Below are 72,089 nucleotides of genomic sequence, written 5' to 3'. Positions count from 1 at the left end.
GTGATTTGATGTAAAGATTATTAAGCTTGATGTCTAAATACCTATGTTGTAGTTGGTTCTCATATTTGCTGCTTTTATAGTCATGGACAAATTACTTAACTTCTTTGAGTCACAGTTTCCTCATAAGAAAGCAAATTTCATATTACACAGGGTTGTTTTGAGGGAAGTATTTTGTCACTTGTACAGTACAATATGAATATCCGTTAACAACAATGATAATAACTACCACTGTACTTTCTGATTCTGGGAAGATAATGATCATGATTATGAAGAATTATGATGACATAGACATGGTCCTACCTTACACTGTAAGATGAGCTTGTCGACTAGGTCTTTCAGTTTGATTAATTCTGATTTTAGGGAATTAATTGAATCTTGAGGTACAACACTTATAGATTAGTCTGCTCCCAACAGAAACTTGGTCCAGAAGGTTATGGTCTGTTAAAGCAAGCTCACTCTGTCCTAGATTGGCAAGTGTTTATGTATTGGGGACTTGGTAAATTGGCCAACACAAAAATGTGCAACCCTCAATTTCTAAACTCTGCTTTCCATACAACTTGACAAGATTTTTTGTTATGAGCCCAAAATGTATTTTCAGCTGTTACAGACAGCTCTTAAACATTTGCAGCTCAATGTAGTTGAATATTCACACTGTGTTTTAATTAGGCTAATGTGTGCTTGCTCCAATGTATAATAAAAGACATAATCCATAATTATAACCCCTTTGCACTGCTTCCTGTCAGAGGGATTGGTAAAAAACATTCTTGTTCTATCATTCAATTTGTTAATGGGATTATGATGAGCAAAAAAGGCCTGATCACCACGGCCAAGCAGGCATGCCTCAGCAAGGTGAAAGGATTAATACTATAGGTCACCAGTAATTTGGGGATGTCAATTGCAGGGCTGGTCTTCGTGTTTCTGAGAAACCAGAGAAACTGAAAAATGTTTGCTCCTCAGAGGTGAGCTGTCACTCATCCTTAATAAGTATGGAGGGGCACAGTCTCCTCATAGAGCGCTACCTGAATCCATGTATAATGCATGTTAAAGAGTGTCAGAGTATTCTACTGGAAAGGAAGACAGTAGATAGTAATCATTTTTTATTTGTATTGCATCCTTATTAGAAGCTCAAAGTACTTAATATATTATTTTATGGACCCTTATATGAACTCTTAGCACATGCTACCTTGTATTGTTATTTATTTTTTAATATGTAGGGGTTATCATCACAACAGCTAATAAATACCTTGCAGATAGAAACCACTTAAGATCTTCAGCAAGTCATATGACCCTCCAATTTCTTTATCTAAGAATTGGCATTTATTTCAATTTGATTCTATAAAGATATTTATAAAGTGACTATTATTTTCAGGGCCTTTAATGCACAGTTGCTAATGCCATCTCTTTCTAGAAACTATTTTGTAAAAAGGTGTATATACTTTCCCTTGCTCTCTGTGTACAGAGCATGTATGGAATGTTCAGGAGGTCTAGTACCTCTGGAAAATGAGAGCTTGTGGAGCCTTTTTCAGGGCTGTTCATCTACCTTAGGTATCTACCTGGCACTCAGTTTTCACTTGCATCTCCAAGAAGCAGTAGCATGTGCAGCAGCCACACTCTGGTAAATCATGTCAGAAGATGGGCTAAATCATAGGTTGAAGGTAACCTACAGGTCTCAGACCTGTTGGTGAGTTAGAGGGGTGTTTTCCCCAAACATGTAAAGACTTACCCTGGAGGAATGTGCCAATGAGAACAATTTTTTCCAATGGCCATGAAAGCAGCTGAAACAGGCACTGTGGAGTGCTTGGAGCTTGGTCAGACATTGAAGATGCCAAGGTCATCCACTGCATCCTGAACCATTGCTAGTCATCTTGACTTTTGTCTTCCTACTGTTTTTCAATGACTCAGGAAGAGAGAGCAAGGCTGATGATTTTTTATACCTATGCCTCACTTAAATCCAATTCATGCACGAGTCAAGACATCACACATGATGCCATTGGTCCCCTTTGAAAAAGGACAAACAACAAGAACATACTTTATCTTTCCTCTCTGTGTACATATAGAATGGAAACTCCTTGAGGGACTTCCTCGTCTTGGTCTCTCCAGTACCTTTGAAAGTGCTTAAAGAGATATTAAAACCTGGAGGTTACAAAATTTTGAGGGCATTGAGGGATTGATTTTCAACATATCTGACCACAGGTGAAGGGAAAAATCTACCTTATTATTACCAAAAATTAAAAGGTTGCTCAGAGAACATTAGTAACTACTGTCCTACATGCTTACTTTCCTATAAATACAAATCTTTATGAAAACAGTGATAACTAGCATTTTTATAGCACTTTAAGTTTTACTAAAGACTTTACATATATTAATTATTTCATTTCATCCTCACTACAACCCTGAGAGGGAGGTGCTATTATCCCCACTTTACAAGTGAAAAAACTGAAGCCAAGAGAGGTTAAGTCACTTGCCCAGGGTCACATAGCATTGAAGCATCTGAGGCAGGATATGAACTCTGGTCTTCTTCCAAGTCCAGTGCTCTCTCCACTGTTTCTAGCTGCCTCAAGTACAATAATCTGCAAATTCTCACTTATTTACTACTCCATGGAAGGTTAAGGAAAAATTTAAATCCACAAAGTCCTTGTTACCCAGTTTAATGATCTGAGCTAAAAAAGCAGTGAAAATATTGTGTGTACTTGTAAATTTCAGTGCTGTTCAAAAGAAAGAGAAAATACCTGGACATGATTTGAATGGACCTTTACATCTATATGCACCTTTAATAAGACTATTAGAATAGGCTGGCATGTTTTGGAAAATGATATTGCACAATATCAGGCAGCTAGGTGGGGACAGCTAGGTGGCACAATGGATAGACCCATATACTCATGTACATATGCTCATCTTCCTGAATTCAAATGTTACCTCAGACACTTACTAGCTGTGTGACCCTGGGCAAATCATTTAACTCTGTTTGCTTCAGTTTCCTCACCTGTTAAATGAGCTAAGTGGAGAAGGAAATGGCAAACCACTCCAGTATCTTTGCTAAGAAAACTTTAAATGGGGTAGTGAAGAGTTCGATGTGACTGAACAACAAATAGCAACAACATTCTATATCATGCCATACTTTTACCTATCACACAATTGGCTGAATAGTATAGTGGATATAAATTCCCATTGTATTTATTTTTTGTAAACTATAAAATAACTTAGTTTGATTCAATATACCAAAACACTATCTTGAAGGGCATCCTATAACAATATTTCTCCCATGTGTATATAAAAATTATATTTTTATTTAAAATATAAAAACAGAGATACTCTTGTTCAATAACTCTCTCACCATTAATAGCCAATGGCATAATCCAGGGTTGTCTAATCTTGGTTTTTATTGAAACAATAGACAATATATTTTGATTCGCCATTTTAGTGAGAGCTCTGCTGTAGCTCGGCTTCCTTTAGTAAAGCATTTATGTAAATTTCTATGCTTGTAGGCAGGCCTCATAAATTACACTGTAGGCTGCATTCGGGGCCCATGGGCTACATTTTAGACAGCCCTGGGCCATAATCAATGAACTGTGTTCTTGTCAAAGTATTTGTTACTGTCAAGGAGATCATTCAAGTTGAAGAATAGGTCAAGGGGACACTCTTTAAGGATAGTGAAGTCCTACAGATGTTCATTTTTGCAGACAATATGATGTATATCACACCCCGGAATATTGTACAGCTACAGAAATGAGATACTAAATGACTCTAAAGAATTTGGGCTAAGCATCTATATATCCAAATGAATGTATTTGAATGCATATAAAAGCACATCCAATAATGTCTGTCTGCCTGTCTGTACATATGTGTGTGTGTGTGTGTGTTTATGTATGTATAAAATCTTTTGGATAGATTTGGCAAATAGACAGTAAGTTGGGCCCAGGTCTGAAGAGGAAGAGGAAAGCAGGTTTGATTTCTTTGGGGATTTACAACATTCTTTTAATTACCCTAAACTTTTCCACAAAATAAGGCCATGTCTTTATTAGCAACATTCTTCATGTCATAGCAAGTCATAGAGCACTCTAGTCTTTGAAGAACTGAAATTTATTATCACCCGAGGAGAGACATACACTGAGGTTGCATATGTTGCAACATATTAAAACAAGAGATTTTGATGTGGGACCTATATTATCATCATATGCAAAAAAAGTGGATGGTCTGGGTGTATTTGAAAGCAAGTGGAAATCAATGTACAGCTCACGTGCTATAATTGTGTCTTGAGGACACCAGGGGAAATTAAGGAAGGCCTCCAGCATGTTGGGTGGATCTCATGTGCTGGCAAGAATTACACAGGATAGGCAGACATGAATGGGCAGTAGCTGACATAATGAAGGGATAATCCATTGGCACAAGGAAGGCATAACCCATATTGCTAATGTCATAGTTCCATTTGAGGATCCCCATTGCCTTGTATACAGCTGGGCTTAATGTTTATGGAATTATTGAAGGCACTATATAGATTCTAATGATGAAAAACAAAACAAAATAATAATTAGCTGGTGCCAAGGAGTTTACAAAAATAAAAGGAAGAAAAGGCTAATACATAAATAACTATAATACAAATGCATTGAATAGGCCCAAACAGAGAAATATATGAAATTCTAGAAGAGAAAACTCTTAGATTTGAGGGGGGACTGAGGAAATCACTTTGAAAACTTCAAAGCTTATGCAAATGTAAATGTACATGATTATTTCCTACTATCATACTACCCTGATATCTCATTATGCAAGGGACAAAATACAGGATTATTGAAGTTTATATTAGAGGAGTATCAGTTCTGGCAGAGCCTTGAAAGTTTGAAAAGATTTTGGGACATGAAACTGGAACAGAGTGTATTTTTGAGATTCTAGAACCAGACTAATTAGGTTTAGAAAGTCTCATTACTGGTAAGGATAGTCATCAGATAATGCTGGATTTTGTTTGTTTTTGTTTCACTCTCCTCTACCTCCACCCCCAGCAATTTAGTAACATCATGAAGGCATAAAAGGCATTGAGAGGCAGTAGTCTGGAGGGGTGGAAGTAGAAAACATACTAGTGAAATCTCAGAAACTTGAAGTCATATTGTAATCAATATGAATGTCATCATCATTACCTCTGCTATTGTGAAGCTAAAATGCGGCACTGTAATGTATGCAAACAAGATGTTTGTAAACACCTCACTCTGTGCAAAGAAAAAAGTGCAATATTTACAAATAATGTAAAGGCAGGCCATTGTAGTTGTATTCTTTGTTTAGTATAAACACTATGCATATAGTGGATATTAAATAAACTTTTTTTGTGGAGCTGGTGAGACAGTGTCATACAATGGAAAATATATTGACTCCATGTAATGGTAATGTAAATTTGAAGATCTTCTCATCCATTAATAGGCCAATGTGACCTGCTTACATCACAGGAAGCCTAGGTCACATGTGGTGGTAGGTGCTTGCTGAAAAATTGGAACAGGAAAGGGTGGAGTGGGAAGGAAGTTGGTCAGAGCCACGAGAGCAGTTAGAGCTGAGGGATAGAGAGGAGTCTGCTGTGAGTGTTGTTTGTGGGAAGGCCCTGGGGAGGGGACAGGGCAGGGGGTGAAGAAGGCTATGGAATGGAGCTGTTGTCTGTAATGATAATGTGTTTTAACTTCTTTTTTGCTATGATAGATTCGGTTTACTGGTGTTGGGATTTGGCTTTATGGTCTTTGAATAAATGTTTTGCTTCTGTCTTCTATATGGAGAATCTCTTATATTTTGTGATTCAGAACCATGCCAGCATACTCATAACAATAGCAACCGTTGGGCATATTTCCTTGGCTATACACTCCAGAGCAAAGATACTAAGTTCAAATGCTGCCAGTGAAGATTACTGCCATGAGCCTCATTTTACTTATCTGAAAAAGGAAGAGGTTGAACTTGACTGCTGCTGAGGTCCCTCCTAACTCTAGGTCCATGATTCTATGAAAATAGTTAACATTACCAAAGCATACATGTATAAATCATGACTTTTCTATTCAATGCAGTAGCTTCCTAGGTAGTTTTTTTTTTGCTGAACAATGTATTTTAATATATAAAAATGTAAATAGGATAGAGTAGAAGGGAAGCCAAACATTTCTAAATGTATTCTTTACATTCTGTCACCTGCCTTACTGAGATAGAAATATCTATAAAGATATGCTCTATTTAGCAAACTTATTTATCAATGGATGGAGTAACAATCTAAGAAAATTATGGACTAGAACTAGATGGAAGTGGGAGGGAGCAGTAGTATTTAAAGAAACAGAACAAAAAAAACTATAGAATTGGGGATGTTGTTGAAACATATACCTAGTATTCACCTTCTCGAAGGGCAAATATTGTTTCAAATCCTGAGTCATCCCATATGCTAATCTCTTCTACATACTTAAGAAAGGTCCTTTTCTTACTAGTCATCCTGCCAGAAAGAAAGAAAAGATTTGAAGATAAAAGCTTTTGTTCAGTGACTGTAAAGGAAGAAATCTGGTTTTGTGAAAAGGAATATAGATCACATAAGTTGTGGGCCTTTTCATTTTTACTTTTTTTTTAACATGAGTGGTAAATTATTTCTGTTTTCAGTAAATAAAATATTGGAAAATAATCCATTATTCAAAACTAAAAGAATAATCATTTAACTATCATCTTGTCAACATCTGTATGTTCAAATAAACCAAACAGGTTATATTTTATTGATTCAGACATTTTGTAACTAATAGTAATTCTTTTTATTAATGCTATTCTTCAGTTGTCTCTGAAGTATCATGGTTTAGAGTAAAATAAGCACTTTTTTGGAATTAATTTTGTCAATACTGTCTGTTGTCTTTATTATACAATATAAGAACAATTAAACCATTTTTAAAAGAAAGCAACTTTGAAGATTACAATTTTAAGTTATTGCTTTTTCTTTAAAGAAAAAAAAGAGACCTAATAAGGAAATAAATTTTATTACGTTTGTTATTGATGCTATAAAATTCGATTTTAATGGCCAGGAAATGCAATGTAATTGATCATATGTTGGAAATGCATTAATTTGAGTTACTGTATTTTTCATATGTAATTTGAAATTATATAAAGACATAAAAATGTCTTATTGTGTGGTATAAATCTATGGATTGCTATTGCATTACATTAAATTAAAAACATGTCCACAAGAGATTTTCCTACATTTTCTCCATGAATATCTGAAACCATTTACTGGAGGACACTGCCATTAATGGCACTGACCATGGTCTATTATCTGGGGTCATTTTCTCCCAATTCCCTGTTTGTGAGTTTCTGGATTGCTGCTTTTGACCTATTGTTTCTTCAAGCAGCTATGGGACTAAAAAAATGTCATCCATAAAAATGACCATTTAGTAGTAAAAAATAAAGGACTTTACTGAGGACAGAATAATCAAACAAGAGACAGCAGTTTAACAGCCCTTTTTAAAGGATACTTTGTTTTCAGGGAGGAGATGCTGCCTCCCAGATCTATCTACATCACCCAGAATGACAGGAAACAGAAACAAAGGCCTTTCTTGCCAGGAGTGTTCCTAGTCTTATGGACCTGGAAAGACTAGGGGGGGTAGTGGTAGGGGTAAAGGGGCAAGAGAGCCTTTACTCAGCAGGTTTGGAAGCAAAAAAAAAATGAGATCTCTTTCCAAAATAATAGTCTCCTCTTATTTTATTTATAATAAAATCAATCCACCTCATAACGAATACCCTGATTCCTAGATGGTGACCATATTATCCAGAATAATTGCAGGTGTGTGATTGTGTGCACACGCAAGCCTATAGCCTAAGGTCTCTGTACTGTTCAAAGCTTAAATCATTTAATTAGCTGCTAATCCATTCTGTAGCATAATTTCAGCAAGCATGTTTAAGCTGATATTGCCCAGATCTATTTTGCTCACCTCAGCTGTCCAAGTCATGATTATTTTGGTAACTTACATCCTGTCTCTGGCTATCTACAACTTTCTGGGAGTTAAATTTCTATGCGAGTAGACTTTCTTTGGCTTCCTACTCCTAACTGAATAATGCTTCCTATTTTATAGTCCCCTTTTCATGTGATGATGCGGTCTCCTAGTAAAGTTCATAACCTTGGAGGTCATCTTTCATCCTGAACACCCTTTGATTATAAATTTACATCACACAAATCTCCTTCTATCATCTCCAGAACATAGCAAGGCTGTGACCAAAGCTGTCTCAGAAAGATGCCAATTCAATAATTCATACCGTTATTATATCTCGGCTGGTCGCAGTAATTCATCCTAGTTGTTACAGTAGTAACTCTCTCGGCCCTGTAGTTTAGCAGTCCTGAAACCATCTCCCATCTATTGCCTGTTCATTGCCTCAAATGTAGCTGATCTATGTGTCTAATGGAGCTGAATTATGCATAGAAGTTTCTTCATCCCATTAATTATTTATATAATGTTTAACACCTCAGCACCTAAAATTCTTCTGCAAGGAAGGAACAGAGCAAATGGTTGAATTGAAGAAGGGATAAGATCATGGGGGGTTCTATGGGGGAGGTCCTGATGCGTCACTGCCTCTAAAGGGGCTCCTTGAGTGAGGACTGAACCTTGGTATTCATTCTCAGTCAAATGATTCATTCAGAAAGTAAGGCAGCACTCATGAACTCGAGAGAAGATGAGGGGGATAGAGGGACATGAATGGACTGAGAAAGTAAAGGAGAGAAAAGAAGATGAGAAAGACTTTGCTTGATTGACACAGTAGTACTTAAGAATGCCCTTCAAGGTAAGGAGACAGGAAGTGATAGGAAGAAGGTAACTTGGTTATGAAGGAGAGTTTGTTTTTATTATTTTATTTAAATTTTAGGTAGGTGGGAGGCAAGGGAGGGTGAAGACAGGCTGGCTATAGATAAATTTCAACTGAGTCACTTGTGTTTCTATGTTACAATTATTAAAAGGCAGTGATATTGTAGCTGCATAAGTAAATGTTTCACCCAGTTCCACTCATGAGCCCACCTTTCTTTCCAGTGCTTTTTAAACTGTGGGTCAAGAACGCATATGGGGTTGTGCAAATTTGGCAGCAGTAAAGGTTTTATGAATGTGCCATGACCAAAATTTAATTAAAAATCAAATGTGTAATGAATTTGAGGTGTTTCTGGCAGAGCTCACCTATGTTGCAATGGCAACTTCCCTGCAACCTTGGTTCTGAACACAAAGCATGTGTACTTTGCACTGTGCATGCTCTCAGCCCACATAGTGCCAGCCAACTCTGCTGAAACACAAAAAGGGGTCCCTAGTAGAAAAAAACCCTGCTTTATACTATGCCAGTCGTTTTTTTTTCCTAATTAAATAAAATGAGGGAAGAAAAAAAAGAAGATGCAATGGTAGAAAAACATTCCAAGAACAATATGTACAATGCCTGGCATTCAGTAGGTGCTTAATAAATAAATGCTTATTAAACTGAATTCAACCAAAATCCTGTATTTAGGCCTCAATTTACAAAGGACTGTCTTTATTGGATTTGTATCCCCTTGTATCACTACCCTTATAGTTTTCTTAATTCATTCATTCAACATGTTTGTTAAGTGCCTACCAAATATACAGCCATAAATGCTCAGTGGTAAGGAAAGGGCAGAGTTAGTATATTATTGTCTCTTTCTTCCAGGAATTTACAATCTACTGGGTGCACACAGTCAATTAGTCATTCTCAAGAAAAACTACAACGGGGAGGTATGTAACATAACAGGTTACACCAGTGTTACACCAAAAAGCTTCAGGAGTTCAGAGAAGAGAGTGAATATTTCCAGTTAGGTGAACAAGCAGTGAAGGCATTTATTCTCGGCCTTGAATGATGAATAGGATATTAGTAAGGAGAGATGGATGAAAAGATGTTCAACGTGAAGGAATACCATGAACAAAAGTGCAAAAAAAAGAAGAAAGAAAAAGAAAGGTCAAAGTGCAGTTAGAAATGATGTGTTCTACTAGTAAGGTCCATAACCTTGGAGGTCATCTTTCATCCTGAATATCTGATCTCAACCTGTTTCTAAATTCACATCACAAGAATCTCCTTCTATCTTCTTCAGAATCTTCAGAATAGAAAGCAGTGACCAAAACAGTCTTGGGAAAATACCAGTTTAGTAACACATGTAGTTATTATATCTCATCTGGTTGTAGTTTGACTGGAGCTATAGCCAGTAGCCAATCAGGTAACAGATAAAGGCCAGAGGAAGAGGAGGCATTTGGGTCAGTTTTTGTACGTCTATATTACCAACTTTCCCTGTTTGGTGATTGTGATCAGCACATCTTTATCACCACCCATTCATTCTGGTTCTACTTTGTTCTCGTGCTCAAAAATTGTTCCAGGAAAGGCACCAAAAAGGACAATGACCCTCAGTAAGTTTTGATGGTCAATGAGCCCAAGCCTCTAAATTAACACCTAGACTCTTAAACTGAAGGAACTTAGGATTGGGAAGACTGAGCCATTTTTAGTATTATCCCACCCACAAAGAAATCTGGGGAAGAATCTGTCATCAATCATACTGCCTTGGTAAGCACTGCTGAGGAAAGCTCAGTTAGCCAGGAACTTCATTTAAAAAATACAGCCCGTAACCTTTGGTAAGTGAAATCTTCGTTGCTGCTGCGAGATCCTTCCATCGAATGCCCATTATCCTAGCTCTTGGTTCTCATAGTTTGTAGTTAGCTGCTTCATCACATTGCAGTTTATACTACTTAAGCAGGCCATGATGATATATTACAGTCAGCTAAAGTGTAGAACATTCTCAGATTTATTTTGACACCTAAAGCAACTTTTCATTAGGCTGGTAACAAGCCATATAGATGCCATAGTCCTCGCAAAAGCATCATTAGGATGTCGGAAAAGTGCTGACATAAATGTGGACATTCTCAAGAAGATGTTTAAGAAACAGATCAGGGAAGGAACTCTTCATTTTCTCAGCTCTCAGCAGGCGGTTGGAATGGGGAGGGGTAAAGGGGAAGGATAGATATGCAGATGACAAAGCAATGCTTCCCATTTTTCTAAAGAAAGGAAGGAAGAGAGAGAGAGAGAGAGAGAGAGAGAGAGAGAGAGAGAGAAGCCTTTCCTAGTAGGCATGTCTCAGGGTTCCTCCCTCCCTCCCCTGCCTGGCTTTTTATGAAATTATAGAGTGCTCCGGTGACTTGTTTGAGCAGCACTGAAAGCTACCAACAGCTGCTTTGCTGGTCTTGGAATAGAGCAAACATTTCATGGGGACACATAAAAACCCTGAGATGAGATAGGCTGAGGTGATCGTAGAAATGTATTATTAAGTAATGAAACATAGAAACACAAACAAAGCCATGCAATTTGTTATAAATCTATATGTAAATTTATTTCCCTGACTAGGTGACAAGACAGGGGGAAACCTATCATGTGGACTCCTCTGCTACCACCAGCAGTTATTTCTTCTAATGGAATTCTCTACCTATCATTGCATCCTTATTTTCAACCAAATTTCTGCTCATTTGCATAGGAGACAGGCCACCAGGAAAAAAGTTGCAATTCTATGATAAAAACAAAACAAAGCAAACAAAAGTAAATGAGTTATTTAGAATGCAACTGGATCTTCTGCTGATTGTGGAGAGAAAACATTTAGGGCTACAGACTCTAAGAAATAACCTAAAAGAGACACTATCCACCAGCACACATGAAACAGTGAAAAGAACAGACTTAGGAGTCAGAGGACCAAAGTCCCATATCTGCTTCCATTAATTATTCCTGCGTGACTTTGGGGAAGTAATATAGTCTTTCTGGGCTTCATTTTCCTTATTGGTTAAACAAAGGGATTGAAGACTAAGGTGCCCTCCAGTTCGAAATCTATGTTCCTTATATCCAACATCGTATTTGTGTAAATTTGTATGAGTTATATTTGCTTGCACATATCTCACATACACATATATTCATATTAGACATAAAGACTCATGAAAACTGATTTTTCCCCCTCTTCCTCCATACACCTCAAGAGCATTATTTCTCATGCATCATTCCTCCCACTTGGTACCACACTCCTTGCCCTACCCCAACCCAATTGGTCTATATCCCTTATTTCTTTCAAAACCTGGATCCCTATAGCACTTCCTCCTGAAAGCCTTTCAGTATTTATTCCTGTTTCTACTTGCTCTTCCACTCAGTGGTCCCACAGAGAAGTCAATATGTACTTGTGTTTTTTGTTGGTATTCACTATCTCTCCCCACTCCACTCTAACCCTAGGTAATGGTTCTGCCATTTTGTTAAGTAGGTGGTACTACATTACATTACATTACATCTCTCAATCTTACTATCATACTAGGTATTCCTAGTTCAATAGCAAAATTGCTCAATGCAGATTACTGCTGGTCAGCTTAGCCACTTATATTTCCCATGTTAGACGCAGAGAGCAGACTGATCATATTGGCAACATTGTAGCTGAGTTCAACATATGGAACAAATTTCATTGGACATATATTTGTTGAAATAAATTGAATCAAATAGACATATCATCATCACTGTCTCTGTGTTTCTTATAAACATACCCAGAGCTTGTTCATTCTTACAAAGTTTTGATTTAAGCCTACCATTCCTTTAATCTAGTGTCCTAAATCTCTTAGCCCTTTCATACCTAGCCAGAATTCCAAGGGAAAAAATAAATATTGTATATTCTCTTTGCCACCATCTTCTTACCTCTGATATCTTTCCTAATTACTAACAATCTGTTTTTCAGCCTCATAACTGAACTGAAATTATTTTCTCCAAAGTTACCAATGATCATGCAATTGGTTTGATGTCCCTTTCTCAGACATTATTTTTGAGTTTTTTGACAGCCCCCTCGTCCTAGACATATTCTTTTCCCTGTATTTTTATAACAGTGCTCACTTCTTGTTTTCTTCTTACATATATGGCTGCCCCTGTGTCCTTTTTAAGGACCTTATCTTTATCCTACTCCCAATGTATGGGTATATGTCAGGATTCCCCCTCCTTTTTCTACATACATTCACTCTTGATTTTATTGATCTAATCAATCTCTATGGGTTAAATGGTCACTTCCATTCAAATGGCTCCCAGATTATCTGTCTGTCTGTCTGTCTATTCATCCATCCAGACCCAGTGTCTGTTCTAAACTCTAATTGCATATTTAATTGCCTATTGGCCATCCCTAACTTGATAGACATCTCAAATTGAACATGTTAAGTACAAAATGCTTTATCTTTCTATTCCCCCTAAAGCTTCCCCTCTTTCTACTTCTGGGCCAGGATGCAAAACCAAGTGTTCTTATTCTGAAATCACTGTTCTTTCCAGCAAACTCTATTTTAATCTCCTAAGAGAGGTAAGACCATCAACCAGAAGGATATTTTCATTTGACTTAGTGATCAGTGAAAATTACCTCTGGGCCTATCCACCTACAACGCATCTGGATAAATCACTTGGATTGACAGTGAACATGTTACAGAGGAAAGAAAGCTGGGATTTGGAGTCAGAAAATTCTGGGTTCAAATTGTGATTCTTGATCTCGGCCAAGGCACTTAATCTATTTAATTCAGCTTCTTAATCTATAAAATGTCCAACAATCTTGTTGGACAAGGTGACCTTTGAATTCCTTTACAAATCTAACTTTATGATCCAACGAATTCAACTCCATTTCTGATGTCACATAAACTGATGACTCCTCCTGAAAAAGGATGAGAAAATATAACTGATTTATGTGATGAATCTGAATAGACAACAACTCTATATTCTTCAACACTATAAACTATACCTTTCCTTGAAATAAGAAATTGCCCAGATCATTTTGTTGAATACAACAATACACTGGATCCAGTGGATAGTTGGAATATTCTGGATATAACCTTTCTGCCCAGGAGAATTTTTCAAGAAAATTCTTCCATGGTTGATACTAGTCATTTGTTCTATTACCAAATGGGGGAAACAATTGAATAGATGGCAGAAGGAATGTTAGATGGTTCAGCCAAAATATTTGGGATTTTATCTTCAGTTTTGGCTGGATTTGATTTCATTTTATGTTTTTTCAATCATCTTCCCTATGAAGGATGAACATGAAGGATTATCAGTGTTCTAATGCTTTTTAGATGCCTACTTAGCAAGTGAATATCCCTTTAGAGAGAATCTGCAGAAGGAATGAAGATTTTTTTCTTGCCAAACTACATAATTCCAGAAGGCTGAGGATGCAAAGCCCTGATAGTAGGTAACATGAGAGTGTCTACTGATGAAATTAGTACCTGTACCTTCCAAAGGAGACAAATTGTACTCTAAAATGGATCTCCCATGAAAGCATCTGAGACTGGGACCATCCTTTTCCATTATATAAAAGCAGTGTCTTTTCAGAAAGGAAGGAAAGTAACATCTTCTGCAGACTTAGGGAATTGCTCAAAAGGAATCTCCTGAGAGAAGAAAAAATAAAAGAAACTTATCACGTCACATTCAGGAGTTTTAAATAACCTTGGAAGTTGAACTGTGACAAATATAGATGTTCTCCATTTTCATAACAAGAAGGTGAGGCACAAAGAGGTTGTGACATACTTAATGTACATGATAAGTACATACTGGAGCCAAGCAGATAGCCTTCCATAAATCAACATATTCTTCAGAAATAACTAAGTAACCTGTACAGGTTCAGCAAGTGAAGAATGGGGTCCCACATTCCGAGGATGTACAAGATGTAGTGTTGTGGACTGGGCTTCTTGTGCATAAATTACTCCCAGGAAACCAATCCCATGGAATAATTTATGAATAAAAAGAGCCATAGCAAGGAGCCATTAATATCCTAAAGTCATTTTCATAGGATGCAGTTCTAAACTACAATTGTGGTTTTTAAATCTTCTTGAAGCACTTCTAGGAAAGATGGTATACCTGGAAAATGCCCTGGAAGGTTGTGCTTCCCAAGGATACTGAAAACTCCAAATTCATTTCTTATATAGCTTCATGTCATTTCTTCTTATAGAATGTATGCTTCTATTATGAAAGAATGTGATGGAAAGATAAAATATATCAACAAAATATATATTTTTAGGAATGTAAGATCCTTGGGGAACATATAACATGATTTTGGCTTTTTGTTCTCACAGTTTCCAGCAAATAGTAGATGCTTAATAAATGCTTATTGATTAATAGATTTGTTCATTGGAACCATTCATCCTAAGAGGAACGGACTATTAAAGTCATAGCATCTATACACATGGCCATCAGATGAAATAGGTTATAGAATCCTAGAATCAGAAATATATTGATTTGTAGAATCTTAGCAATGCAAGGAACTTTCAGATCTTCTAGATCAGGGGTGGGGAACCTGCAGCCAGGAGACCACATGTGAGTTTTGGACTGAGTCCAAGTTTTATAGAACAAATGCCTTAATTAAGGGGATTTATTCTGTGAAGTTTGCATTATGTCAAAGGGGCTGCACATGGAGATCTAGAGGGCTATATAAGGCCCTGAGGTCACAGGTTCCCCACCCCTGTTCTAGATCAACCCCCATATAAAGCAAGAATCTTTATTATGTGACACATGGCCATCAAGATTCTACTGCTATAGTTCAAGTGATGAGAAGTTCAATACCTCAGAAGACAGCTCTAATAGTTGGAAGTTCTTCATATATCTCAGATTTGGAGCTGAAAAGGACCTTGGAAAATATCTGGTCTAACCCCTCCACTTTATAGAAGATGAAACTGAAGCATGTGGCCAAATAAATTCCACTGGGATTAAACCCAGTTCCTCTGACTAAAATTTCACTACACTTTCCATAATACTACCTTGCCAAGTTACATTGAATGCAAATGTCTGTATATACAGGGTGTTCCTAAAGTCTGGACACATAGACAAAAATTCATATTTTCAAGAAATGAAATGAATGAAATTTTAAACAACTATTTATTTGATTGGAATATGAGCAAATAATGTTTTCAATATGATTTCCAACATTTGTCATGCAAATGTTGATGCACTTTGCAAGATTGACATGAACTCAATGCAGTAACTCCACATTGCCGTCAGTTTTAGCACATGCACTCTTTATGCATTCAGTCAAATGTGTTGCATCTGTGGTTTCCATTGAGTACCCCTTGTCCTTTAGCATACCGCAGAAAAAGAAGTCGCTGAACAACACAGAGTCTTCAATGAAACGGTTAATGTGACATGAATGAGATTTCCTATGTGTCCAGACATATGTATATGTGTATACATATATATTTATATACATACACACATATAATTTAAATAGATATACACACATATACATACATACATGTATCTATTTATCCAAATTTGTGCAAGATGTGCAAATTTAGAGAATCCACCCCGAATGTTCACATAGTCTATTTGTGCCCCACCTGTGATAGAACATTCCGAGTTCCTGTTGATCTGATCTGCCATAGTCAGACACACTGTAACTTGACTCTAGCATAGTGATGTAATTTTGGTCCTCTTCTAGAATAAAGGACAACAACCAAACAACCTATATATCTATATCTATACCTACCTTTATCTATATCTATATCTAATCCATATCTATATCTATATAGTAGCTTCTGTTTACTAATCCTCTGCTCAATTCAGCTATTCGGATTAATTTGCATATTTCTTGCAAATGATATCCCTTCAAACATTTCATAACAGCTGCAAGGACATTAGGTGTCTTCATTTTTCTAGGTGGCACAACTCAGGTTGGTCCAATTGTTCTTCATAAAAGCAATGTCCTCAAGTCACAGATTCCCTATCAAGTTGCTATATGCTTTTGTTAGTTGATTGGAATGTTGGCCTTGAACAGCTTTTTATAATGGTATTATTGGGATGAATTCATTGTGGCAACCAGGATTAGTAATCCAATAAAGTATTTGTTTGGCATTTATTGTATGTAAGGCATTGTTATAAATATTGGGGGTACACAGATCAAAAACAAAACTTGTCAAAAGAGTAAGAGGGTTCTTTTCTAGTCAGGTAGAAATAGTTGAAAGGAAATGGGTAACTGGGAATCAATACAACTTTCTCTATTTTTCATGAAGGGCTCCAAGCAAGAAAGCTTGGGTTATATCACAGATGTACAAGTCAGGATCTTGCCATCAAAGAATATTCAGTTTATTTGGGGAAAAAGTGATAGAATACATAAAGGAGAACCATTATGCATTAAATGGGGCAAATAATTAAATGCAAAAGGAATTCAGAGGAAGATGAGCTCAAGGTAGGCTTGAGCATTTCAGGAAGGATTCATGTAGGAATCATACTTTATTTGTTCCTTGAAGGATGAGTGGGAGCTAGAGAAGAGGAGCAAGGGTATTCTGGAAGTAATGGTGAATATCAAGAAAAAAGAGTCAGATTTATTATAGTATACATTGGTCAGGGAGGTAGTGTAAGGAAACTAGACTGGAACAAAGGGTTCATGTTGGAAAGTAGTGGAAAATAACTTTTTGTGTGTCAATTATTAAATTCCCCAAGCTTATAGAATGTTAAAACTGGATGGAATCTTAGAGGTCTAGTTCAAACCTTCCCCAATCTCCTGCTTTACAAATGAGGCAAGAGGCCTAGAAAGGTTCGATGATTTGTGCAAACACGTACAACTATTTGGTGGCAAAGACCTGACCAGAATACAATTCTCAGACACCCATTCTAGGACTCTTTCTTCTACACTATACAGAAATACAGGCTGATGGATTTGGACTTGATGTACTAGATAATAGGAAAAAATCATGGTTTCTTGAACAAAGGAATGAAGTGGAACCATGCAAAGTATTTCCACTTCATTTTGATGATTTATGCCAATTTGTAAAGAATTTTGCATTATGAAGTTTCACCTTACATTCAGAAAATTGATATAAATGAAAAAAGCATGGGACAGTTATTTTGAAATGATTGTGGGAAGATAGGCACACTAATGCATCATTGGTAGAACTATGAATTCAACTAACCATCATGGAAAGTAGGGCAAAATTACACTAAAATTGACTCAAAAGTCCATTACCTCAAATCTAGCAATCCCAGTGCTAGGGCTAAAAATCCAACGAGGTCAGTGATGAAATAAACAGTTAAGTAGAGAGAGAGAGGGAGACAGAGAGAGAGAGAGAGAGAGAGAGAGAGAAAGAGAGAGAAGAGAGAATGCTCCACATACATAAAAATATTTACATTAGCACTTTTTGTAATAGTAAATAGCAAAGAAGAAAGTATAAGTCTATGTCTATTGACTGAGAATCAACCAAACAAGTTGTGGCACATGAATTTCATGGAATATTATCGACCTTTAAGAAACAAGGATTATGTTGGATATAGAGAATTATAGGAAAATCACTGTGGACTGACCCAAAATCAAGTAAAAAGAACCAGCAACATAATATATATCCTTTAGAATCACTAAAATAATGAATGTGGAAAGATGAACACTAATAAAATAACTGAAACTGATATTATAAAATTATGGTAACCAACTGGCCTCAAAGAAGAGATGCAAGAGAGCACCTCCCTCTTCCTTTTGTGGGAGAAAGAGTCTCTTGAGTGTGGAATACTGCCTATGTTGTCATACTTATATGAGGTATTGTTTTATATTGCCAATTTTTTTTTACTCTTTTTTTTTTTTAAAAAGCAATGGCTCTCCGGAATTGACAGAGGGAATAGATTTACTAGGAAATGCAGAATTTCTTGCAGCAATATATTTGTACATATATGCATGTATCTATATTTATGTGCATGTATCCAAAAGAAAAGAATATCAATACTCTTAATTTGCTTCTATGAGTATATGGGGTAGATAACAAGGAAAAAAACAGAAAAGAAAATGTCTCTGTTTCTTTATTATAAAATGAGGTGGAACTGGGTTCTCTCTAAGCTTTCCTCTAAAGCTCTAACCTTAAATTTTAATAGCTGAATTTTTTTAAGCTTATACATCTTCCTTCCTTCCATCTTTCCTCCCCTCCTTCCTTCCTTCTTTCATTCCTTTTCTTCCCTCTTTCCTTCCTTCCTTCTTTTCTTCCTTGTTTTTTGTTTAACTATGTTATAGCATGTGATATTAAGCCAGTCAATAGGAGTTAGTAGTGTCCCTTTTGCTACCATGTCTTGTCTGTGGTATTCACAGTTTTCTTTTCATTCTCCTTTCAGCTGTGGCATAATCCAATAAGTCCACCTCTAAGCACTGGAGCATCATTTTATATCTGCCTTGCTTTTGCAGGTCATTCTTTTGGCTCACAAGGTAAGATGCTTGTTTCTAGTCACCTTTTAGGTGTCCTGACATCAGCCTCCACGCTTCTCTTTTCCAACCAAATCTTGTATCCTGAGGCAGCTGACATGGCAACAGGCAACTCAGATGCATACTTGGTTGTTAGAGACAGAGCAAAAGAGAATTCATAATTCTACATTGTATTACTCCCTCTCCTTTCTTTGCTTTTTCCTCTTAAATTGTGATTTTGGTCTTTTTCATTACCCTGGGTTCTCAAGTCTCTGAAGCTTTTATTCTTAGGTTCAAAATAGAAGCCTAACTCCTTCCCACCCTCCCCCATTGGCTGCTGAGGTTATAAAACTGAATTGACGTCCAAGAGAATGTGCACATTTGGTCGCACATACAGAGTAATTCTCTCAGACATTTTCAAAAGGAAAGTACTTAAAATGTACTATTTAAAAAACATCCTTTACCTCCTTTCTGTCTTTTCAATTTCCTTACTATTTTTTTAAAGCACTTAAAAGCTTCTCACTGTCTTCTCTTAGATGATCTAGAGAAATACAAGCATATAAATGTGAAATGTGCTCTTTGAGTTTCTGCTATTCTAAGAAATTAACTATGTTTAATATGTGGTTGGAATAAGAGCCTTCTTTCCAACTCATCTCTCCTTCCTTACCTAATCCATCTACATAACCTGATTGATTTTTACCTAAAAGCATGTACTCTCCTCCTGCTTTCTTGTTTCTGGATCTCAGGTCCATGTGCCCCAAAGAAAACATCCTCTATTATTATAATTGGCCTGATTCTCTCATTTGCCTGGGAGATTGTCAGTAGGTGTAAGGCCTATGCTTCCTTGCTTAGCAATGTTCTGTGTCAGCCTTAGGCAAGTTACTTAGCCTGAGCATGAGCTCCCTAATGTAGCAGCATGATATAGTGGATAAAGTGCTGCCCTTAGCATTGGGAAGACCCGGATTCAACACCAGCCTTTTGTATTTACTAGCTCTCTGACCATGGGCAAGTTGTTTTATCAGTGAACTTTAATTTCTTCATCTGTAAAATAAGCATAATCTTGCGAGGAGTATTTCCCTTCCATGATTATTATAAGGCTCAGATGATATGATGTATGTGCAATACTTTGCAAATGTTAAAAGTACTGTATAAATCTCAATTATTCTTATATGCCAAATGGGGTTAATCATCATGTCCTACCCACCTTAGAGGTTTATTATGAAGATTGACTGAGATAATGTGTGTGGAAGAGATTTAAAATGAATAAACCTACACAAATATAAAGTATTATCATAATCATCACTGCTATCATTATTACCATTTATAGAAGAGGGTTATTTGGACTTAATATTCCTAAACCTCTAAAGAGTGGCATTGGGATGCCTCAGATGAGTCTCTGGGAAATCTGTTGCCTTGGAGGCAGTGGATGAAGGGCATTGGTAGTTTCTCAGGCATATGCCGAGCCTTGCTAACTTCTGCATGTGATACATTTCATCACAGACAAAGCTTAACTTTGCTTTCAGAACTAAAAGTTGTCGTTTAATCATTCCAATCGTGTCTGACTCTTTATGACTCCATTTGGTGTATTCTTGGCAAAGACAATGGAGTGCTTTGCCATTTTCTTCTCCAGCTCACTTTACAGACGAGGAAACTGAGGCAAACAGGGTTAAGTGACTTGCCCAGGGTCACATAACAAGTAAGGGTCTGAAGCCAGATTTGAACTCAGGAAGATGAGTCTTCTTGACTTCAGGGACAGTGCTCTATTCACTATGCAACCTAGCTGCCCCAGAACTAAAAATGCAGAAGGTAAAAAAAAATGGGGACACTTCACATGTCTAGCCTAGACTTGTGTTTGGGTAGCATTGAAGTTAGGCTGAATCACACTAAACTGTTGGTGCTACTGAACTGATATGGGTCCCCAGAAGTGACTCTATCATTGATTCAACCTTCCATATTTCTAATCTTGGTATTATATTTGACTCTTCCCTCTCCCTCGTCTTTCGTATCTAACCAATTAGCAAGTCCCATTTAAAAGCTACTTCCTGGGCAGCTAGGTGGCACAGTGAATAGAGAACCAGCCCTGGAGTCAGGAGGGCCTGAGTTCAAATGTGACCTCAGACACTTGACAGTTAATAGCTGTGTGACCTTAGGCAAGCCATTTAACACCAATTCCCTTGCCTCACCCCCTCAAAAAAAAAAAAGAAAAAAGAAAGCTACTTCCAAGATCACAAGAAAAAAATAACCCCAAAAAACCCCAAACCAAAACTACCCTCCCCCATGCTCACCCCCAGGCTCACCCCTTTCCTGAAATTGTTTTGTAATTGCTTATTTAGGTACATGATGTAACTTCTATAGTAGAATATAAATTTCTTGGGGACAAGATTATTTTTATCTTTTTCTTTCATCAGCATGTAAAACAGTGTCTTTGCACATAGTAGGTGCTTAATACAAACTTAATGAATTGAACCCTTTTTTCTTCTTTGTATCCTAAGTTCATAGAATGGTGCCTCACATACACTAGGTGATCACTTTTAAAAAAATGGATTGATTTGAACAATTTTCACATTAGCTTTCTTCTGTATTGTCACTATCATCAATGGGGCTCAAATCCTTAATAAAACTTATCTGGACCATTGAAGCAACCTCTAAACTCTCCCATACATCTTTCATCCTGTGACTGGTCAGATTAATCTTTATTCATATATCTGGTCATTTTTGTACTCAGACTAAATATTTTCATTGGTTCTCTATTGTCAAATGAATAATGACCAATCTCCTTTGCATTCAAATTCCAGGGTATCCTTCCTGCTTTATCTCATACAACTCTTCTTTGTGTAGTGGAAAAGAGCTCTCTTCATAGGAATATAGTTTCTGATTCCTTATTTTATGCAAGAAATTGTAGAATTTTTTGTTAGTTTCCCCCCCTCCCAAAAACCATGGACATTTTATTGTTTTGTCCTTCTGAGCTTCTTCAGGATTGTTTTTCTCAGTGTACTACCCAATTTGGATTACTTGCTGCCCATATGCACACCTTGTCTGTCCGTGTTTTTACACATACTATTTTTTTATGCCTGGATTATGCTTTTTCATCCTCTACCTTTACTGAATTCCTATCTATTTCTTTAAGCCCTATTAATTTGTTACTTCGTTTATCAAACCCTTTCCTGATCTCTCCATCATCAGTAGGATTTTTCCTATTAGATCTCACAGAACTCCCTAAAGTATGTATCTTATATTATTTTATGCTATAGTTCTTTAAGTGCCATATATTCCAATAACCTGTAAACTTCCTGAAGGAAGGGACTATGTATTAGCTAAATTTTTTATCTCCTTGGTGCCTAATTCATTCTTCTGCACACAATAATAGCATAATAAATGCTTGCTGAATTGAACTGAATTTATTCTTCATTGGCCTATGAAGAAATATGCCAAGCTCTAATGAAGAATGCTGATGAATTTTCTACCTATCTTTTGTTCACATTTCTCAGTATTACTCCTGTATACCTAGTCATAATCTTGCACTGCCCTCAGCTATATTTAACTAGCCTAAGTACCTGCTTCTCTGGCCAATACTCCATCTCAGCCCACTTTTTCTTAATGTTCATTCTTTATAGCTGCTCACTCAACCTAGTACAGCCCCAGGCCCATAGGAAAAAAAAATCCCTACCAATCCAAAAATGCATCCCTAGGTTAATCCTCAGTGATATGAAGAACGCTTGGGGAAGTTTAATGGCTCAGGGAGAAGCAAAATGAGTTGGTTTGTCATATGTCAATCATGAGTTACCTTCTTTTACTATGCTCTCATCTTCTATGGTTAGCAGCTCTTTTATTTTGATTGTTCTGGTTTAAGTAGCATCTGTCCTCTTAATTCCCCTTTGTCCTTATGTGTATCTCTCCTCCTAAGAGATACAGAATAAAAAAGACAATTCCTGGGTTCCAGACACTCACCTACAAAATAGGCTTTGGTCCGAGTACCAGGAGTGAATGATGTGGTCATGGGACCTGAGCCCCTAAAAGGAAAAGACCATGTCTTTGAAAGCAACCCAGTCCCTTAATTTTCCCATACATTTCAGTAGCCCACATCACTGGTGCCTCCTCTCAAGCATCTGGCCCACCCCAGTCCACCTCTATTACCTAATTACCTTAATTGACACTCCTTAATCCAGACCCTTTCTCTGTTACCTCTGGACAACTCCAGGCTATTCACCATTTCTTAAATCCATCCAAATTTTCTCACAGTCTTTTTCTGTATAAAAGTACCAATCTTACCCCATTAGATTGTGCAGATTCTTAGAATCTCACCTGCCCACCCTGTATTATAATAAAAGTTCACTGATCAGAATGACAGAAGGCTTGAGTGGTTGAATTCTTTTGAGGCAGACCTTCCTTGTACACTTGCATTTCAAGGTTCCTAGCACCCCTAGACTGCATCATGATGACCTATCAGTAGTATCAAATATAGCTGAAAGGAGCTTTAGAGGCCATTAAATCCAATTCTCTCATGTTAAATATAAGATAAGGCTTAGAGGCACCTTTCTGAGATGTAGAGAGGTGAAGTAATTTGCTCTGTGTTCACACAGCTAGTTAGTTAATGATTTAGGCAAGATTTGAGTTTAGGTGTTCTTTATTCCAGATCCAGTGTCCTAAACACTATGTCATACTGCCTAGAGAGATAGTTGACTTTCCTTTCCTTTACTCTCATGCAAATTCCTGATGAATATGACAGAGGGAAAATAGCTGTTCATTGTACAACTGGCATTTAATAGTCAAATATTGCATTGAAAGCTGGAGGTCAACTAAGGTAGCTAGGTGACTCAGTGGATAGAGTGCTGTGTGTGAAGTCAGGAAGATTCATCTTCCTGAGTTGAAATCTGGCCTCAGACACTACCTATCTGTGTGACCTTGGGCAAGTCATTTAGTCCTATTTGCTTCAGTTTCCTCATCTATAAAATTAGCTGGAGAAGGAAATGGCAAACCACTCATATTTTTGCCAAGAAAAATCCTCATAGGGCCATGAAGTGTCAGATAAGGCTGAAATGACTGCATAACAACAGTCCTTTCCCCCATTAAAAGAAAATAATCAGGAGTTTAACCTGAACCTTAAATCATATCCTCTAAACTAATACTATGTAAAGGAGCAAATAGATATAATTCTAACCCTGTACACCCTCTCTCAAAGGAGAAAAGAGGGTCAGCCTTTGGCCTCAACTTCCCACTTCTCCTCCTGGCAAGAATTAGAGTCTCCCTTGGAGAAGAGTTGGGGGAGGACACATTAGCAATGAATCTACTGCAGCCTCCTAGTAAACCACATCACAATCAGTCACTTATTGTGAGCCACATTGAGATTAGCCTTACTACATGTGGGATCTCTCTTCATAGGAATATAATTTCTCTTCTATTATTTGTTTGACAAGAAATTGTGGATTTTTGTTAGTTTTTTCTAAAAGCACAAACACTTTTTTTGTTTTGTCCTTCTGAGCTTCTTCAGCATTTTTCTTTTCCTCAAGAGCAGCCCATTTTTTCCGAATGACTACTTTGAGTACACATTTTTAAGCTAAATCTCCTCAGACTTTTGTTGAATGGCCACTAAAAGTTCCAACCTCCAAATCTATAAGACCCATTGTTTTAGGTTTCTTTATAGTTTTGCTGTCCTGGAATGAGTGTAAATAGGAATTGTTATCTACAAACACCCTGCTTTAGAGTTTGGATGCTAACAATTTTTTTTTTGTGAGAAACTTCGAGGATTTTTTTCTGTGTGTGTGTGTGTGTGTGTGTGTGTGTGTGTGTGTGTGTGTGTGTTTGATAATAAATTTTGAGACCAATTTTGGTCTCGTTTATTACCTTTTTCTTTGATTTGGATGTGAGTCGTATCTGGCAATCAGCATGAGGTTGTTCAAAGTTCTTTGACTTAGAAAGAATTCCAAGTTTTTATTTGTTTTGTTTTGTTTTGTTTTCTCCCTTCAACAACCTGAAGTAGGAATGGCATTCCATCTTCTCTCTTGAACCTCCAACACAAAAGTGCCTGGAATGACTGAATGAAGAGTCTAGGGAGGCTGAATATTCCTTCTTTTCCCTTTCACCAATTCTCTTCCACCCTTCATGCTAGGTCAGGTATTGCTCTCCACCACTGAGGAGATAGTACCATACCAATGGGCTTTGAGTTACATCTGTTTTCTTGAACCAGTCCCTAACTCTTTGTTACTGATTATATCCATTCTAAGCACATCCTCAGGTGACTTATTCTGGTTTCAGGGCCATAAGTGAAGTTTAAGTCTTGACTTGAGGAAATGGTGTATCTTCATGTGTGTGAGGAATGACCTGCCTTTTCAAAAGAAAAAGTAATTGGCTTGAGGGACACATACTGTTTCCATCTGACTGGTTCTTATATATGTCAAAAGAAGAGAAATCATATTTAGTTCCTAATTTTGAATTGAAAAGTCTTCCTATCACTGGGAAGGCCCTCAACTGGGAACCAAAGACTAGTCCTATTAGAAAGACCAAAATGAGACCTTAGTTGTATGGGTCTTGTTTGGAGACTTTTCAGGGGAGCAGTAGTGAGAGGAGCTCAAGCTGAGGAAGCATGGAAGTTGTGGGAATTTTCGTTCCTGCTCTGTTATTTTGTCTCCAAGTTCTAGTACACATAAGGAGTTTATGAAGATTGGTTTAAAATTTAGATTTCAGTCTGAAGAAGCATCTCTGAAGCCATGCTCTCGTATATGACCCATGGTACTTAGAGTCCTTCATTCTTCACTTAAAAAGGATGAGACTATTCAAAAGGTTCCTTCTCTCTCTCTCTCTCTCTCTCTCTCTCTCTCTCTCTCTCTCTCTCAAGCCCACTCTTCTATTCTGCATTAATTCACAATATCTTCACACATTCTCTCTTCCTTCCTATATCAGAGGAAGATCTATTTGTGATAAATCAAAAGTTCGAGAGACATGATTGTTGGATAATTAATCATTTTATTAATTATGGCTAGTGGTCAATTAACAAAAAGATGGTCAGGGCCTTCTCTAGTAAAACAAAGACCCCTCATGGAAGCTTCTTGATGGTTATTTATTCTTGGAAGATTGGGTGTTCCTGACAGGAAGCAATCAACTTTGAATGGTTAATAATTAATGAGAGAATGAACATTATAGTGACAGGTAAGCTAATCCTAATGAGGGGTTGGGTATATGATTCTGATCATCCCTCACGGACAAAAAGAAACTCAACCCTCAGACAATCTATACAAAAGGATCTATCCTCCATATAGGCAGTGAACAATTGGTTGCTTAAGAATTCCGCCTAGACTAGATTCTCCTTGTAAGATCTTCTAGTTGGGTGGAGTCCTACTTGAAAAGCATGTAACCTGAGGATTTGGGCAATCTCATCTATCAGCAACGTCCTTCAGATGATGGCTACCTACAAAGGGCTGATTTCTGAATGAGGAAATAGAAAAGGGAAAGTCTTAATCTCAACTAATAATTGGTTACTAATATAAGAGAGAAATAATCATCTCTTAATACGAAGCTAAGACTACAACTTTACCTGTTTCCTTGAGCTCATCCACTTCAATCTCCTTCTGAACCTTGTTTCATCGCTCACCCCCTCTCTCACATATATCTTTAATCTCCTCTTCCTCCTCCTTCTCTGTCTTTGTTTGCACTTACTTATTTCCTATCCACCTATAAAATCATATTAATAATGATAATAATAATCACTCTCATTTATATGTCATTTTAAGGTTTGTAATTCATTCTACAAATATTATCACGTGTTATTCTCACAACAACCCTAAGAGGTATGTGCTATTATTATTCTTATTTTAAAGATGAGGGAGCGAAGGCAAATAGGCCCAGGGTCACACAGCTAGGAAATACACGAGACCAGATTTGAATTCAGGTCTTTCTGACTCCAGGTCCTTAATGCCTAGATGCTGAAAGCTTTTAAAAACTTCCACTTGACTCTGACTCCTTTACTCCATCCTTCTACTGCTCCATCTCTCTCCTTTTCAGTACCAAATCTGTGGAAAATGTTTACACCCACTGTCTCCACTGACTCACTGTGTTGGTCATTGTCTGGGACAAGCCACTATGGTTGTGTGCACCAAGCAAAAAAGGAAATGTAATAAATTAGCTAGCAGAACTTCCATCTGATTGGTTCTTGCTCATGTTGAAAGGAGGGAAGTTGTCATTGTTCCCTTGAAATCAATCCATCCCTTGTAATAGAATTTCTGTCTTCAAGGTACTACTGAAACTGCCCTACCAAAAGTAAAAATGACCTCTTAATCACCAATTCCAAAGCCCCCCCCACCTTTTTAAATCTATCCTCTTTGACATCTTTGCAGCATTTGATACTCTTTCCTCTTGCATATTCTTTCCTGCTTTATCTTCCAGAACACTATACTCCCCTGATTTTATTCCTGTCTTTCCAATTCTTTTTTCTGTCTCCTCCACTTATTCATCTTCTTTTCCATAGTTTAAGATAATTATTCCTCAAGAGATTCTCCTTGACCATATTTTAGTTGGCTATACTCTCAACCTACATAATTTCATCCACTTTCATAATTTCATGATTTGAAAGAAGAATGGTGGTGAAATAGAAAGAGTACTCGTTCTGAAGTCAGAGGATTTGGATTCAACCTCTTCTGGTTCTTATTAACTGATTGAACTTGGGAAATTCACTTAAAATTCATGGAGTTTAGAGTCTTCAGCTTTCAATTGAGGGCATTGAATTAGTTGGTTTGAGGGGGTGGTTCTTTCTCTCCCTAAGTCTTTTATTTATGATCTTATGACTACTGCTATCACCTTTATACAGTTGTATCCTTATTCTAGATCCCTTACCTTTTGCCTAAGATCTAAAACTACATTTCAAACAACCAACAAGAAGATTATTCCATTATACTCTACTGGTGTTTAAAACTCCATAAGTCCACAAGTAATCTACTTATTCTTCCTCTAAAAACTACTTTTTTCTGATTTCACTGAATCTGTCACCATTCAACAAGTATTCTAAGTATAAAACTCTGGTGTTATATTTGGTTGAGTCTTCCTTCACTCTAGTCATGTAGTTCTAGCTATTAAATTCTAGTGATTTTCATATATACCCTTTGCTGATAATTCGCACTCCAACCACCCTAGCATCTGCCTGCATTTCTCCTCAGGTGGATAATAGCAACAGCCTCCTACCTCTACTCTCTCCCCACTCAATTCTAATTTTACATGCTATATTACATATTTTCCTTATGCACTGATATGGTCATGCTAATATTCCCCTCAAAATACCTCTTAGGCCTTCTATTGCCTACTGAGTATTGTGGGGTTTTGTTTGTTTGTTTTCAAGATTAGGTCTCTACCTTGCCTGGGCTGAAAGTGTAGCATGGGCACGATGTTACTACTGATTGACAATATGTTGGAAGTTTTGACTCATTCTTTTTCTGATCTGTGTTGATTCACCCTTCCTTGGTCAATCTGGTGTCCCTCTACTGCTAAGGGCTTACAACATTGGTACCATACTTAGTGCTGACATCCAATCTGCCCAATCTCCATTCCACCTGGTGAGTTCTTTGATTCTTTAAAGTTCAATTTAAATGCTGTTAACTCCAATAAGTCTAATGCATCCAAGTATGTAATGAACTCCCTCAATCAAAACTAACACACACTTTACTTGTGTCTTTTATATGCATTTACTGTGTAGTATTTTGTAATATAGCTACTTATGCAAATACCTGATATTTCTACTAAAATACAAGCTCCATGAAAGGAGGGATCATGTCTTATTTAAATTTTGTATATGTCCACCCCCAACACCTAGCAGAGTTCTGTAGAAACATCAACCACTTAATTGTTGATTGTTCATCTTTAAATCTTACTAAGTTGGAAAGGCTTCAGATACAGACCATGCTACAGATTGTGTGTCTACCACATGAAGACAAGCCGCGCTAAGTTCCAAGAGGCTCAGATTGTTGGCCATTAAATGATGTTTTGACCACTGCAAGACACAAAACAATTCATCAGAGAAACACATGAAGCATTGAATGTAAAGCAGCTCATAAAACTGCCTAATAAAGAGAAAGAGGGAGAATTAATCTGACTTTGTGTAGGGAGCACTTACATAATTGAAAAAATTGAGATACAATATAGTCCCTGAATTGTCAGGTTCTTCCGTCATGTGGCTTGAATGCTGCCTTCCCTAAGCTTACAAGAAGATAGTGTATATCAATGTGTTAATTATTCAGTCAGGATTGTTTAGTTAACTTCATGTAATATCTGAATTGCTCACCAGGTGGCAGTCTCCTGGTGCCGTCAATCTAGGCCTTAATCTACTGTTATTCTCTGGTCTTGGGGCAAGGACTATTTCCAGAGTCATCATTGATCATAAGAAAGTGCTCAGCCCATACATAACTAGATTGCTCCGTATCTCCATCACTCAATTCCAAACCCAAGATGTGGCTACAGTAGCAGTCCTGAAGTAGTTTTGATTAACTCTCTACTTGCTAAGTCAGGGGTGAGAAACCTGTAACCCTCTAGGTCCTCAGGTGTAGTCTTTTGACTGAGTCCAAATTTTACAGAGCAAATCCTTTTATTAAGGGCATTTGTACTGTGAAGTTTGGATTCAGTCAAAGGGTTGCACTTGAGGACGTAGAGGGCCACATGTGGCTTTGAGGCAGCAGGTTCCGCACACCTGGGCTAGGTCCCAACTGAAGATAGAGGATGAAATGGAATGTTGTTACAATATTAAAATACAATAACTTCTGTCTATGGTGTCCCTCACCCTAGGCATTATTTTATTCTCACAGACTGCTTTTGATTCATGCATTGATTCATATGCCTAACTATACTGTGGTCATAAATAATAATAATAAATATTAATATATAATACAATATTATATATAATATAATAAATATAACATAATATAATATATAAATAAATAATAAATCAGAAATAAATGCAAAACAAATATATAATCTCACTTCATCGAATTTCTCCTCCCTTCTCATATTTATCAATCCATGAACACTGATGTCATCAAGGCAAAGAATGGGAAGAAATACTATATTTGCTCTGTCTCAGATTAAAGAAAAATGAGGAGGAGTTTATCACTAACTTCAAATCTCCCCAGCTACAGGAATTCTAGCAACTACATGCTTCATTGATTCTAAGTGAAGTTACCTACTTGGAAAAAACTTCTGATCTTAACTCAAAAGCATTTCTGAGGTACACTGCCTACTTTCCAATTGTGCCACTTATATAGTACTGTATGATGGTTTCTGTAGACACTAGTCATGGTGACCACATCTTTCCATGTAGTTTTGTTCACCTTGGATGGTCCTGTCTCCCTCTTTCTCCAGAAGTCTTAAAGGAAAGGCCTATGGAAGAAAGGTGACTCAAAGCATGGATAGAATCATCCTGTAAAATGACTTCTGTCTTCATTGAAAATGAGACACGTCAGATAAGAAGAGCAGCATATTTTCCCCCCAAAGCATTATCATCAGATTATGCTGATCTGTCTGTTTGTCTGAATTTCTGCCTGTGTTTCTATATGAATTATTTCTTCAGGTACAGAAGAAAACAACTCAACCAGATCAAAAGAAAAAGCAGAAGCAGAAGGCTACAAGTTATTGAAATAACCTTAAATATAATAAAATTATATGAAAACAATATTAACAAAAGGAAAGTCAACATAACTAAAATGATCCAAGCCCAAAGCTCACTTCCTGTCGGCACTATTTAGTAAAGATATTTCTTTTAAAAGAAAAGAATTCTTACATCCTTAGGGTCATTATAGTAGGCTTAATAGATGAATTTTATGTTTTTGTAGATATTTCATGAAAATATCTGCATATATCGATATAGATTACATATACTGTATTTCCCCACTCACAAGACACACCTTAATTTTGGGGTCTGAAATTTGAAAAAATTGTATTGCATAAAGTTATTGAACTCAAATTTTATTCATCTGCTCATAGCTTTCAGGCATCTTTTGGCCAAGTCAGGTGCATGAACACACGCTTAATCCATTCTGTTTCATGAACCTGAAGCACCAATTGTGTCCTCCTTTGAAATCAGTAACTTCTTTTTCATCAGCAATTCTTCTTGCCTCATGCTGAACCATCTTTGTGGACACAGGAATTCCAATTGCCCTTTGTTCTTCAATCCACATCTTCAATTCCCTCTCTAAATCATGCCACTTTGCTGACTTGCCTCTCATGGCCTTCTTCTGCCATGGCATTTTCAGTAGTGTTTCTTCTTCCCATAGCCAGTCTCAGATTGTTTTCTCAGTTGGAGGAAGACCAAACTTACATTCAGCAGCATGATTTCCATTCACTTTTGCAAACTGGATCACTTTTAACTTGAATTCAGCACTGTATGAAAATCTTTTCTGAGCCATTTCTGGGCAGAACATGGCAAAATGTAACTTAATATAGTGGTAAGAAATGTGAAACTGAGCACAAAGACAACAAGCAAGGAAAAGCAGGAAATGCAAGTAAAAAAATCTACAAGGAGTATAAAAACAAGCTCGAAAAAGCAGGAAATGAAAGTTAAAAAATCTACAACCACTGTATAAGACACACCCAGGTTTTAGACCCCAAATTTTCCAAAAAAGGGTGCATCTTATACATGGGGAAGTATGGTACATATGTATACACATATACATATATATGCCTATTTCACATCATTATATTTATTTGTTTATTTACTTCTGAGAATAAGATATATACAACCATTGAAAGCCTCCTTCCTAAACATATGAGAACAGGTTAATGAGGCTTATTTTTCCCAAACAATATTCCACAGCTGACCAAATCCACACAATTGACTAAAAGTTCTAGAAAGTGCGTATACCCCTGTGATTATTGTTTGATTATTTTAAGAAAAGCTTTTTATTTTGTAAAGTAAAATGCTACTTTCAAACCCTCTTACAGCAATGTGTCTCCAATGCATATTTCAAAATCATATAAAATTTCTTGAGAGAAATAATAACTGAAATAGCTTAGCTCAATGACTCTCTGATTATTAATATAAAGTAAAGCATAAATCAGGGAGACATATGCTCACCCAAGGCACTTGCCATTATCACAGAGAAAATCCATCCAGGAGTCCATATGGAAGAGAGATTCTTTATATATGGTGAGGTTCTCCAGATGCTCCTGTTCATAGATGATATTGTGGTGATTTTACCAAGCTCTGAAGAGCTTCCTAAATTAGATCCACAATCATGCAGAAGAATTTTACATACACACACACATACACATACATACACCGAAAGACAGATATTAGACATGTCTGGGACCCTCATAAAATAATACTAATAGGGTCAGACCCATCTTGAATAGAGTACATAACCTTTAGTGAATGGAATTGGCTACATTAATTGAATGACTGAGTCCTTTTTTTTGTGCTTAGAACTAGTTCTTGACTCTCATCTGGATAACTGAAAGTATTGGTGATTGAATTCTGGATAATGTATTTATCATGATACCTTCACTGGTAGTCTGTGACATGTTAAATTTCTGTTACATTTCTGCAACAGCTGAAGTAGTACTGGACTTGGATCGCAATCCTAGCTTTGATACTGGTTGTGTAACTTTGGATAATCTATTTTACCTTTTTTAAGCCTCCTTTTCTCTGCATAGTTAAAATGGAGATACAGTACTTTCACTCTCTACCTTACACAGTTGTTGTGAAGAATGAGATTTGTAAAAGCTTAATGCACTCTATAAATATGAATTATTATTGTTATAGTTATTCTATTAATTCTTAGCTATATTCAACTGACACCCCTCTCCCCCACAAAATATAATAAAATTAAACACCTTCCAAAAAAACCCAAGCAAATTCTTTCATTTTTCTTTGCTTCCCCTTTGGGTATTAAAAGCTGAAAATTATATCTTTTCTACCAATATTGTAATTTCATGTTTTGTTAGGAATTTTCATACTATATTGACCAAAGAGATCAATAGACTATCTCAGCACATTACACTGGGCTCTTATTTACAGTTGCCATTGATGCAATAAGAATTAAATGGCAGTACTTCATCAAGCCACCTGCACCCATGTTTCACTTAGTTACAGTGTCATTTCCTATGTTTTCAGGTCAATTCCAGGGTATTAGAGTAGGGGAAAGTCAGATGAACAGAAATATGGAAAAACTCACAATAAAACACCTCCCTATCAAAACACAGTTGCTTCTTCCTTTAATGGTTAATAGATCATTCTTACAGCCTTAGTTTCACTGCAACTTTCATTCTCACTATCTTGGGTTACCCCTCTATGTGCAGTACAGCATCTCTTGCCAATAGAAGGCTTGAGCATGCTGAGCTTAAGCCTCAGTGCTTGCCCCTGGAGCTCAGCTAGCCCTGCCTTGCTCAGCTCCCTTTGGCTAATCTCTGATTAGCTTAAGGTATCAAGCATTTGGATTTTTAATTGTAGCCTCAGTTCTTGGTGAGAACTTTTTGAGCTTTTGTAGTCTTACTTTGGGATCCCCCAGAAACCAACCTCTTATCTTTGCCCCTAATTTAAATATATTAATGTCGTAGTCAGATTGTTTATCCAATTTCATATTTTCCATATATTTCCAATAGTCTTCTTATTAGCTTGGAATGGGGGATGAATAACATTTAGTGTTCTTGATCAGAGGCAGAAAGGTTATTGGGGTGTTCCATGAGGAGACAATTAGGCTCTCTTTTCCATTTTACAGCATGCCATCGGTGATGGATTTACAATTCAAGATAACAATATAATGGTTCTTCCAAATAACAGCCCTGTACATCTTTGGGGACATCTAGCATGTTTCCCTTGAATCTTTTCTTCTCCAGGCTAAGTATCTGCATTTCACACTGATCTTCTTATGGCATAGATTTAAGCAATCTCACCACAACACTTGCCCTCTTCTACACATATTCCAATTTCAGAAAATCCTTCCTAAAATTTGGGGTCCCAAAATTTGCCTCTTGGAACCCCTTGTTTCCTTCAAGACTCAGATTAAGGATCTGTTTTCTATGTGTTTATACATGTGCTTATTTATTTACAATTATGTCTCCTCTATTAGAAGAATCAACAAGCAATTTCATTTGAGCTGCTAAGAATGTCTCCCATATTTTGAACTTAAGATACTGATTTTTTTAACCCAAATCTATGAATTTACATTGATGAGATTTCTCCCTATTGGATTCTGTCCAAGTGACTAACCTTACGTAAACTAGGAAAACAAAGAGTATGTTCACTTTGAAAGCTCTCTCTCAACTAAAACTGAAAATACATTCCCTTGACCACTGTCACCTTCCCTACATACTCTGGAACTTATACCTTCTCTTCAAGGTGAATTCTTTCTCTTCTAGGCTCAGGGCAGATCTTTTAGGCTAATAAAAGTTAAGCTTGAATTGCTTGTGTTGTAGAAAAAAGTGGAGGACCTCATAGGTTGGGCATCAGAGAGAAAGTGAAGCTGCTGCTCTAGAGATAATTGCTTGTCTGACCTCTTCAGAGAAGAGCTGAAGGGAAAGTTCACTTTCTTTCCACATTTCATGCAGAAAGGAAGCACTATGGTGAATAATGCATCTTTTACAGACAAGTGATCTGATCTTGTCCATAAATATGATATCACTGTTCATTTTCATTTGGAAAATCTCTCCCACCCCCTACCTTTAAAAAAAATAGGTCCAATACTGGAGAAGCCAATAAAAAGAACTAATTAATGCCAATGTACAAAGGATCTGGTAATTTTTAAAATATTGTTTTCCTGTTGATTATAGTATTAGTAGAATATTTTCTATTTCTTCCCAAGAATTCAGATATCCTTTCTGGGATCAGGAGAGAAATTGTTTTTTTGGATGCATCATGGTCTTGAGACCTCTTTTCCTCTCCCTTCAGAAGTCATTCCTCATGGACTTTTGCAAAACTGTGAGATTTGTCTTGAACAGTTGCTCTCCTGAGCCCTAACTTTCTTGTTCCTTAGCGTGCCTTCTACTGAGCCATGTGCTTCCTCCCCCTTCCCTCCAGAACTCAGTGTCTTCATGTTCCACTCTTGGACAATGAAACCTCTCCTAGAAAAAAAGATCTGAAATTCATTGTCATTAAAGAATAAATTACTGGGTGAGTGTTCCTAGTGAGCATTGCACCCGCTCTCTCACAAAGAGTGTAATAAATGCCTAAAAAAAAAGAATAAATTACTGATGTAAAAATAGTATTATTACTTCTGGAAGGATTTTAATTTCAATAGGAATCAAAGCCAAAGAAGTGAAGATTAGATTTTTTTAAAGTCATAATCAGCAAGTATGTAGGGGTTTTTAATCCTATTTTAATTGGGGAGGGGCTCTTTACCTACTCTACATATCAAATCATATAAAGGACTACTTACAAAAGATAACTTTAATATAGTTTCCAGGCAGAGCCCTACAATTTTCCATACTTTCTCAGCCTTTTCAGGGTAGATCTGCAACCTTATCTTGACCACATGATCACTCATTACTCCCAAGGGAGGCTGCTATGCATTGATTACTTATACTACCTTTGATTAGAGCCAAAGTGGCATTCCTCTTATCATCAATAATATGTCTTGGAGAATTACAGTGGAAAATGTAATAGCACAAAACTATTTTTCATTGTATTTTTGGCTCTCAGAGTCAGAAGACCTGGGTTTAAATACTACACCCAATATCGTCTATCTATAATGCATATATCATGTATATCTATATACATCTATCTGTCTATTTATCTATCTGTATGTATCTGTATATTGTATATATATATATATATATATATATATATATATATATATAGTATGTATGTATGTATATATATTTGCATGTTGTTTCCTCAACTAGAATGTGAGTTCTTTGAGGCAAGGCACTATATTTTTCCATCTTATTTGTATGCTCATTTCTTAGCACAGTGTCTGGCACATGGTAATTCCTTAAAAAATATTTGTCACCTGACTAAGTATATATCCATGTGCTTTTGTTTTGCCTGTTTGATGTACTGCATAATGAAAAAGTTCAATTCTATAATTTTCCTGAGTATTAATTATCTAGAAATTCATCAATCCAGGTATTTGCTTTAATGTGAGCCATGACCCCAAATAAAGCAGGTCTTCCTGACTTTAGGCCAAGGGCTCTAGGCAGTGTGCTACCAACTGCCTCAGTATTTAAGTTTTGCTGCCATTTTTAATGATGATGATAAAATTAATAATACTTATAATAGCATATATAGTACTTTAATATTAGCCAAACATTTTATACATAGTATCTCTTTTTTTCACATTTTACGCATGTTATCTCCTCTTAGAGCAGGCATTGATTGATGCATTGGCAAATATCCAGTGGAGGACCACCACGATGTTCAGGACCTTGAGATCAAAGCTCAATCAGGATATTTTGTAAGGACTGGGGATGTTTATAATGGAAAAGGGATTATATTTGGTACATAGTTCCACTACTTAGCACAGTGCCTGGCAAATAGTAGATGTTAAATAAATGCTTGTTGATTTGTTCAATTGACGTAATTCCTTCAAGTATTGATAAGATTGACAGATGGAAGAGAAAATATCTAGCCATACTTCCCTGTCATTCTCCTTTATGAGCTTCACTTTTTGAACTGAAGGGTAACTTTATATTTATCTCTATTGAATTTCATCTTATTTGATTCAGTACAATGTTCTAGACTCTTCATTTGCTCCCATTCTCCCATATAATCTTTCATTAATAACAGACAGTGGCTTACTGTCTGTTCACATTTGCTGATTCTTTTAATATCCTGGAAAATATTTCTTCTTGGTCTGGTGACATGAACTTATCAAGGATGTCTAGATGTCCTCCGATAATTCCTGTCCTTTTGGTTTTCAATTTCCCTATGACCCATTTTGGTTTTGTCCTTTCAAGCCCAAGGATCACTTTCCTTTGCAGAGGAAGGAGAAACAAAACCAACATTAAGTAGTTCTGCCTCCAATTCAGAATCAGCTCTCATTACCTTATTACCTTATCATTATCCTTATGGCTAGCAATCAAATCTTTTTTTTATACTTTTCAATACAGCAAAACAAAACAAAAAAGCAAGCTAACTAACTACACAAAATCTCTCTGTTCTTGGTTTCCTCTCCAGATTCAGTGACTTCTAAACATCAGGACTCCTGTCACATGAAACATGAATGTGTCATACTTTCACATGTCTATTTTATCAAAAAGCTCTTGTATCTTTTGTAAGCATCTTTTAAAAACTTTAAGTTGATTAATAAATCTCCTCTTTGTCTCTCCTCCATAGTGAATTTGAAGATTGTGTGGTCAATTCCCCACAAAGTTTCCATCATTCCATATCAGTAGAGACTTTGTTTCGTTTGTTGAAAATCAAGTCAAGGAGAAAAAATCATAAAGATAAGTCAAAAAATTATTAGCTGTGCTGCATTTGGCTGAGAGTCACCTCTATCCACACAATTCATATCTTCACCCAATCCCTTCATACACAAACATACTAAAATAAAAACAAAAAATAACCACGACCACCACCACAATAACCTCACTACTTTATTATGTGTCTATGCTAGATTTGTGATTTGTTTTCCAAACTCCTCAATTATTCTTTCTTTTTGTCCAGGAAGGTGCTCTGTAGTTTAGTCCAGTTATGATAAGAGGTTTTTTGTTTTGTTTCGTGTGTATACATGTGTATTTTCTTTTTTACTCCAATTATCTTCACTCAAATATTCCACACTTTGCTTCCTTGCTCTTACTCACAGATTTTTCTTATGGAAGTATAGCTTTTCTGAATATACACTGCTATTCTCCCACTTTCTGCCTATGAACACTGCTATTTTTGAATGAAATATATGTTCAGTGCCTTATTTCACTCAGGGGCATCATCTTTACCCATTCTTTCCCCCTTCCTCCACCACTCCCATCTCAGTTGCAACTACAAGGTCAGATTTACCTGCTTGCATTTGGATTTCTAGCTTTACTTTCTTGTTACCTATAATTTGTGCATTTACTGTAGACATCAAAGTCCATGGGTTCGATTTCTGGTTCCTTTTTCTTGTGCTTTGTATCCTTTGTATTTCTCCACATCTCAACCACTATTGTTACTGTTCTCCTATGTTGTTGCTTCTCTCTATATTATGTAACTCAGCATGTGTGTGTGTGTGTGTGTGTGTGTGTGTGTGTGTGTGTGTGTGTGTCCTTGCCTACTTGCATATTCTTGTAGGGATATATCTGTAGCTGCTTGTAAGTTTCTGTGTATAACTCTTCCCTTCCTAGTTGAAGGAGAAATTCTCTCTGCTCTCATTCTATATGCCATTTCCAATGTTTGGGATAGGAATTGAATTACAAGGCCTTTCACTAAATACCTTAATAAAAATAATACTTAGAATCACTCACATTTATATGGTGCTTTACAGTTAAAAAGTGTTTTCCCCTCAACAGCCTTATGAGGTGTATAGCCCATATATTAATAGCTTCATTTACAAAATGGAGAGCCTGAATCTCAGAGAGATGTCTGAGGTCACAGAATGGACAAGTGGCACAAGGAGAGGCTTCTTGAACCTAGGCCTCCTGGTGTATGTTCAGTGTTCCCCATCCCACTGTGCCCCCCTCCCCAGTCCCCAACCCTCAACTGACTCCTCTCCCTCTTGGAATAGCAGAGCTGGGTTGAATAGGAAACTTCTCTTGATGTGGCTTATGGAGTCCACATTGACTTTCTCTCCCCACCCCCTCCTGCCATACCCCCTCGCCCCAGGAAGACTAACAAGACGGACATGAAGCAAAGAAAACTGGAGTGCCACAGGCAAGCAAGCCCTATCTTCTTGTATAACTGACCTTCCCCTTTCAGATAAAACATCCAGACAATTATTCTCCTAAATTTAAATTTTAAAAATGGCACAGGGCCCTTGCAAGCACTTCACAGCGCTGCTCTCCCAAAGGAACCCCACGGAATTTGATTGGCTTTTTTTCTTTCATGTTGCCTGCCCCATGCCAGTCCTTACACTCCATCTTTCCATTGTCCCTACACCCCACCCTTGCTACATCTCTCAGGGCTTTTTGGAGCTGCAGCTGGCTTTCCATTGTATGTGTAAAGCCCTCTGCAAACTGTAAAGCACTATATAAATATTGGCTATTTTTTAAATAGATCAGCAATGGTTTCTCAATTTAGATCAACTGTGTTTCTCCTTGTGTCCCAATTCAGAATGGTTACAAATATGCCTAATTTTTAGGAGGGGGTGGAATTCCAAATAAAACATCTACATTATTCTGATCTCTAATCCATGGCAGCTTTTTTTCTTTTTCCTTTTTTCCCCTCTGTTTATATGTCTGACTTTGAAGATCTATAGTTCTTTTCAACATTCAAGGTCTTTGGGCCCTTTACCTGTTCACAGGGCTATGCCATTGGAATTAATCCTAATCATCAAAGCTTGCTGTTTCCCAGTGACAGTAGTCATTGTCTTGCTAGCTTTGTTAAAAGGCTTATTGCCCAAACTGCCTTTTTGGCTTTCAGAGGCCTTCTCTCACTATGACCAAAGGAGACTTTGAAAATTTGCCCCATCTTCAGTGCTGATCTTCATTTCCCTGAAATAGCCAGCAAGTTGTTTCCTTTTTAATGACCCAGAGTAAGAGGGGCAGCTTTTTCTCTGTGATGACACAGAATAAGGAATTAAAAGTGCAACCAGAAAAGCAAAAGTGGAAAAAAGATAAGATGTTCATCAGGAAGACCTTTCTGATTCCATCGTTTGCAACTTTCAACCTGGAAGGAGTCCTAACATCAGCCCTTTGTAGTTGAACCTTATTAGCAATATTCTATAGCTGAGGCTCTTAACTTAGGGTCCATAGACTATCAAGGGGTCAGTGAGTATATTTCATAGGGTTCATGAAGTTGGATGGAAAAATATGTATCTTTATTTTTCACTAATCTTTGGTTTTCTTTGATTCCTATGCATTTTATACATTTAAAAACATTACTCAGAAAAGGAACCCATTGGCCTCTCCAGACTGCCAAATAGGTCTATGGCACAAAAAAAGGAAAAAAAAAGAAAAGATTAAGAACTCATGCCCTGTAGGATTTTCCACAATTGTTGTTGAAGGGAACAGTCATCATGAAGAAGTCCCCCTTTCTCACTATTACTAACGAGCTACCACCAATGTGCAAGGAAGCCCAAGACTGGTGGTGCTCAGAGCACTGGTTCTATTTCCAGACCACTCTTCCCCCCACCATCATTTCAGGAGGTAATCCCTTTATAGTTACAACCTGGAAAATGCTTCTTCAAGAACAGCTACTGACTCAGAAACTTCCCACCAAATACTTGCCATTATCAAATGTTTCGACATCAGAAAATTATATATTTCTTATTAGATAAAATAATGTTAAAGAAGAGATATTACTATTTGCTTTATCACTACATCCTAAAGATTGAATCTTTCCAACTCCTTCGGAGCTTTCCTTTTGATTTGCAGCTGAAACATTATGCTTTTTCTCCCCATTCAAATACGAGCTTTTTGAGAGCAGGGATTGTTGTACTTTTCTATTTGTATCCCCAAATATTAGTGCAGTGCTTTGTGCATAGTAAGCACTTCATAAAAACCTTTACTTAATTAGTATAAATTCTCAAATACAGGGAAATTTTGGAGGCATTTTACTTCAACCAGAGATTTTTGAAGCTTTGTGTGTGAAAAAAAATAGGAGTTTGATATCTTGGTTTGTATCCTACTTCCCACACTTACTAGTTACAAACCTCTCTGAGCCTCATTCAACTCATTTGTAAAATGGGGACATATAACTTTGAGATATTGAACATTATATTATCTGCAAATGTGAAAATAAGTACTGCCAAAAGGGCAGTGGAAAATAGCATAGTGTATGTGAGAAAATGGTTCTACTTTATAAACATGCAGGAAAAGGTAGAATATAAAGTGTGATCAAACAAATATACAATTAAAAAAGAAGATGAACTGGTCATATGGTAAGAGTGAATGATAATCGTTGGCTAATTCATGTACTCTATTGATACTCTTGTGATGTCAAAAGATAGTGAGGAAGGTCTCCAGTTTTTTGGGTGGAACCCAGAGTTATGGTATAACATGTATGAGTCACACTTATTGGTAAGTCGTGGATGGATTGTGATCTTTGTATTGAGTGAGACTTAGACTACTTTGTCTTACAGAGGTGCTTTGAAGAAAGTGTTTTGTCAACCTTAAATGGTTCTAGAAATGAGTTGTTGTCATCATTCTTCAAGACTCAGCTCAAATCTCACCACCTGACATTTTCCCTGATCTCTCTAAGTCTATAATTAGTTCTCCTCTTCTGGAATATGATGTTACTTGGTAAGTTTGCCATTCATTTCGTACAACATATTTTCTTATCTTGTACTTGCTTATGTACTTGCTCGTGAGTCTTAGATCTATTAGACATTCACTGAAAGCAGAAATCATGAGTTGACTTCTTCACAACTTTTATACCATCTAGCACAGTGAATTGCCTGTGTAGGTTGTCAATAACTACTGTGGAATGAATAGCATGTGCTGCTCATGTTTTCCCCTGAAGTTTACCTTCATTCTTTCCTTTTTGCCCTGGGCAGAGTACAAGCCATGCACGGGATATGTATAGAGAGAAGGGAGAAGGTATGGGAAGGGTAATAAGGGAGGAGGAAAATATCATGTAGGAATGCCTTCTATTAATATCTGTGTTAAAGTGAACATATAGATCAAAAGGTCAGCAGCGTCTTAACTTCCAATCTTAACTTCCAATTGGGCAGGAACACAGAAAGACAGAATGCAGATTGATATTAGTGATTTTAAGTTCAACTGCAGAATGATCTTTCTAGAGAGATAATCCATGACTTTGCAGCTCTTCTAGCAAAGGGTGGACAACCCATTTGGGGGGATGTTGAAGCAAACAATTCTCAGTAAGGAACCTAAGAAATAGCTACTTTATGGGATTCCTTTCTTCCTTTTTAATTCTGTGTTTGTGAGATCATAGATCATAGATTCAGAGCTGGAAGCATTTTCAGAGGTATTCTAGTTGAAATCATTTTTATTTACGGATGAGGAGACTGATGTCCAAAGAAATGAGGTGTCTTATTTAAGGGCATATGGGTACAAGCAGTAGAACTAGGATTTGCCCCAAAGTCTGATTCTAGATATAATGTTCTTTCACTATAACACATTGCTCAATACAGTCTTCTCCCCATTTCCCACCAGCTACACTGCTTTTGAACTTCTTTGGACCTCTCCATCATGCCTATTTCCCCAGGAAACTCATCATTGTGAAATATTATCCTGCAAGATTGAATTTTACTGGTACTCACATTTCATTAGTTTCCTCTGCCCCTCTTATTGGATCCTGAGATTAGAGGGTAGGGCCTTGGACTCCAGAACTTCAATTTAAGAAATGGGGTCAGCACAGTCTCCTCCTTGTTTTTTAATTATAGTGGTTTTGGACTTCATCATATCCTCAAACCAGGTGCCTTTCCCCCACCCTCAATCAGCCTCCTCCTTCCCTTCTTGGCCTCCTTTTCTGTTTTGTGCTCCCCCATTGCATTGTTAGCTCTTTGATGGCAGGGGCTTTTGTAAAAAAGTGACTGAACAAACAAATTTATATTTACATCTCTAGCTTAGCATATTGCTAACACACAGTAGCTGTTTAATAGATGTTTATTGACTAATTGACCTTTCAGTTCTTTGTTATAAGAGTATTTCAAGCAGACACTAGATGACCTGAAGGCCACATATTCCTCTCTGGCCACCTCTTTCACAGCATCCTTTCTAGTGACACTAGATACCATGCCCTGAGACCTTGCTCTCTTGATTGATGATTGCCAATCTAGGGCCACTATTTCAAGTCTAGTCATGTTCTATCTTTCATGTTTATACTATTTTCTTCACTCACCTTTTTACTTCCAAAACCACAAACAATGACGGAATTAAATATATCACTGTTCCTTGGTGGGACTTACTAATCTATTCCTCTATAGATGACCTCATGATCTCTGGTGAATATTTCTGTCCAAGGTTTTTCTCTTGGTCCCCATTCTCCTATGTGTGAGTTCTTCTTTTATCTCTAACCCCATTAAAATAGCAGCTCCTTCAGGGTAGGGATTGACTTCAGTTTTGTATTTGTGTCCCAATTGCTTATTATAGATCTGGATACCTAGTAAGGGCTTAATAAATGATTTGTCTTTCATTCATTGACTTGATGATGTTGTAAAGCAGAGGTGTCAAAAACACTACCCATAATCTTCATTCAGCCCCAAAACACTTGTAAATTCTGTACCAGATTAAAGTTTAATTGAGAAATATTGAAAAAAAATACAGATGTAATAAAATATAGAAAATGTTAGTATGTGCTTTTCTAAGTTAATATGCTCTGGTAGGGTTCTTTATATACAGATTTGTGGACCCATTTTTATTTGAGTCTGACACTACTATTGCAAGATACCTCTGATGGCCCTTCTAAATCTGAAAGTACCTGATTCTAACATTAGTTATGATAGAAAACTTCTATTTGGGTGTGGAGGTAGGTAGTGACACATATGAAAAAGGAATCAATGAAACATTTTAATGCATAGAAAAAAAGATAAGATGACACAAATAGAGCCATTTGGATGCTATCAAGTTAAATTGTATATACTCTTCTTAAAAAAGCAAATTACATTATCAAATGTTCACAGTTTCTTATGCAAGCCTTTTTTATGTTCTTTGTTTATGTGAATGGCTGTGTTTAGGGGACAATTGTCAAGTTCACAACAAGAAAATTTTAACTTAAGAAAAAAAATCAACAAGCCCCACATTGCTTTAAAAAGTCTACTTGACAACACCAATGTACCAAATGGGTTTTCTGTCACAAATAAGTGGTCAGTGATCCATTAGATAATAATAATAGCAAACATCTGTATTGTGCATTAAAGTTTATGAAGTTATTATAAGTCAAGGGTCTGTGATTTGATCAGCATGGAGGCTCCATCTACCAATGTGCATTTCAATACATGCATTATTTGTATTCTTACATAGGTTTCCCGAGGTTAAATGAAGTGAGTTGCCCATGGTCATAGAGTTTGTGAGCATTATAGGTAGGATCTGAACCCAGATGTCCCTAACTCCAAACTTTATAGTCTGGAATTTGAAGCCCTTCCACAACCTTCCCAGTCTACTTACATTTATATTTTACTCTCCTCCAGACACTCTAAGATTCAGCTATACTGGCCTATTTACTATTCTTTTAAGATGGTTCTCCATCTACCCACTCTATGTCTTGCCTGTGTCCCATGCTTGGAATGCTCTCCCTCCTCACCTTGGCCAGCTGTCTACATTTTGTAGGAGGTCTGTCAGAGATCCCTCTGTTGCTAGTTCCTGTCCTTTTAATTATCTTCCACTTATCCTACAGAGGGGTGCTGGTAAATGTTTAACAACTAGATCTCCTAAAAGAAGATACATTAAAAAATTTAATCTGCATTATTAACATTTTTCCATCATTTTCTTAAGTTCAGACAATCAACAAAATGATAAACCAAGCCTTAATTTGTAGCTGGTTTGCAATGGTGTAAATATTCACACTGGAAATCTAACCCTGGACTTTTTTGAGTTGGCTCCAGAAAAATCACTCTTTGCATGTCTTGCAAATACCTGGTTATTTATATGTTGTCTTCCCCACTTGATTTTGAACTCTCCAAGGGCAAGGATCATGTTTTTGCCTCTCTTTTTATCTCCAAAACTTAGCATAGTGCTTAGTACATAGAAAACATTTAATAAATCCTTAGTGATTAGTGACTATTTAGATCTAGATAGATAGATAGATAAATTAATTGATAGGTAGATAGAGAGATAGACAGATACAGATATAGATAGATATTCAAAAGAGTCCCAAGCCACACCATGAAGTTCTAACTTTGGGCTGAAAAGTTAAGTGATTTACCCAGAATCACACAAACATTATGTCAGAGATAATATTTGAACCCATATCTTCCTCATCTCAAGGCCAACTATCTGTCTACTTGATGCTGTTTCTCTGTGAAGCCTTGTTAATCCTAACTTATCTGGAAACTTAAGTCCCCAGTGAGTTGCATTATTTCTCAATTCTCCACTCTCCTTTGCTAGTTTTGACAGTCTAGCCATAAGAGCCGTGGGGAAAAAAAGTTTCTGGGTAAGCCCTTTATGACAGAAGATATGTCGGGCCAAGAAAGAGAAAAAGACTAGATCACCTTTGTCTCTATAATGATTTATCTACCTTCTTTTGGTCTCTCTTGCTTTCAGTCTTATTTAGACAGTAAGCCCACCGAACCGAGACTGGCATCCCCCATGCATTGTACAGTGCTGAATACACTGTCACTGCTCAACAAATCGTTTTGCTCTTCAAGATAATAATAATATAGATCATCCCTTTCTCCTGGGATGGCAGATCCCATGTTCATTTATAACATTTTGGACATTCAATTCAGTTTGCATCTTCACATTTAGTTAAACACCTTTGCATTTGTAATAAAAAATGAAAGAAGATATATTTCACTTGTGCAGTGTTCAGTCACAAAATCCTAGGCAGGATTTATTCTCCCATCTATTTAATGGGGAACTTGTGGATGTGGTCAGGATAGTTTATTTCAAATCCTTCTCTTTGCCTTTGGCCAGTTTCTGAAGTCCCTCCTTCATCCTTGTAGCAGTTATCATCAGAGCCATATGAAGGACTTTTCTACTAATGGGAAACTAGTGTGAGCTATGGGCCACCTACACATAGATGTGTTTTGAGAATATGATGATGGAGTGGGTTTTCTTTCAGGGCAATAGAAGAATGCCTACAAATGCCCAAGGCTGGTAACAGCTCAGAATTAACCCTGTGCTCTGATGTGGTATTTCCATATGCTCTGTGTCCGTTCTTACCTCTGCAGTTCTGATAATGCATTTCTCTTAGACTGAAATTTGAGTTCCTAGGATCTTAGCATGATAGATCTATATAATAGGGCTAATTGGGACTTCAGTGAGCATCTAGTTCAGCCCCTCCATTTTACGGATGAAAAAACTTGAGATCAAAAGAGGTCCAAGTGTCACTTGCTTAAAGTCACACTAGTAATAAATATTGGAGATGGGATTTGGAATCAGGTCTCTTCTACTTTTTAAAAATACTCTACCACCTGCAAATCCTTCATCTTCTTCTGTACTTGGAAGAGTCTTACCGGCTGAGCTCACTTTGAGCTTGTTTTCTAAATTCATAAAACATATAGAGCTCTTATGTAGACTAACAAGAGTCTATTGCCTTGTATTTTGACCAATTCCACATTGGAACTAAATAAACACAAACTTCTCATGTTCTAGAAATATGGAGTCTAGGTCTATCTTGTATCTAGGAAAAAAACATTTGGGGTTTAGGAAAGCTGCAAGTTCTGAGATACTTGATAGATATTTTATTGTATTATTATTAATTGACTTTCTATTATTATGTAGTATTAGTCTGCTAGTGTTTCTATATGAAGTAAATGCTACATATAATAAAAGAGAATGTTTGCCTCCTTGAAGGGGCATGCCAAGTTCAAAAGAAAAAGCATTGTTAATCAGTGGGTGGGGGCTTACATTTACTTTTTATTGAGTAGATGCAGAAAGAAATCTGGGGAATTAAAGGAGGGAGGAGGAAGAATAAGCATTTATCAAGTAACTGTTACAGGTAGATACCGGGTTAAGCACTTTGCAAATATTATCTCATTTGATCAGATGGTATGATTCTTTTAAAAGAGGAAGAGCAGATGGATTGATGGTTGATGATTATTTAATAACCACAAGTGGCATTGCACTTATTCACCTGATTCTCCCTCTCCATCCTACCCCCAGTGATAAATTTGCAAACTGTCAGGCTATGTGAGACACAGGTCTACTTTCTGAACAGGATAATAACTATCAATAACATCTGGTCGTTATCACTCCCTCAAAGACCATATATGCTCCTTAAGGGTAGAACTTTACTTCTGGCACATACTTATTCCCAACACCTGTTTAATACTGCAGCCAAACACAATAGACACATAATAAATACTTACTTGAAATTGCCTAAGATTGCTTAGTTAAGGAAGTTATAACAAAGAAATCTATAATGATCTACTAAAGAACACAATGGGGGGAGGCGGCTAGGTGGCACAGTGAGTAGAGCACGGGCCCTGAATTCAAATGTGACCTCAGACACTTGACACACTTATTAGCTGTGTGACCTTGGGCAAGTTGCTTAACCCCAATTGCCCTGCCTTCCCCCCTCCACCAAAACAAAAAACAAAAACAAATGAACAAACAAACAAAAAGAACACAATAGTCGCCCATTAATACTTTCTGTAATTATATAGTTTTAAAATGTTTTCTTATCCTGCACCCAAGATCTGGAAGCAAAGGAGAAATGCTGAGAGGTGAGAGGGGTAGCAAAATTTTCAAGAACTTTAGGAGAGAAGATTAAGTTTTAAACCACCTCTGAAAGTCACTAGAGAAAGTCAGTCAGGAAGAATATAAATTTTGCCATGCTGGAGTGAGGACCTATTTGAGTTAGGGTTACATAGATTTCTACTGGGTTCAGGCAGCCTGGTTGCATGATTTTCACAGTCAACATTCAAAGCTCATTACCAGAGTGGCAGAATAGAAAGTTGTGATGATAACAAAAGAAACTTTAGAAGCAGCCAAGCACACTGGTTAAAGTGCTTGATATGGGATTAGAAAGACTTGAGTTCAAATATGGCCTCATACACTTACTAGCTGTGTGACCCTGGGCAAGTCACTTCACACCATTGGACTCAGTTCCTTAACTGTAAGATGGAGATAATAACAATACCCACATTACGGAGTTGTTATGAGGATAAAATGAAATAGTATTTTTTAAAATGTTTATCACAGTGACTAGAACATGTAAGATGTTAAATAAATACTTAACTCCTCCCTACCTAGAAAGTGGAAAGCAGAAGGAGAGATGGGAAGACAGAATACTATTATCAGGGACAGGAATTTCTGAAAAATAAATGATGGAGATAGCAAGCATAGGTAATATAGATTCCAAAGTATGTGTATTCCTTTGTATGGCTGAGGAAGAGTGAAGCTCTTGGGACTTGGCATGAGACATGATGGAGAAAATCTTTGAGAGTACATCAATATGGATTTTGAAGTCGCCAGGCAGGATAGAATTGAGTGAGCTGGATGTCAATAGATTATCATAGGAAGGCTTTGGACTGAATGATAAAGATAGAGGGAATGGACTTCAAATGAAATTGTTAAGTAGTGATGGTAGAGGAAGAGACTGGAAGTATGAAGGAGTATACCAGCTCCTCCTCCTGGCCCAGTGTATCAGTCCAAGGCAAGGCAGCAACCACTTATTAAGGTGTTACTATGCATCAGGTACTATACGAAGGACGAGGGATACAAAGAAAGGCAAAAAGACAGTCCCTGCTCTCAAGAGGCTCAGTTTAATGGGGGACAGAACATGCAAACAACTGTGTGAAAACAAGCTATAGACAGGGTATATTAGAAATAACCAAGAGAGGTAATGAAATGGAGTTAAGGGCATCTGGAGAAACTTATAAAGTAGCATTTAACTGAGACTTAAAACAAAACAAGTAAACAAAAAACAGAAAAATGAGGAATTATAGATGTGGCGGCACAGAATTCCAAGCATGGGAGTCATTCAGTGAATGTGTCCAGCATCAGGAAAAATATAGAGTTGGAACAACAGTCAATCAATCAGTAAACATTTCTTAAGAGCTTATGATATACCAGGATCTGTGCTAAATGCTAAGGATACAAAGAAAGGCAAAAGACAGTCCCTGCCCCTGAGGAGCACACAAGCCAATATATTAATGATTAAAAACTATGTAACAGAATAAATATGAGATAATCAATATAGGGATGGCACTAGAAAGAAGAGGGATTGGAAAAGGCTTCCTGTAGAAGGTAGGATTTTAGATGTGAATTTTGAAGAGCCAGGGAAGTGAGAAGGCAGATTTGAGGAGGGAGAGCAATCCGTGCATGGGGGATCGTCAGTGAAAATTGAGTCTGGAAATGGAGTGTCTTGTTTGCAGAACAGGAAGGAGGCCAGCGTCACTGAATTTCAGAGTACAGGAAGGAGGAATGTAAGGTATAAGAAGACTAGGAATTTGGGGGATGGGGTGGTCTGGGTTATGAAGGTCTTTTAATGGCAAATAGGATTTTATATTTGATACCATAGGTAAAATGAGGCATTAGGGAAATAGATACCAGCATTGGAGAGGGCTTTATTTCTATGGGCACAAAAACTGAAAGGGTTTGAAAAGAAAAAAAAATCACATAATTAAGGGAAATTTGCTAAATATCGAAGACAATGTCGAAAGAGCACCATAAAGGGTAGAATAAAAGAGGGAAGGGAATGAGGAATTGAGATAGAACTTAATATTAATGAGAGTCTGGGGAAGGATAGCTTGGGAAGGAGACTTTTGTCACAGAAAACAATGACTTTGAATCACTGGGATTAGGGAAGCAATTTTAGGAAAGACCAGAATTGCTTGTCATAAGCACCACTTGGTTCATGATTCTACTTTCCAGGGTCCAATGATGATAGTGGATTGTTTTTGTGCTTGGGCCCCCTCTCTAAACAATGGGAACTAGGAGTGACAATGAGAACTAGTTTAGGTCAAATGTCATCAGGGGCAGGACTGAAGTCACATATGGGACTAGTTGAAAATTTATATTTCACAAGACACTTTATCAAATACTATAGTAAAATCCACATACAATTTATCTATAGCATTTCCCTAACTCTGTAATATCATCATCCTCATCATCCAAAAAGGAAATGAATGAAGCTAGGTTCATGAAATTTATTTGTAATGAACCCATATGGATTCCTACTAATTACCATGACCTTTCTGTTGGTGCTTACAAACTCTGTTTAATGATTATCCTGGAATATACTCTAGTAGTCTACATAATGTTAAATGGACTAGTTCAAAATTAAGACAGGGAAAAAATCACAGAGCTACCTGGATGCCTCAGTGGATAGAGTATTGGGCCTGGAGTCAGGATGACCTGAGTTCAAATCTAGCCTCAGATACTTGCTAACTGTGTGACACTGGGCAAGTCAATTAACCTCTGTTTGTCTTAATCCACCAGAGAAGGAAATGGCAAATCTGCCAGTACCTTTACCAAGAAAACCCAGGGACAATATTGGCATGCAATAGTTCACAGGGTCACGAAGAGTCAGACACAATTGAACAACAACAAAATCACTTACTTTGTTTATTTGACAAGTTGTAGAGAAGACAAAGTTTTACTTCAACTTGACAAAACAATCTGACTGAAATCAAATTGTGTCAGCAACTTAAAATTTGCATATGAGGAGTGGAATTTGATTTCCAAATACCAGTCTTCAGGAAAAGGAGACAGGTTTCAAATGGCTAGAGAAACAACATTGGCAACTTCCTTCTGTACCTTCATCGCTGGAGGATAATTTTAATTAAAACTAATAGATGTGAAAATAGCCAATTCTTATCTTTTATGTAAATGAAATATCAATGCTTTTGTTCACCATTTTCTAGATCAGGGCTTCTTAAACTGTGGGGCTTGGCCCCATATGAGGTCATGAAAAATTTGGCAACAGTAAAAGGTTTCCGAATGCTCAACAACCAAAAATTAATTAAAAATTCAAATGCGTAATGAATCCTAGGTGTTTCTGGCAATGCTTTCTAGATAAAATAATGAATAAATGATTAGATTTTCTACTTCTCAAATTACTGTTTAGGCATTATGTAGACCAAGTCTGCATACACTATTATATAAATTTATTTTAAGTAATTAAAATTATATACAATTTATTACATGATTTTTTAATAGATAGCCTCTGGATGTCCCAAAATAATTAATGAAAGTCACAGAATATCTTGATACAATGGAATGGAATGGCTTTAGAGCCAGGGAAACAGATATTGAAAGATTTTGCTTCATTTCCAAAGCCCCAAAAGAATTTCAGGATATAAAGGAGACATGGAAGAAATACAAAGAGACATAGAACACACTAGGGAGAAGACGCAGGGTGGAACATCCTATCTAGTTTGTTGTTTCACCTGTATAAATAATTTGGCTCTGGATCCAGAGCTGTCCAGCCCATCCTTAATCAGATTGTCAATATAAGTTGCCTCTTCATTCATGCTCCCCTGAACATGCTAGACTTCCACTGTCACCCCACTTTCTCAACTGAGAAAGGCACAATTGATGACTAATGGTAGATCTGTATCACATGCGAAGGAACTGCTTTAAATAAGTGACAACTATCACTTTGGGGTCTCAACAGGAGAAGAAAAAATGAATTGATCTTAGTCACCATCAGTGTTACCCCTTGTTTTATTGTGATCCTAAATTGCTCTGCACAATGTGTCTCTGCACACAGTGTCACCTCAGGGACATAAAATTTGACACTAACATGTTAATGTTTTTTTTAGCTTGAGCTAACTTTAGAAAGGCAAACATGATATTCAGCCAAGCCACATTTCCAGTCCATGCAGCTTCATGTGGATGTTATGTATTTGTGTTAAAAATTATTCAGAGATATCAATTTCTACCATGAATATGTCATGGTAAATTTTAATGCTGGTCCATGTATGGTAATGAAGTATTACCTTTCCTTCCTTTCCTAGTCTCCATTCAGCTATCGAATTCCTACTCATCCGTCAATAGTCAACTCCAATTCTAGTTCTTCCAGGTAGCCTTTTTTGACCTCCTCACTTGGTAATGACTCCCCCAGCCCCAAAGCTCACATAGAACTTTGCTTGTACTTCTGTAATGGTTTTATCATGTATTATTTAATGTTCCAGCTATTTGTTCATGTTCTGTATCCTTGTACAATATACAAATACTTTAACTCCCCAGTTTAGAATAGTGATCTGTGCTTTGGCTTAATAAATATTTATTTAACTGAATTGAAACAGAATTTGTTTTTCATGTGAATGGAATAAGCAGTTATATTTATGATGTATATACTATGTGTATACCCACGTCTGTACCTAATAAGTTCTAATAATGACTTTGGTTTTAACACATTGTCATTACCCAATAAACTACAACTTCTAATGCATGAAATCTTCCTTTGTCATATGAAATAGTGTTAGGAGAAATTGATAGACCCAGAAATCTTACCTGACAATGTACACAATATTCAGCACACATAGTCTTCCACTTTCTGTAGGGGAGAAGGAGATGTATTTCATCATCTGTCCTCAAGAATTAGTTAACTGGGAGCGCATAGCCAAGATGGCATATCAGAGGCAACAAACCAGCTGAACTTTCTCAACATTCCCTACAAAAAAACTTTAAAATAATGTCTCAAATCAAGTTTTAGAATGGCATAGACAAAAAACGTCTGGGTTTGCTATTTTTCCAGCCTAAGAAAACTTAGGATGTCCACAGGAGAAGTCTGGGACACTGAAGTGCAGACCCGTCTAGAATAACCACATGTGGAGATAGCGGGTTTCTCCATCAGGGTCTGAGGGGACACAGTGGTCAGGATGATGGGAGCAATTTTATTTGTCTGGTACATACTGCCTCTTGACTCTTCCTTAGGATGTTTTCCCATTTCAGCTAAGGTGACTTGGCTACTGGCAGTTGCTTGGCAGTTGATGGAGATGACTAGCCCCTTCACCACGGGTGCTGCTTCCATGAACGATGGCCATAAGGGCTGGGAGAAATGCAGGAATGGTGCTCTGGGAGAGTTGCCATTTTCAATGCTCCTATGTCTGTGTGCATGTTGGTGACATTTGGTCAGCTGTTTTTGGTGATGAAAAAGATGGGCCTCTCCTATACAATTATTTCTTCCCTCAATGGTCACTGCAGGAGCTGGGCTGGTAGCAGGTCTGGTGGTTTCAGGAACACCACTATTCTTGAAGCTCTTGGTTTCAATTTCCTGAGCTGTGTCTATGAGGATCCCAGTGGAAATGGCCATCAAGGTGATTTGTGGTGATATGACTTGCCTGTCACTTGCTGCCTATCAACTCTCCTTTCTCATATTCATCCTACTCCTTCAGCTAGTCTAGATTGTCTTCCCTCAAAAGAAAATATCCCAGAAGGCAAAATGACCACATCATAGGGAAGTCACAAATTATTGTCTGAACTACATGGCTCAGAGGATTTAAAGAAAACAGAGAAAACTCACATGATGTAAAGCATCTAGATAAATCTTTCAGTCAGTTTCTTATGCTTTTCATCTTGAAAACTTTGTCCGGACCTCAATCAAAAATATTTATTGTATATCTATTATGCTGGATGTTCTGTGTAAAGTGCTATAATGATATCTGACATCTGGATGAAAAGCTAAAAAAATTCATCAGGCAGATGTTTCTCAACATACAGATATTTGTTATCAAGTAGAAAAAGTATTTGGATATTTAAGCATAGCCTTCCCAGAATGCATTCCTTAGGAACCTACAGTGTGATCACCCTCCCCTCCAACTTATCTTGCTGATTGAAGATGCCAGTGATAGGGATACTCGATGAGTCTGGTTTCTAATTTGAACTCTACCACTCTTCATTAGACACATGATGTGAAGTGTCATCACTTCTTTGACCCTCAGTTTCTTTCTCTTTAGAATGAAGGAATGATGAGATGATGCTGAAGATACCTTTCAACTGAAATATTCTCTGATTATTTAAAGTGAATATATAACATGGGAGCAGAGGAAAGAGTTTGAAGTCAGATGAATTTGGAGTCAGTTGACTTTGGTTTGAATCTCGGCTCTGCTCCTTATTACTGTTATGAACTTAAGCAAATCACTTCAAACCTCTGAGGCTCATCAATTTCTTCAGTTTTAAAATGAGAGAAATTGGGCCAGATGGCCTCAAAAGTTCTTTCCATATGAAAATGTATGATTTATCCCCATTTTTTGAATTTCATTATAAGGCAAGTATCTCCAGGTTAGGAAATGACTCCTACTCCATACATGTGTGAGGCAAGGAAATGAGGGGAAGGAAAAGAAAGGCCGCTGACTTTTGTTGGCCCTCCTTTGGAGCTGATTACAAACTCCCTACTGGTTTCCTTCAGACTAATCACATGCATCTGCAGATGATGCCCAGCGTGGGGTGAGAAACAAAGACTGTAGAGCTCTGCACCACGCCCCTGTGTCGGCCATGGCAGCAAACTGACAACCTCGGAGCAGTTCCACCTGCAGGTCCAACCCCTGCTCTGGAACCATCCCACCCACCAACAAGCCCCAGCCCCAGCTCAGAATAATCCGTCTTTCTGAGTCATTGTATTTACTGGGCAGGGGCCCTAGCTGCTTTTTTTCAAAGGGTGCAGAGAAAAGGAATGGTGTAGAGAGAGAAGCATCCAGAATGCTCAAGAGCCAACAGATATGGCCATCTGATATTATGCAACTCAGAAGGTGGAGGTTAAGTATGTCCTTTGGGCAGAGCTAACCTGAAGCACAACTGTGAAGTCAGTCAAACTTGTCTTTGGCAGGCTTAGAATGGCTTTTCAAATACATTTTGCCCCGGGGAAGTGTCAGTAGCATGGGACAATAGAAAGTGCCCTGGCTTTGAAGTCAAAGACCCTGGGTTCAAATGTTGCTTCTGACATTTACCACCTAGCAAATTGCTTTAATTCTCACAGTCCAGTTTCCTTGTCTGTAAAATGGATGAGATTTGAACTAGATGGCTTCTGTGATCCCTTCAGCTCTAGCACTATGATACTAAGTTGGAGATGGGGGTGGGGGGTGTAGCTGAGGGCCATTGTCTTCAAAGTGTTTGTGTATTTGTATAAGAAATTTAATTTAAGGTAAAAGAAGACAAGTGACAGTTCAATTTCAGACATTTACCTATGGGTCAATGAGGTCATAATCTGTGACTTCCTGTATATGAGAAGTCCCTCCACTGATACAGACAGTAACCTGTCCATGATATAGTTTGCATTCTTGGACAATTGTCTTAGCCCAAGAGAGGCTGAGTGAATTGTCTGTGGTTGCATAGCTGATAAATGTCAGGGGCAGGATTTGACTTCAGGTCTTCCTTGATTCCCCAGCCGGGATGCTGCTATGCCAGTGAGTGGTGGAGGGGCTTTAGAAGGACCATAGGGACCGCAGTTTTAGAGCTGCCAGGAAACTTAAGGTTCACTTAGTTTAAATTCTTCAATTTTTAAATGAGGAAACTGAGGTCCAAAGAACAGAGTCTGAATTTGGACTCAAGTCTGTTCCAGTTATTCAGGCATTCCAGATGCCATATCAAGTGACCTGTTTCCTAACCTCCTTGATCCTAAGGCCCACCTTGATAGCCAAAGAGTGAGATGGAGTCTATGAAGTTTCCTGAATTCTATGCCTATTCGACCAAAATAGTGCTTTCTTATAAACTCATTGCAGCTTAAAATGAGCTTGTGCAACACAGGCTTCTTTGTAGCAGTACTTTCAGGAGGCTCCCCCCTCCCTCTCCCTTTCTGCAGAAAGCTTTGACTGATATCCCTTTCTTTTCCTGCAGCAATCTCTGTTTCCCCACAGCTCAGCAGAGGCTCAAATGTGCTGCCTTTTGACTTCTGAACTGGAGACAGGGCTTTAATGGAGGTCCTAAGGCGAACTGCACACTCAGCGGGTCCCTGGAAAGATTACAGAGCCCAGAGATGACACTGGTGATATGGTCAGAGGTGCTAGTGAGGAATATAGACTACAGGGCCTAGGGAGGAAAAGCAAAGCATTTGAAGTCTTCAACCCCAGCAACCTGTAACATTGTATTAATAAGGGATTCCAGCAATTTGGGCTTGGTGTTGGGGATGAGAGGAGGAAATTCAAAGCTTTGCTGAGACTCATTGCCTTGCTTTCAGTTAAGGGTGGGCATAGAGGGTGGAGTGAGAGGAGCCTTCATAAAGAATAATTCCCAGTCTGGAGTTTCCAGGCATCTTCTCTTGTGTATGTAACTAAAAAAAATCCAAATTCTCAAGACCAAATATAATTGAATTTGCTTCAATTAAAAAGAAAATTAAATGAAAATGAAAATGCCCTGTGCAGTAGGGTGAAGGGAATGGAGAAGAAAGATCATCAGATTAAGCAAATCACCTTCAAAAGGGTCATTTTTTTTGCACATCTTCATTGAGAGAGTATAGATGCAAAACCCTCATTTCATAGAATAAGAAACTGAGCCCAAAGAGGCTAAGGTACCTTGCCTAGTAGCAGGTGGCAGAGTCGTAATATGAGCCCCTCTCCTTTGACTTGAAAAATTCTCAGGAAAATTTTGAAATGCAAGAAATGCGTTTTGGCCATTCCCAAGCTTGATTTTTCTGTGTTCTTTCACCCCCTCCCCTTCTCGCACCTGATATCATATCACACTCCTAATCCTTGTGTTCTTCTGCCCTTCTCAATCAAAATCAGCTCTCTGGGAAGGTTCAGAAATGGTTGCTCAGTGAAAGTGTTAGTGACAGCCTTGACTTTCCCAGGAGGATTTCATTTTCAACCTTATTGTTAATTGTGGAGTGGAATACAAAAAAAATTATTTTATGGAAGCAAAAAAGATTTCAAGAACCCCCAAGCAAGAACGTGGGGAAGCAAAGGAAGTGTTCCCATACAAAAAGTCACAATGCCCAAGCAACCACTTATTCTATTGACTCTTATGGAAGTACCTTCTGTCCTTCCTCATGCCTAGAACTACTGTATTTAGTAGGTTCGAGTGCCTTTTGCTCAGAGTATAGAGTCAGAACAGGGAGACAGATTATAGACTGGTATGTAAAAACACATATACAATTAGGACAGTGTGATGATCTCTGTGCTAAATGCTGGGGATATGCGCAGGAGAGTTCCTGCGCATTCTCATAGGGAGACAATGACACATCTTTGTGTAGACCAATAGGCTTTGGGCTCACTCTCCCAACTTGCATGTGGGCTAATAGGTTGGGTACCCACATCAAGGCTGCTTCATCCCCTCTCAGGATTCTAGGGGTAATCTTGAGTGTTTGAGGGGTTTTATATTGCTATCATTACAAAATGCTACCCAGTATGGTCCTTCCAATATAAATTTGCCCTTTAGCATCTCTTCAAGTTCGCTTGCCAGTGAGTATCAGCCCAATATCAGTTAACTGGCTGATTTTGCCCAGTATCTATTAACTAATTAACAGCAGGCAGCTAGATGATAAGGGGGATATAGCACTGGGCTTGGAACCTGAAAGACTCACCTTCATGAGTTCAAATCCAGTCTCAGAAACTTATTAGCTGTGTGACCCTAGGCAGATCACTTAACCCTGTTTGCTTCAGTTCCTCATCCATAGAATGATCTGGAAAAGGAAATGGCAAACCACTCTAGTATCTTTGCCAAGAAAACCCAAAATGGGGTCACAAAGACTTGGATGTGGTTGAACAATAACAATGAACATCAATTAGCTTTTACAAAAGGATGTTTATTTACAAAAAAAGATGTTTATTAAAAAGAGAATTATTTTAAAAATCACTTCTGAATTGGGGTGCATTTTCCCCTCTAATGTCCTGTAAGTCCCTGGGAAGAATGGACTCAATATTATAATGAGTGGAAATTACCAAACATTTCCCATCCCCCCCACTCCAAGTTTACTGCTGGAGGTGATATAGCTCATAGGCAAGTCAACCCCTGGTTTGTAAGACACAGTATCTCAGCTGCTAGATCAATCTACTGCTGGGACAGATTAAGCAGATTTCTCCTCAGAGTGAGCTCTTCACTGATTTCAGCTCCTATGTCTAACAGCTGCTTCTGTTATAGACTTCTGTTGATGGACCTCTGGGGGATTTTCTGAACTTTTTGAAGGGTGCTAGAAAAGGGGTTAATCAAACTACCTAAACTCCTCGAAGGCAGGGTCTACAGCTTTTTTATATTCCCAGTGCCTAGCATAATGCCCTGGTATAAAGTAGGCACTTAATACATGCTACTAACTGATTAACCTCTTTTCCAGTTCCCTTCAAATTAAATTATACAGACCTAGTCCACCTACTTATGAGGCTGCTCCTGGACTCGTGGCACAAACACATCTATAAACAAGAAGTCGATCTTACAACAGGGTCTAATTCACTCCAGCAGACAATGGACTAGAATTTTTCCTGAGAGTCATGTTTCCCACACAATTCACAGACCAGGGTAGGCAGCTCCCTCATTGATTTTACCAAATTCATTCATCCACATGGGAAATTTTGCTGGGAAACTAAACTCCCTTTGGCCATGGATAGGAAAGACATGGATATAAATGTTGACTTGTAGCCAGGAGTTTATTCTCTTCTTTCCATAAATACTCAACAAACCGGCCTAGGTGTCCCATGACAGGATAGGGGACCAGTTGAGCGGACACCTAGGTCATAGTGCTTAATTGAATATAATGCCTTTGTACTTCATCTGTTCCTCCCAAATTCCCTGGAGATACTGGACAGTGTGAAATCCTAAGTCACAATTCTTTTCACTAAATGTGTGCTGGAGCTTGTAATGAGTTTGTCTTAAGCCTTTCACACCTCTGCTTTCCATAGAAGGTTCATTTACCTTTTGGAAACAGAACAGAGCTGTTTTTAGATTTCCCTGATTCCTACAGACAAGGTGCTCCCCCGAGCCTGCCAGAGAGAGTGTTCACTAAGGCACGTTCTTAGTTGACTGGCTGATGGGGGAATAGGGAAAAGGAGCCGTAAAGCTCATGTCCTATAGGCGCCGTTGCAGCCTCTGAGTTATTAATTGTACATCACAGGGTTCTCTTTCCTCTAAATACATGTCTAACTCCTTTATTAAAACTTCATACTAATTGCTTCTATTGCATCCCTTGGCGAGTTGATTCCATATGCAATGTATTAATTACTCTCTGCAAAGACTTCTGCATGAATTCCTTTGGTGCCTGTCCCTTATTGAAGCTTAAATTTGTGTCCCCTTGTTTCTATACTTGATGATAGCTTATTTGAGCTGCTTCCTTCCTCTTGGCCCTCTATTTATATTCACAATCAAACTGGCATGGCAAATTTTCAGTGAAGCATTGCCACTGTCAGTCTTGAGTGAACAGTAGGCTATAGGTCACTTTTGGAAGATCATATTTTATATCCTCACTAGAATAAGTAAGAGACATCTATTTAAAGGTACATTCCATCTATTATCATTTGCTTCCTCCCCCCCGCCCCCAAAAAAAAAACACAAAATAAATTTTGGGCAAAACGTCACTGGGGGCAGTTCGTTCCATAGGAAAAGAATTGAGTGAGGCAAAATCAGTACAACTCTGGCCAAAACCATGCCAGAGGCAGGGTAACTCAAATGTTACTGAGCTGGGGTTGTAACTGGAATTTGACCTAAGAATGTTAGAACAGGATTTTGGATATTATAGCCTTCAACTATGTTGTCTTAAAGGTGTTATTGTGAAATAAATTTGATGGATTTGGTATCAGAAGACTAGGGTTCAAATCCTCTGGTAATTTTTATCAGTATCATTGTGCACATCGCTTAAATTCCTCAGGATTTCATTTTCTTCATTTGTAAAATGAGGGAGTTATACTAGAGTTTCTGTAAGATCTTTCCCAAAACTCTGTGTATGAACCTATAACCTATATTTTAAGAGTGCTTTCCTTTAGAACTTTATAAGAGTTTTACAAGAGTTCCTTGGATACAGATGAATTTGGGTTGGAGAGTTTTCCCATCCTCCTAGTTTCCCTTGCTGACCCCTACTATTTAGAAAAGAATAAAAAAAGAACAGATAATAAAAGAGAGAAGATTTTCTCTGTGTGTTAATATAACTTATTGCCACCCATCCCTAATGCAGACAGTAGCCACTGGAGCCACCAGTGAGCTTTTTGTTCCCTTGAATAATACATTAGGTATTTTTCTAGAGATTATTAAGAACCCAGATCTCTCTCTCTCACACACAGAGGCATATATATATATATATATATATATATATATATATATATATATATATATATATATATATGTAGCATATGTATGTTAAGTTACCTGCTCAGGGTCATACAGTTGATAAGTGTTTGAGACCAGATTTGAACTGAAGAAGACCAGTCTTTCTGATTCCCAGCCCAGTCCTTTATCTGCTGAGCAACCTAGCTGTCATCATCCTGATCTATGTCTTGCCACTAGACCCGTATAGCTCTGGTGGAGAGAAACAGGATAAATCCAATTCACTTGCAAGTCAAGACATCACGCCAAGATGGCAGCAGGAAAGCAGGGACTTGCATAAGCTGTCCCCCAAATCCCTCCAAACACCTGCAAAAAATGGCTCTGAACAAATTCTAGAGTTACAGAACCCATGAAGTAATAGAGGGAAGCAGCCCAAGATGGCCTGGATGGTCTCTGGGAAGTGTCTATCATACTGTGCTGGGAGTGGAGTGCAGCCCAGTGTGGGCTGCACCAGGACAAACCAGGCACTGAGGATATCGGGACGAGCAAGCCATAGGGCCCTGAATCACTGAGCTGTGGCAGCTACCAGACTTCTCAACAAACAAACACCAAAAACAACTTAGCAGGTCAGTGGGAAAACTGCTGGATCAAAGTGAGAGGAGTGCACAGTCGACCCCAGCCCCTGGGGGCAGTGGAGGTGGTGTGGCTGCAATGGCAGGAAGCTCCTGTGGTTGCTTCTAGCCCCAGACCCACCTGGTGGGAGGAATTAAATGGTGGATCAGAGCAGGAGTGCAGGGAGCATTTTGCTAGCACAGAGGCAGGGGTCTCTTGTTTTGCCCTGCTTGGATCTGGGTTGTGGTCCTGGTTGGTGGTTCTTGGGGGAGAAGGAGCACTGTTGTGGCAAAGCTTGCTGTGTAGAAGTAACTCTGAAAACAGCAACGCAATGCCCCTGAAGGTTGGGTCAAAGCACTCGTCATTCTGAAGGCAGTCATACCCTGACAAAAACCTCAAGGGTCAGGTAGTTGATGGGAACATGAGCAAGCAGCATAAAAGGACTCAGAATATTGAATCTTTTTTTGGTGACAAAGAATATCAAAACATACAGCCAGAAGAAGTCAACATAGTCAAACAGACCACATCAAAAGCCTCCAAGAAAAATATGAATTGGTCTCAGGCCATGGAAGAGCTCAAAAAGGATTTGGAAAGGCAAGTAAGAGAAGTAAAGGAAAAATTGGGAAGAGAAATTAGAGGGATGCAAGAAAATCATGAGAAACAAGTCAATGACTTCCTAAAGGAGACACAAAAAATACTGAAGAAAATAACATCTTAAAAATAGACTAACCAAAATGGCAAAAGAGCTCCAAAAAGCCACTGAGGAGAAAAATGCCTTAAAAGACAGAATTAGCCAAAAGGAAAAGGAGGTCCAAAAGACCAAAGAAGAAAATACTACCTTAAAAATTAGAATGGAGAAAGTGGAAGCTAGTGACATTATGCAAAATCAAGAAATTATAAAACAGAACCAAAAGAATGAAAAAATGGAAGACAATGTGAAATATCTCATTGGAAAAATCACTGATACAGAAAAGAGATCCAGGAGAAATAATTTAAAAATTATTGGACTATCTGAAAGCCATGATCAAAAAAAGAACCTAAATATCATCTTTCAAGAAATTATCAAGGAACACTGCCCTGATACTCTAGAACCAGAGGGTAAAATAGAAATTGAAAGAATCTACTGCTTGCCTCTTTAAAAAAGATCCCAAGAAAGAAACTCCTAGGAATATTATAGCCAAATTCCAGAGTTCCTAGGTCAAGCAGAAAATATTGCAAGTAGTCAGAAAGAAATAATTTGATCATTGTGGAAATACAATCGGGATAACACAAGATCTAGCAGCTTCTACATTAAGGGATTGAAGGGCTTGATATATGATATTCTGGAGGTCAAAGGAGCTAGGATTAAAACCAAGAATCACCTATCCAACAAAATTGAGTAGAATACTCCAGGACAAAATATGGATTTTCAATAAAATAGAGGACTTCAAAGCATTCTTGAAAAAGAAAAGACCAGAGCTGAAGAGAAAATTTGACTTTCAAATACAAGAATCAAGAGAAGCATGAAAAGGTAAACAGGAAAGAGAAATCATAAGGGACTTCCTAAAGTTGAACTGCTTTGGTTACCTTCCTACATGGAACGATGATATTGGTAACTCATGAAATCTTTCTAAGTATTAGGGTAGTTGAAAGGAATATACATAGATACATACATACATAGATACATATATATATATATATATATATATATATATATATACATACATATATATATATATATATAGGCAGAGGACACAGCGTGAGTTGACTATGAATGGATGATATTTAAAAGTAAATCAATAAAAACAAGAGGTGAGAGAGAAATATATTGGGAGAAGGAGAAAGGGAGAGATAGAACGGGGTAAATTATCTCACACAAAAGTGACAAGAAAAAAACATTCTATTAGAAGGGAAAAGGGGGCAGGTGAAAGGGAATGAATGAATCTTGCTATCATCAGACTTGACTTAAGGAGGGAATAACATATGCACTCAGTTGGATATCTTACCCTACAGTAAAGTGGGGGGAAGGGGATAAGATACAAGCAATGGGGTATAGAAATCTATCTTGCCCTACAAGAAAGTAAGGGGAAAGGGGATAAGGGAGAGAGAGTGGGGTGACAGAAGGGAGGGCAGACTGGGAAAAGGGGCAATCAGAATATATGCCATCTTGGTGTGGGGGAGGGTAGAAATGGGGAGAAAATTTGTAACTCAAAATCTTGTGGAAATCACTGTTGAAAATTAAAAAAATATTAAATAAAGAGAACATTGATGAATAAAAAAAGAAAGTGTTGGTGAGTTTCTGAAAGTCACAATTAGTAAGTGACATCTAGAAGCAGAATTTGGATTTTTGAGCGTAAAGTGGATGCATAATAAATACTTGATTCATTTTTAGTCATATTACAAAATGCTAATTAATAAAATAATATTAATGTACAGTTAAAAAAAAGACATCACCTTCCTGACTTTATTGGTTCTCTTTGAGAATGGACAAAGAACAATAACAATATATGTATATATGTAGATAGAGTCATTTGTGAAAGACAAAGAATTGGATTCTGAATTCTACAACCTGGGGTTACAAAACCATAATAATCCTAAATCTCAAGCAAACACAGACATTACTTGGCTTGCCTCAAAACACATCCACCCTGGTGCTTGGTGCCAGAGGCATGCTACTTCTGGTATACTGAGATGGAAATTGAGCGTTTGCTCCATGTTCATGATATTTTTTAGATATGCCACATTCCACACTGTCTTGGAGGCAGCTGGTTGTTCAGTGGCTAGAGCATTGTACCTGAAGTCAGGAAGGCCTGAGTTCAAATACTGCTTAAGACATTAAGGCTGTGTGCAAAGGACAAGCCAGTTTCTTTCTTTGGGCCCTAGTTTCCTTATCTGCAAATTAAGAGACTTAGTCTCTAAAAGTTCATTAGTTTCCTTTTCAGAGCAGCATCTATAACCTTTTGATCTGGAGATGAGGTTACAGGGCCAGTAGGGAACTTGTGAGTTTGGTCCAGTAGCTGGTCAGAACAAGTTATTTGCTGTCCCATATTCTTCAATAATACTCTCTACTGCCTCTGTCTAACCAGATCTCCAGCCCCCATATTTTTGGAGTAACCATCCATTAAAGTTGGTATTATAATACTCCCACCCCATTCAAACTATTCTTAGTCACCACAGCATCCTTGAAGGTAGGAATCTTGATTCATTGGTCCTTCCATCATGGTATGGCAGGCCACCAATGAGTTTCTTCCTCCTTATGCCTATGATACTTAGGGAAAAAGCACTTTCTCTGTTACTTACTCAATAAATTCTTAACTCTAGTCATCTCAAACACATCTTCCTAAATTCTAGTTGCTTATCTCTGCTCCTATTTCAATATGCTCTCTGGAACCTCTGCTGTATTGGAAACAAATTCCCCTTCTTAGATCTCTTCATATCACACTCTTCACATCACGTTTACTGGAATACATGGAAAGACACTATATTCATGTTCACTATCTCTAGCACTGGGTGCTCCTTCCATAAGTTTCCAAATATGCTAGGTCCATAGAGAAGTAGGCATGAAGAGGTTTAAGTAAAAATGAATGATAGTAGGGGAACCATAGGTTTCTAGGGGTGCTCGAGACCCCAAAATACCAACACACTGGGTCCTGCTGAAAGAATTCGACTCAAGCCTTCTCAGCCAAGGGAAAAGAGAAAGTTTATTAGGGATTCACCATAATGGGTTGTCTTAAGAAATCCCACCCTTTGTGATGCCTGTTTTCACAAGCTGGCCAGATTCAATCTGAGCTGAGCTAGATTGAACCTGAGCACCTTCATGGAGGAGGCAAAAATGGAGATTATATACACAAAGATTGTAGGAGGGATTGAGGGGTGGTCTGGGGTGATTAGAGGAGGGCTTTAGGGAGGGTCCTGAGGAGGAGTCTAAGGAGCATGAGATGAGGTCAGAGTCCAGGAACCAAAAGAATGGGATTAAGGGTTGGAAGTAGCTGAAGGCATGGATACTGATAGTATCAAGGGTGAGAAGTAGCTGGATAACAAAGGGTGAGGCTAGGTAGAGATTTGGGCCTAATGATAATGTAAGGCTTATGGCCTTAGGGGAAGGCCAGATCTAGTTGGAAGATTCAAGGACATTTCAAGGGGGCTCCCAGATACTGTATTCCAGATTCAAGGGGGTTCCCAGAGACTGTGCCTTCATCAGGCATACTTGTTGCTCCTAATTACCACTTTCAGTTTCTTTGCTACCTTAACTCAGAAACTTCTCCTTCTTTGAGATTCACTTCATCTCTACATATCACACTACCCATATCCTTGCCACTGCCCTGTGGGACATTCTCCTTCCTTTCTCAAGGAATAAATTGCCTTTATAGGATGCCTCTCTATCTCTCTCAAATTCAGGGATATCAATATCCATTATTAGGGTAGGCCACTATTGGAACTGGAGAAGCCTGAGTCAACCATCTGCAACTCCCACTAGGTTGTGATCAGTGAATCTAGAGAACAGCCCAGGAGTAATCTGAGACACCTTTGTCCCTACGTAGATTGATTTAGGCCAGGATATGGTTCCTTTGGGTGAAAAGAGCATGAATTTGGCTCCAGGACTCTGGTAAAGAACTCTGAGACCCCTGAGAATTTATTTGTTCATTGTTCTTAATCTCTTGGCCAGTGACTTTTTACCTACTTTTATCTTCCTGGGAACTGCTTATTACTTGCCTTTAGGAATTGCTTTTACCAGGATTATTTGAATATGTTTATGTTAGAGAGATTATTTATTTGTCCCTTCAAGCTCTAAGTGATCCATTACACCAGAAGCTGAGAGTGATTTAGTCTGGAATACCTTGACCCTTCAGTTCAACTTTCTCAACTCCAACTCTCACACAGTCTTCTTCACTGAGAACAAATGTGATAATGTGGTTTTTCCTGTGATCCATAACTGTGCTATCTCCATGATCCTAACTTCTGAAACTCTTCTGATCATAACCTCCTTCTATTTCACTTCTTTGTTTTACTCCACTTATCCTTATCCTTTGTCCTCATTGTCGACCTCTAGTCCCTCTATGGCTTATTGTTCTAGGTATTCATCATTCTTGCCCTGGAATTATATTACTCCTTTCATGATATTTTTCCTATGCTTGACTATTTCAATTATATACAGTCCTGTACTTTAGAATCTCTTCCTTGGCCTATCACCACTCATTTCCATCCCATATTTCAAATTCTACATTTTCAAAACTATGTTTAATAGTTCCTTCTTTTGGCAGCACTTCCATCGGTAATTTTCCCATTTATCTAGGCATTTATGTTCAAAGTCTTATCTTTTCTTTTTCTCCTACATCTAATCAGTCATTAAATCCTGTCAATTCTATTGTTTTAATATTGATTTCATATATCAATTTCCTACTCTATTACCACTGCTACCACTCGTGTAAGCCCTCATTACCCCTCCACCTGAACTGTTGCAAATACTCCCACCTCATCTTGGGTTGAAATACCTAAACTGAATACTCAAACTGATTTAATCAGTTTGTTCCACCCAGTGATTCAGATTGCAACTTATGGACACTTGCCCAAGCCAGATATCTTTGGTCCATGTCCTTCAATCAGATCAGCTCAGAAGGCACTTCTAGTGTACTGAAGGCCTGCATTATTTTCTCCAGACTTTGTGAAGATAACAGTGGAATGATGGTGCTATCTCCCTGTCACACCTTGACCTTGTCATATGAACAGTCCATCTTTCTTTTGATCCTTGCACTTCCACTTTAACTCCCATCTTATCACCTTTTGGATTAAGGAAGTATAAGATATGACACCTGTCTTTAAGCAGTAAATCATATGATGGTAGAGATTAAATCATACACAGATTAATTGGAAAAACAGAAAAGTATAAACACTTTTTCAAGAAGTGAAAATTAATGCACAGATTTTATCACACCACTCTGTTGCTCAAAATATTTTAATGGCTTTCTATTGCCTACTGAATAAAGATCAGACCCATTAGCAGGATGAAATTGAAGGTCCTTTCTAATCTGCTACTTCCCCATACTTCCAGTATATTTTATACACTACCCTAGATATATTCTGTGTTAAGCTATATTAAGTTACCCAGCATCTTCTGTCCCTTGGACAGTAATTCATTTGCTCTCATGATCTATTATGTCTGGAATGCTCTAGATCTGTGTGTTGAAATCCTATCAATCTTTAATAACAAAGTCAAATCTCACTCCCTTCATGTAAATTCTCCCTAACTTTCCCAGTTCAATAATTACCTTTCTTCCTTAGGTCTTACCATGGATGCCTCTTATATGCCTCTTATACCTGTGTCATGGAATTCTGTGCATTATGATCCTTTGTTTTTCTGTTACCTTCTTACTAGGTTATTAGTTCCCAGAGGGAAAAGGCCACATCTAGTTTCATCTTTATAGTTTCCCTAGTGTTTGATACCATTTTCTGCAGGTGTTAGATGCCTAATAAATATTTGTTAATGTAGAATAGTTAGATATTGGATTTTTCCCCATTTCAACTTTTAACCTGTAAATTATAAGGCTTTGGTTCCTTGTTTAACAAAATCAATTCACTTACATTTTGTGCAACTCAATGGTGTTACCTGAAAGAGTTAAATAACTTCCCTGGATAACTAAAGGCTACATTATTCTCCCAGAAAATATTTAGAAAATTGGTTGGAAAGATTCTCAATTTTACTGTGTACATTGCATGAAAATGATTCTTATACTTTTTGTAGATCAATGCAATAACTAGATGTGTTCAGAAAAAAAGATATTCGGCAACAAATCTGCAGCTCAAAGCACGTGCCTGCGGTGATGGAGACTCTACTTAGAATCTTGGGGTAGAGGTGGGACCACCATTGCTTTATTGATGGTGTACACCAGAGGCAACCTTATAGAGAGATTTGCTGGGCTGTATTTCACTATTATAACTCCATCATGGTCAATTAGCCCGACATGTTCCTGGCTTTTATCTTTGAAAAAGGATGCTTCTTGATTATTTATATTTCCAAAGGCTGTTATTGAGTAATTCAGCTTAGTGAAGAACTTCAATATGCTCCACCATTGTGACTGTAAATCCAGGTGTTAATACTCCCAGGTGGCCCATCATCTCACCAGAGATGCCTAATAAAGTTGCCATTAGCTGGCTGTATATAGTGAACTAAACTATACAGCTAGCTGAACTTCCCATTACTGAAAGGACTACTGGGGAGGTGGAGAAGATTATCTAAGTAGGGAGCTATCTATGGTCATAAAGAAATCAAGAAAACAAAGGGGTTTCTTTTAACCAAAGTGAGTATTCATGAGGGATTGGGCCTGAGGGCAGTTATGAAAAGAAAATTTGATATGTTTCACAATAAAAGTAGAAGGATGAAACTGATTCCAAATGGTGGTCACTAATGATTCAAGTGTGGAATTAAATGGATTCTGGTAGAGCTAGACTGCCCCAGAGAACATTCATTTATTTACCCAGTGAGACATCTGATAGACTACACATTTGGGGAGCAATATGGAAAAGCAAAGAGAAGAGCCGCATTAGGTGTTGCCTCTACTTACCCCCACCTCCGGCTTTATTATAAAGAGATCATCTCTAGAAGTTCTTACCCAGTTGTGCTCTCTGTCATAGTGCATTCTTGCTTCCTTGCCCTTCAAGGCAAAGTATTCTGATTCTCCTCCAATCATACATGAATATTCATAAATAATATTTTACCTACAGTTCTGGTGGGAAGAAAAGCCAGAAATAAATAATATTAGACGCATAAGAGCTATGCTAAGTCATTTAGTTCATTGTCCACATGAAATTCAGCAATGTTTTTCCAAAATCATTAGGATGCAAAAAGCCCTTTTTTCCCTACCACATTGGTACTACTGTCATCATACCATGAACATCTCCATCTTTCCCTCCCAATCTTCCTAACTCTTTCATTCTTCTACTTTTATTGGGAAATATATCAATTTTCCCTTTCATATCTGGCCTCAGACATGATCCCTTATGAATATTCACTTTGGTTAAAAAGAAACTCCTTTGTTTCCTTGAGGTGTGTGTGTGTGTGTGTGTGTGTGTGTGTGTGTGTTTGTGTGTGTGTGTGTGAGATCATAGGTAGTTTCTTACTTAGATAATCTTCTCCATTTCCCTAGTTAACCTTTGCTATTGCCTTTCTACTATTCAGGTTCTTAGATAGCAGAAAAACAAAGAATCTGCCTCTGGGTAAAAATCATAGTCATTATTCCAGTTAGTGGAGAAGGATACAGTGTTGCAGTTGCAAATAGCATTAATTTTCTGGATGTTTTTCAATACATTGTGAACTTGTCAACAGTTGTAACTGAAGGCCCACTATGTGCCACTGACTTGTCTAAGTGTTATATAAGGTAAAACAGAAGTAGAACATATACTTTTTGACATTAAGAAACTGATAATCTGATTATAAAAACAAAATATCTGTACGAAATAACCTGACAACCATATGAGATAGCACAAAATTAAAAAAAAAGTATAAGTGTATAATAAAGGCATTATAATCACCTAGTCCCATGGTAATATCATACTTCACTTTGCATCCAAATCATTGCAATACTTTTCTATCTGTCCTTCTGCATCTAATTTCTCCTTCCTCTAATCTACCCTACACATCTCTGCTAGATTAATCTTCCTTAAATACTATTTCCATATTGCATTTTTTTCCCTCAAAAACCTTTAACAACTCTTTTGTTTCTATCACATCACATTCTCACTCCTTAGCTTAGTTTTTAGAATGTCACATAACCTGGCCCCACTCTGGCTAGCCTAAACATTTATTGCTACCAGTCCCAAACACCCCAATAGATTGTTAAGTTCCCTGATGATGGAGTCTAGTTTAACTTTGTTTCTGTATCCCCAGTGGTTGGCACAGTGGTGTGCTGCCTATAGTGGACCCTCAGTAGTTGGCTGTCGAATTGAAAATGCCCCCTATCATTTAGTTAAACCAGCCTGTTCCATCTCTTCTGGATATTCTATGTTCATCCCCAATTTTATATTTTGCCTATAAATTTCTCCTGCTTATAGAGTCCTTCTTCCTCCTTTTTTGGGTCTATTCCAGTCTACTCAATCTTCAAAATCTAGCTCAAGATGATCTCCTTCGAGAAGCTTTTCTTAACTATCCACTCTGCCATATCTCTGTATTTTAGCTTCTATAGCGTTACACATTTACTATGTAACTAATTTCTATTCATGCATTCCTGCCCGCCCCCCCAACAAGAATGTGTATTCCTTAAGGACAGAGAGAAGGTCTTTTACTTGTCATTACTTCATAATTTTTAGTGCAATAAAGGATATAGCACTAAGCATTTGTTGAATAATGAATTTGATGGATATAAAATTCTTTTTGTTTGGCATATGGAATTCTTTATGATCTAATGCCTTATTATAGTTTCAGACTTCTTATATTCTCTTATGAACTCTATGATCTAGCCATACTAACATACAATACTTTCTGGTCCATAGGCATGATATTCTACCTACTTCCTTTTCACTAGTTTTCCCCCATTCCTGAAATTCTCTCCCTCACCACTGCAGTCTCAGAATTCCTGAGAATCCATCAAGATAGTTCAAATGGTACCTTCTTCAAAAGCTTCTGGTGATTTCTTCTCATTTATTTGGTATGGGGCATATAATCTATATCTATATCTAGGCCTATGCCTATATGAATTTCCATACATGTATGTATACACACACACGTGTGTGTGTGTGTATGTTCATTGGCTCAAGGGAGATGAGGGCTTATGTGTTGCTGCCTTCTATATGTGGGAGGGGTAGGACAGAGGCATAAGGTGTTTTTATTTTCGTCCCCAACACACAGGAACTGCTTAAAATTTGCCTGTTGCTCAATAACTTGGGAAGAGTTACAGGAATTGATTTGAAGTGAAGTGAACAGAGCCAGGTAATCATTGTACGCAGCAACAGCAATATTGTAAGATGATCAACTATGAATGACTTAACTAATCTCAGCAATATAATGATCTAAGACAATTCCAAATATATTTTGGTGAAAAGTACTATCCATATCCAGAGAAAGAACTGATGGAGTCTGAATGCAGATTGAAGCATTTTGTTTTTACTTTATCTTCCTTTTTTTCCCTTTGTTTTTGTCTGTGTTCTATTTTGCAACATGGCTAATAGGGAAATATGTTTTCCATGACAGCAGTTGTATAATCTATGTCAAAGTGCTTCCCTTCTCAAAAACAGGGGAGGTGAGGGAGTGAATTTGGAAATCAAGAATTATTAAAATGAATGCTAAAATTGTTTTTACATGTAATTGAGGAAACATAAAAAATTCATTTAAAAATTGCCTATTGCTCTATTTACAATGTACCTCCCCATATATTACTTCTTTAATCCATAAAACAACCCTGTGAGACAGTTAAGTATAAATGGTTTGTTATTATCTTCCTTAGGAAATTGGGCAAAGTGACTGGCTAGGTAGCATAGCTAGTGACTCATGACATGACATTAACTGAGTACTTCTGATTTCACAGGCAATTCATCTTCCAAAATATCGTGTTGCCCCTTTTTCTTTTCTTCTTAAGGCTGTATCATAATATCTCCAGAACATTACCATCAAAATACAAATATCTTACCAATGGAGTCTAGCACATTAGCGCAGTGAAGTATTAGCAGCACTTGTTTGATCAGCTTCGCAGAAGGGAGTAGGACTTGAATGAATGGAAACACCCAGAGCAAGAAAGTTCTGATTAGAGAAAGGAGTTCAGGAATAGTCCAATTATATTAGAAATTACACAAATGTTGTTTGATGGATAGGGGCACTGCCAGCTGAGTAGGCTGTGTATCACAGTGGTATGAAAATACAAAGAAGAAATATGAAACAAGTTAGGGGAGCACAAAAGACATTTTATATTCCTCACTGTTAATAACCAGGCCACCCACGGACAACTAAACTTTAGCCCATACTTTTAGTTGGGTGCAAGTAAGCACTAAAGTCCAAGTTTTCTCAGCTTTGCATTTTTTTGATTTCTTTGTTTCTGTGCCCATCTCTTTCTGTCCTTCTGTCTTTCCTCTTTTTCTCTCTCTGTGCTTTGGGTTTCTCATTCCCTGTCCCCCTTTTTTCCCCTAGACTTCATTTCTAGTCACAAAGAGTTTCCCATAGTATCCTAGGGGTGGTGGCCATATGTAGAATAACACCCTCAACCTAAAATAATAATTTATATGTGAAAGGGACATCACACACCAGCAAATCCAATTCGCTCATTTTATAGATAAGAAACTGAAGCACAGGAAGGTCAATTTGCTTGGTAAGTAAGCAACAAAGCCAGGTTTTGAACTCAGACTATTGGTTCCAAGTTCATCTTTTTTTTTCCCCAGTGAAACAAAGCATATGTTTTATTCTCATGTAGATAAGGAAGCTAAAGGACCAGAGACACAGAGTTACCTGTTGAAATTCTCCAAGGATTTAATATTTTGGTCCTCTGAATCTTGTGGATTTACCTTCTGTATAATAACAGCAGTGGGATATGAATCTAGGCATCATGATGTAGAATTAAAAATATAGAACCTCAGATTTAGAAGTACCTCAAGGGCCATTTAATATAAGCCATACATGAACAAGAATCTCCTCTACTAAATAAATGTC

Source organism: Trichosurus vulpecula, chromosome 1 (genome assembly GCF_011100635.1).
Source record: "Trichosurus vulpecula isolate mTriVul1 chromosome 1, mTriVul1.pri, whole genome shotgun sequence".
Lineage (NCBI taxonomy): Eukaryota > Metazoa > Chordata > Mammalia > Diprotodontia > Phalangeridae > Trichosurus > Trichosurus vulpecula.
Note: the sequence above shows the minus strand (reverse complement) of the source record.